The 72089-nt window shown below is 37.8% G+C and overlaps 2 protein-coding genes and 4 pseudogenes across 3 annotated transcripts; 2 read left to right on the top strand and 4 right to left on the bottom strand.

Moving 5' to 3' along the window:
* Positions 1-188: 188 nt before the first annotated feature.
* Positions 189-1385, bottom strand: LOC110758195 (putative protein phosphatase 2C 55). The gene has a single exon (XM_021960003.2). The coding sequence runs from the start codon at positions 1270-1272 to the stop codon at positions 286-288; it is 987 nt and encodes a 328-aa protein (XP_021815695.2). The 5' UTR covers positions 1273-1385; the 3' UTR covers positions 189-285.
* Positions 1386-31387: 30002 nt separating this feature from the next.
* LOC110758194 (BES1/BZR1 homolog protein 1-like) lies at positions 31388-32440 on the bottom strand (annotated as a pseudogene). The gene is made up of 2 exons (XR_015835358.1): positions 32156-32440; positions 31388-31980 (listed from the first exon to the last, which is right to left on the bottom strand). The product of XR_015835358.1 is annotated as a BES1/BZR1 homolog protein 1-like (transcript).
* A 9013-nt stretch (positions 32441-41453) lies between these two features.
* On the bottom strand, positions 41454-42470 carry LOC110758203 (putative protein phosphatase 2C 55). Its single transcript, XM_021960014.2, has one exon. It carries the CDS (start codon positions 42468-42470, stop codon positions 41454-41456), a length of 1017 nt encoding a protein of 338 aa, XP_021815706.2.
* A 937-nt stretch (positions 42471-43407) lies between these two features.
* Positions 43408-47366, top strand: LOC148295107 (AAA-ATPase At3g50940-like; annotated as a pseudogene).
* Positions 47367-56188: 8822 nt separating this feature from the next.
* LOC110758202 (AAA-ATPase At3g50940 pseudogene) lies at positions 56189-57660 on the top strand (annotated as a pseudogene).
* A 2338-nt stretch (positions 57661-59998) lies between these two features.
* LOC148295106 (putative protein phosphatase 2C 55) lies at positions 59999-60540 on the bottom strand (annotated as a pseudogene).
* Between the last annotated feature and the right edge of the window lie 11549 nt (positions 60541-72089).

Below are 72089 nucleotides of genomic sequence, written 5' to 3'. Positions count from 1 at the left end.
CCACAGTGGTGGTGGATTCCCCCTCTACCCATGGCACCAAGGATCAAAACCCAGTGGGGTTTTCTTTCCTCCAATGTAACCAAAAAAATATTAATGAAGTCACTGTTGCATTAATCAATCTACTTCAAAATATTTGATTTTGGATGCAACATTCAAATCATCGGTAAATTGTAATGTACACTTCTGAATAATAATAAAAAAATTAAAGAATTGTATTAATTGTATTAACGTGGAATTACAATCTCAGTTTTCAAACTTTGTTTTTGTTGGGTTCAAAACCAAAACCTAATCGGAGGAGGTAGTAGATTCCAACACATGGGCCACCACAACAGTGATGTCGTCGATCTTGCCTCCGGGGTGCTCCAATCCGGCCTTTTGAGCCTCCATCTGAAAAGGGCTAATGTTGTCCTTGTCCAAGGAATTATACAGAGCCAGGGTGGCTATGGTGGAAGCTACCTCCGCACAATCAATATCCCGACCACCGCTTACTTTATTAAAAGCCACCAGAACCTCCTCAATCTCACTCGCAAACATGTTGTCCAGCAACCCATCTGTCCCAAGTACGATAATGTCTCCCGGCGCCAATTCCTCCACCACAAACTCCAGAGCCACCTGGGGTCGGTCGCTGCCGACGTGGTTCCCCAACTGGAAGGGGCAGTTAAACCTCCGCTGCTGGGTTGGAGATTTGAGCATACACTTGGCGTCCCTGAACACCATGAAGCCGCTGTCTCCGACATTCACGGCGTGGAGGGTCCCACGCTCTTTGTCAAGGCTGAGGATGCAAGCCGTCGACGAGCCTTGTATTCCGAAGTTGTTCACGTAGGCTTCTCTCAGCACCTTTCCTGCATCCACGGCGGCGACTCCGACGGCGGACATATTAGTAGCCGCTTGTTTGGCGTGGTTCATGAGTCCCCTTGCGTACTCGCCGGCGTCGATGCCTTTCCTGGCCCAGCTACCGACGCCGTCCGCCACGCCGACAGTCTGGGCGTCATGGGAGACGAAGTGCGCGTCTTCGCCGAGGGGCTTTTCTGGGTTGTATTTGGGGAAATAGGACGACCCACAAACCAATTTCATTTCATTACGGATCTTCCTCCTCTTTGGAATTAATTCTGGAAGTTGATTCAACTTCCTTTTTCTCCCCAATTCAAAATCTTGGTCGACATTGCCAAAGCCAGAGCCAAGGGCACAGAAATTATTGATTGATGGGATGTTATTATTTTTGAAATTGATCCGGCCATAACCAAAGACAGGGTTATTGTTGGCGATCATCATCGTTGCTTTGCTTCAATTCGCGAGAGGAGCAAGAAAGAAAGAGCTAGAGCGAGAGGAGCAAGACAGAATGACAGTAATGAACGAGAGTGAGTGAAGAAAGTGAAAGAGACCTGATCCCCTTCCTATATATAAGCTCTCATGCTTTTCCAAATCAGATCAGAAATACTGATTTGACCAAAGTTGACCTGTTTTACAGCTGTATAAATTTCAAATTTCTTCCTCAACCCTAACCTAATAAAATAAACAAAATAATAATAATTGCTGTACTTTTCTCCTAAAATGGGCCCATACCATACATTTTCTAGTGCTAGTATGGACGCCATGTGTACGCCAAGTGGACAAAAATATATTTAAAAATAAAAAAAAGTAAGATAAGCCAAAATAAATAAATAAACTGAAGTAACAAACAACAACTTACCTTTCCCATCCCACGGCATCCACGTCAACCAAAATCTGGCCTCCACAATTTCCTTATAGAAAATACACGTGGAAATTCAATCATTGATTTAATTCCTAAACAATGAATGATCAATATATATATTTTTTTCACATCTCCGACCGGGAAGGATCTTGAACAATGTAATGTAGTACATTCCTTGTTCAAATTCATGGCATGTTTACTAATCTATAATTGAATTAGGAGGAATTGACTTGAGGAGGAGTTGGATTGAGGAGAATTAAATTCCAGATTCCTATTGAAGTTGTTCACTAAACTATATGGATTGAGGAGAGTTAGATTCTAAATTCTTATTGAAGTTGTTTACTAAACCATATGAAATTGGCATAGGAGTGGTACTAAGTACTAAAATGTCCTCGTTGTTGGGTTAAAGTAGATGACAAACTTGAGAATTTTAAAATTGTCTGAGGATATAGTAGGTAAAAAAGATGAATTTATAATTAGTTAGTTCTCCAGGAATTAAAATACCACCTCCTGAAAAAACCCTAGGCCCTTTCAGTCACACCGGGGGGGGGGGGTTTGAGGTGGTCTTTGCCCCTCCTCCCCTACCCCCCATGTCCCTTATTTTTCCCTCACCTCTTCCTCTCTCTCTTCCTTCTCAACCCCTCTTCCCTTTTCCTTCTCCATTTCCTCAAATGCTAAGGATTGGAGTTTTAGTTTGTGATGAGGCTTTTTGCTGCCCAGATCCATATGGATCTCGGTTTTGTTTTATTTTTTTATTTTTTTGTTTCTGGTTGCAGGCAGAGGCGGCGGCGCCCACGTCGGTGGGATAGTAGCGATTGCTATCTTGATTTGTAGTTGATGTTGAAGCAACCACCGCAAAACACCATTATTGCCATAATTTAGTTGTCGCTTTTGGTCCACATACACAGGGTTTTGGCCCTAGTTCAGAGTTTGGAGTTACAATCACGGAAATTGTCGGTTTGTGTGGGCTGGGGTTTAGCCAGTGCGACATTAAGGGATTAGTCGGTATGTGGTTATGGGTCTCTTCGGTTGCTGGAGAGGATGTGGAGCGGTGGTCCTGTTGCTTTGTTTGTTTTAGTCTATCATTACTTTTTAGGAGTTTGTTTTATTTTATTTTAATTCTCAAAAAATCTTTAGGAGTTTGCTGTGTTTTTGTATTTTAATTTTCAGTTGCGATATGGATTTTCCGTTTTTGCAATTGCGCGGTGGATCTATATTGTTAGTCTAAGTACAGGAGTGTCGGGCTGTTGAATCAGGGGTTTGAGTATTTGTTGGTTTAGGCATAATTCTCTCTAGATCAAATCAACATGTTGTGTTTGGTCACTGGCAAGGTCTAAAATATCGATGGTAACGGAAATATCAGTAGTCCAAAAATACAGAAATTTCAATGGAAATATTGGGATATTATCAATATCAATAAAAATTGAATAAAAACCATGAAAATTGTAAGAAAAACTTGGAAATTTTTATAGAAACTTCGGAAGATGTTTATTTAATCAATTATCTATTAGTTTATCATAACAAATTTGAAGGGAATGCATTGCATGATGGGTTTAACTGATTTAAGTTGATTATATAGCGAGCTGACAAACACTATGATTGTAGAAAATATGTAGTAATTAATGAAAGAATATTAAACACATCATAATCATATATATAATGATTTACTACAATATTTTACACTTTATATATTGCACGGTAAGATACATGAGTGACTTAGTACCACATAGAGTTCCCATTTGTGTATTATCACAAAAACATAAGCAACATGGTGGTTAAGGCGTTGGAGGAGTGAAATGGTAGGGGTTCGAATCCCCTTCGCGTGTGTACTTTTTTTTTTTTTTTTTTTTTCCATTACATCGATATTTTCGATATTATAGCGATATTTTGACAAAATATTGCTGAAGTGTGAGTGAAATTATCGACATCGATATTTTCCGATATTATCGATCTTTATACGATATGTGTATGGATATGTCCCAAAATATATGTGACTCGAAAAAAGGATGATATCCTCGATATATTATCGATATTTTAGACTATGGTCACTGGAGATATTGTCACACCCCAATTTTTTTATATATTATATATATATTTATTTTATTTTATTAGAAGTGTGAGGTAAAAGAAAAACTAAAACTAAAAATTTAAATAGCAAGAAACATGAGAACTGAACATAAACTTCTTATTTAAACCAAAGTAATTTACATTGTAATTTTACAAGCAAAATAACAAGAAAGTAACAAACTTTTAACAAAACATTCAAAACTATCCACAACTTGTTCTTCTTGTTTCCTCGTCACAAACTAAACTTCAGATTCAAAATCTGCAATAGATTGATCAATAAGGGGTGACCACTACATGCTTAGAAAGGGTCCTATGTCTTATGTGATTAGTGAGATTTATAAAGTACAATTTATGCAATGCATGAATGAACTTCAATTCTTACCCAACCCGTTAATCTATATAATAAGGCAAGCAAATCTGCATGTCCCATACCATGCATTTTACCACTGTGATTCCGAATGCCCCATTATATAAACTAACACCCATCTCAATTATCCCATAATTCCCCTTTTGTTAGTCATCTGGTCCACACCATTGATCTCCAAGCCCAAATCACCCAATCGACAATTATATTGCCGATTTCCTAGTCTACTGTGCACACGGGCTCGCCTGAACTTGGTCCCTACAATGGTCAGACTCAACTACACAAAAGATCCTTCCCATTACCCTCTTTTTCATAATTTCTTTATCAACTCAAGAATTCCAACCACCACCAACAACATATGAACATGTCAATATTAATCAAATTATAATGATAATTGACAACATGTAAACACCCAATATCAAGGATAATAATCAAATAATATTACCAAGCATAATATAATGTTCACAATATTTAATTAAATCAATTTATGTAAAGCCTCCCCAAGAAAAACCCCTACCTCAAATCCAAAGCTATTGTATAACTCCCAGTTGTAAGTCCAAACACTTTGAGCTTCTCCAAAATCTCACCACACTTAGTTCTCACTCTCTTTTTTCCTTTTGTCTACGATGTTTAGGAAACTAACACAACTTGAAGAACCTATAATCTAAGAACTATTAGGTAAGGCTATTTATAGTAAGCTAGAGTCGGCAAAGATGTATAGATGAAGCTTAATATTGTGCCACATAACTAGCCTATCGGTTGCTAGACTACTTGGGTGGCTTGAAGGTAAACTGCCACCCCAAATAGCCTTATGTGTAGGCTTTGTAGAGTGCTTAGTGAGCACTCTCCAATTAAGTTTATATATATAAGAATACCTATTGTTCTTACACCTCATGCCATTATACACTACCTCATGCTTTAATTGATTTTTGAGGACTCCATAATGCAACACGTCAATCTATAAGAGAAAGCTTAGTAAGCAATAAAAAAAAAACCTTTCTAAATGCTTTTGTAAAGTGTGAGTGTATATAATGAATATTAAATAAGGTTGGAATGAATTGATATAGTTAAAGACATATAATAAGATTTGATAGGCTATAGCTAGATTCACGTGGATTGCCATACAACTAATATATATATATATATATATATATATATATATATATATATATATATATATATATATAGTATTGAAAACTAATAATTATAATTATTTAATTCTCATGAAATATTAATATACATATTTAAAAATATGGGGTTTCACAATCTATCCTCCTTAAAAGAAATTTCGTCCTCAAAATTTTGAAACGTACCCGATTCAAGGAAAAGTTCTGGATATTTTTCTTTCATCTCGGCTTCTAATTCCCATGTAGCCTCTTCTGTATCCCCATATAACCAAAGAATTTTGACTAGTGGAATAGTCTTCGTTCGCAACACTTGTTCTTTATGATCTAATATCCGTATTGGTCTTTCCTCAAAAGATAATTGCTCATCTATGTTTAGTTCTCCCCAATCTAAAACACGTGTTGGATTTGGTTCATATTTTCAAAGCATAGAGACATGAAACACATTATGAACATTCGAAAGTTGAGGTGGTAGTGCTAACTTGTAAGCTACTTCCCCAATCCGATGTAGTACTTCAAAAGGTCCAATAAATCGTGGGGCTAATTTTCCAGACTTTCCAAACCTTTTAACTCCTTTTCGAGGTGAAACTTTAAGGAATACATGATCTCCAATATTAAACTTCAATGGCCTTGTTCTTATATCAGCATAATTCTTTTGCTAACATTGAGCTGTAAGCAAGCGTTGTTTAGTAGTTTTGATCTTCTCTGTTGTTTCTTGTACCAGATCATGTCCTAATAACACAATTTCACTTGCTTCTGCCCAACATAAAGGTGATCTACATGGTCTACCATAGAGTGCTTCATATGGTGCCATTCTGATGCTGGATTGAAAACAGTTCTTATAAGCAAATTCTGCCAAAGTAAGATGATCTTCCCAAGTTCCATGAAAATCCAAAACACAAGCTCTTAACATATCTTCTAAGATCTGGATAGTCCTTTCTGATTGTCCATCAGTTTGGGGATGAAATGCACTACTAAAATTTAATTGACTTCCTAATGCTTTTTGCAAAGTACCCCAAAACTGAGAAGTAAACTTTGAATCTCTATCAGAAAAATAGAGATAGGAATTCCATGCAATCTCACTATCTCTCAAATATATAATTTCTCAAGAGTTTCTGTGGAATCTGTCATTTTGACTAATATGAAATGTGCAGACTTGGTTAAACGATCTACAATAACCCATATTGCATCTTTACCTCTTGGTGATTGTGGTAAACCTGTTACGAAATCCATTGTGATATGATCCCATTTCCATTGTGCAACAGGTACAGGCTGAAGAGGCCAACGGGTTTCTGATGTTCAGCTTTCACTTGTTGACAAGTTAAACATTTTGATACAAAAGAATCTTCAATCTGCAAGTGTTTGAAAGGGTTTGTACCAAAGTCACATGAAGAGTGGAGCAAAGGAAACTGGACAGGGGGGTGTGTGAGGAAAACCAAATTGTTGTGTGAGAGTAACACAAGTCAGTTGCTTCGAGAGGAAAAGAAGATGGGTTTTGGAAGATGGGAAGTGTAAACCTACCAGCTTCTCATGAGTATATTTCGACTTTGGGCGCAAATAGTTGTTCTTGCCTGGCTTATACACATGTTAACAATATAAGGTGTTTGGTCTGGTCCAAAGACTTTATTGATATTCAGGAGTATTCCTCTGGTGGAGTAGATCTTTTTATTCGCCTAGCACACGCAGAATTAGGTAAGTGATAAACTCTATTGCTTACACAACTCTAATCAGCAGTATTTTTCATTTTCTGTCTCATATTCTTGTAATAAAAATTCATCGTTTCAGGTGAAGGAAAACGAATAAAGTTAATGGTCAGCCTCATAGCTATTTGTTTTATCAGTATCTTGGCTGCCATAGTGTTTAGCATGCACGGACTGCGATCTAACCAAAAGGGTAAGAGAGGTCATCAAGGGATGATTAATTTGTGGACCTTGTGTTGGATAAGCTACAAGAAGAGAAGGAAATAGCAGTGAAAAGACTATCTAGTAGCTCAGGGCAAGGCATAGAAGTGTTCAAGAATGAGATGCTGTTGATTTCCAAACTCCAACATAAAAATCTTGTTAGGATCATGGGCTGCTCTATCCAGGATGACAAGAAGTTACTAATTTACGAGTTCATGCCAAACGGAAGCTTGGATACTATTGTATTCAGTTAGTTTCATTGCTCTTTGTTACATAGTGATGGTCACTTTTTTCATTTTGAAGTGCATGGAACTGGGATGTATCAATGACATTACTGTTATATTTTGAATTCCAAAGACAGGAGGAGCAGTGCTTGATTGGGGTCGACGCTTCAAGATTATTCAGGGTATTGCTAGAGGGCTTCTTTATCTCCACCATGATTCCTGTTTGAAGGTAATACATAGAGATTTGAGGGTTAGTAACATTCTCTTGGATGAGAACATGAACCCAAAATTTTCAGATTTTGGATTGGCACGTATCGTTCAAGGCACGCAGAGTCTAGCAAATACTCAAAAGGTTGTGGGAACAATGTAAGCATCATCTCTTTCTTTTCCAGCTCTCGGAAATCTTCTATTTATTTAATTTTGGTTGTTGTTGGAATAGATGCTTTATTAAAATAATAAACACCATAAGAGTGTACATAAGATAGCATTGAAAATGGCCAATACTATCCAAAACCCAAACATGAGAGACAGGAACAAATGCGTGATCTTTTTTAAAAAAGACTCGTGCCTGAACAGTTAGAAGCACAAAAGCTGGAAACAAAATATATAAAAGAAAAGAAAAAAGAACAGTGCATACACACCATGAGAACTTAACCGACAACTTACAAATGTCTACTTAAAACAAAAATAAGAAGAACACAACTACACAAAACTGAGTGTAGAAGAACCTTATTAGAAAACTTAAAAAACAAATTGAAACAAGACAACAACTAAAAAGACCATGCTAAAACGAAAGCAAAACAACAAGTAAACATAAAAAGAAACAAAAGCCTACTAAAAAACCAAGCTATAGAAAAAACAAAGAAAACTAAAGACACAAAACCCACAAATCCACAAAACAAGAAAAATAAACACAATGACACAACAAAAGGAAAACAAAAGTAACAAAGAAAACACCGAGATGATTGTTCTAAATGTAACAACATAACATGGCAAGGCTTATCTGGTGTTGTAGTAACCATCAAACCACAAGAAACTTATCTGTTAACGTTGAAAACACCCAATAAAACCGTTAGTATCAAATGAACCGCCAAAAACTGCTCCCAACTTTGGAACTGCCAAGGCTTGTATAGGGGCAAAAACCATGCAACAGAAAGGGAGGCTCCGAAAAGGAGGCCACAACAAAGCAACTCTAACAGTAAAATATGAAGAAATGTGCATAACAAAATCCCATACCACTAATGGAAGAGGAACCAATTAGATGACGTATGATCATCGACAATCACAAGCAACAAAAATATCGTCTTTAGATGTTATGCTGCCCAAACAAGGACTTAGGAGGGACCAACAAGAGCAAGAATTAAGAAACACAATTGTGAAATCAAAACCAAATGAAAAAGAATAATACGTTACTGGTCAATGACCAAAGCAAACATGTGAGTGTGGCGATCTGACTGTGCCGGAGCCTGAGAAACATAGAAAACAGTGAGTAAGAGAAACTGAGAAACTGAAAAACTGAAACAGCACTTCCATTCATCTCCGTATATTGACGTTCTTAATCAAAGTTAAGAAGGTGGAATAGTTATGCAGTTGGTGGAATTGGGAAGGCAATGGGTGGTTCCAGAGAGGATAAGTCTGTGTCGAAACTTCTCTGGGTTTTCTGTTGTTGTTCGAAAATCTTCTTTAAAAGTTAAATCCTTGAACACACTGTCACTCATATTGTTAATATTACTGAATAAATGGCCTAGGCGGGCGCTAGGCGGGCTAGGCGGCGGCTAGGCGGGCTAGGGTGGGGCTAGGGTGGCTAGGCAATCTAGGCAGTTGCTAGGCGGGCGCCAGGTGTTGCATTCCTAAGAGGACACAAATTAATGTGCAAACAACCAATTAAAAATACCCGCAAGTGCACGAGTCTATTGAAGTATAGATTATACAAGTACGGGGTCGATCCCACGAAGAACTTGTCGGCTTCCTATAAGTTCTAATTTGAGTACGTAAAGAACACTTAATTGACACACCACAAATGCACAAATACAAAATGGAAACTAAAAATGAGTAAAGAAGTGTAAAAGAAATGAAACAACACAAGAAAACTAAACAAAAACACAAACAGCATTTTCTATCACCCTTTTATCACCCATTTATCACCTATGAACAGTGCTAAAGCGACCGGTCTTCAGGTAAAAGCGACCGGTCGTTTTTGGGCAGATTCGAAACTCAAAATTTGTCTTCAAAAGAGACCGGTCGTCAGGTAAAAGCGACCGGTCGTTTTTGGGCAGATTCGTTTTCTCTGTTTTTCAGTTTCGACCTCTGTCCAGTGTTTTGCCTATAACTTTCCAACCGTATGTCCAAAATTCACGTTCTTTATACGGTTGGATTCAGCACAGAAAATGCAAGAACACAGCGCGGACCAAAAGTCCAAAACAATTACGGAAACAAATAAAATTCAGTAACAAAGACACATAACGTGTCGAACACGCAACTCACACACACATTTGGGGGGGGGGGGGGGGGGTTTTGATTTGGTTCAAGTGATCTATTTCTATTGCATGTAAGTAAATGGACTTCGAATTTAAATGAGAATGGCAGAGATGAATTATCAAGATGTGAAATCAAAATGTAACAAACACTAGGGTTTCGGAATCCACCCTAAACAATTCTACCCATGTTCATGAATACTCAAATGATGAACTCTAAACATGTTGATGAAAATGTTCGCAATCAAGACCATGGGTCGTGGCTCAAGACGCATTGATCCTCTCTAATATACGTAAAGTGCATGGTTCGTGCTACAATACTTGTGCCCTCCCCATAACCGAACCTAGGTATGGTTCGTACTTCGATTCAATTACAAGGAGAACCCATTAAGTTCAAAGAGAATATGAACATCACAAGAATCCTAATAGCATGGTGTTTACATTAGGTATTCAAGAAACCAATTCACATGGATGATTCTTACTTCATCCATTTATTGCTTAGGAGAACATGAAGATACACATAATCCCAACAATCTCAAGAAGCATGCTTTCAAAGATGGCCAACCAAGGAAAAACACACATCAAGGAAAGATTAATTTGGTGAATTGGAATTCATCAACAATATCTAGAAATTCATACACTCAAGCATCAAAACAATAAGGTAATCATGTTTAGGGCTTCAACCTAAGCCCTAGCTATGGAGTTTAGTTGCTCATACTTATTCCAAATACAAACTCAAAATGAAATTAGAAAGAGTTTACAGATTTTCAGAAAATGATGAGAGCTTCAAGATCATCAATGGTGGAAGTCTTCTTCTCCACTTTTCTTGGCTGCACCTTGGCTTTCTCCTAGCTCCAAGCTCTCCAAAATCTGCTCTCAATTGTGTAGAATTCAGAATTCAATTCCTCCCCCACGTTCAATAGCTCATCCAAATCAGATTGCAATTCCCTTTGCCTCCCTCTCTCCTCCTTTCCAGCTTTTACTTTTAGTATTCTAATGCAAAGTCTTCACCCATTGTCTTCTTGTCCCCTTGCAAATGATGAAGCCTTGTCCTCACAAAGATGCCAAATGCTTCAGAAAATATCTCATCTACTAAGGTAAATTCTTGTTACCAAGTGTTATGGTAACAAGAAATTAAGATGACACAAAGGAGGTAAAAGCTGGCCAAATCCGGATTTCCAGAGCTGTGGTAACATGCTGGATTGGTTGGATAGGCAATACTTGTCCAATGGAGCTCAAATTTGGATATGTTGTAGTTAACATCCATTGGAACAAGTCTCATGAAGATCATGACCTCATTCGAGCACCGGAGCATGTTGATCCCAGGCCAAGAAGTTGACCTACGAAAATGAACAAAAACAGAATTTATCACTAATAATGCACTTTTAGCTCATTTTCATTATAACCAAGGTAAAACCTATTAAAACACAAAAAAGAAGTAAAAAGCTATTAAATGGCAAGAACTAACTCAAAATAAGAGGTGAATAACATGAAAAATCATGTGTAAAAATGAACCGAACAAACTTCCCAAACTTATCTTTTGCTAGTCCTCGAGCAAAACAGAAACTAAAACAAGACTCGAAACAAAACTTTCCGAACACTTTCCAAAGAGAGAGTGACTTATGCAACTGACTCAAAAGTTTTCACAAGAAAAACTCAGTTTAGACATCATTACAAGGCAGCAAAGTTCAGAACACAACATGCTCAAGTGTAGTAGTGTGATGGCCAAATGGAACTCATTCTCCAATTTCAGTTTTCACACAACTTCAAAAATCATACCAAGCACAAATGTAACTTCAAATCTCACCAAAGTTGTCCTCTCACAAATGAATCACTCGGAAGAGGGTTACAATGCATCACTCAATAATAAATATGAGAATAGAGTTAAACCATACGGGACTTAACTCACAATTAGCAAGATGAAAAACATGCATGAATATGATCTCAAGAAGGATGCTAAACACTTAAAAGCTGAAAAATGTGTGCAAATCAACCACATGACATTTAGGATCAATTTAGGTCTTTATTATAGGTTGTAATGGGGCTAAGGGTGCAAGGTGAGTAAGAAATGAAGGATATGGATACAACAAAGTCCAAGGAACTCACAATGTAAGAGCATATAATCGTTGACTAAAAGACTTTGAAACATCACGCTTGAGATTTTCACTTTTTTTTTTTTTTAGGTGATCAAATAGACCACAAAGCCTTATACCTCCACTAATTACGATTCACACTCCTTCCTTCCATTCGAACAACCAAGAAACATGGAATTGAATTTGAAACCATTGCCACTTAACCACAACTTTTCTCCTTTCTTTCACCCTTTGAGTGAAGTACTTTTTTTTTTTTTTTTTTTTTTTTTTTTTTTTCAATTTGGTGTAATAACCCTTCCCAAACTTAGCATGAAAAACACATCTAAATTAAAGCTCACGAGTTCCTTAGAAAGGTAAATTCTTGTTTTTCAGGCTAAGGCTAGAAGTAAAAATTGGTTACTTGAAAGAAAAGGCATACATATAGGCTCAAGGTGGTTAACAATGGAAAATCATGCTTAAGCATGCATAGGGTTAGCTTGAAAGGCACAAACGGTCCAAAGAGGGCCTTAATATCATTTCTCAAATGTCATGTAATCAAATTGCACAAGAATGAGTGACTTTTAAGTGCTCAACCAAATCAATGAATAATGAGATCAAACAACAACTCAGATGACAAGAAAAGTAAGAATATGTGTATAACACTCATGAATTGAAGCACAAGGCTCAAAGCTCACATTATATGGTTGTACAAGTCTAATTCATGCTTGATACAATTCTTTGGATCATGCAAGTCCCTCAACTAGAGAATTATGAAACAAAAGGCAAGTGCATAGAGGGTTTCAAACATATCATGCTAGAACGATGCCATTTAGTGAATAATAAATTATTAATTTTTTTTTTATAGCATTTTCAATCAAGTCATGTAAACATTCATCACAATCTCATCATATATGTCCGGAAAGTGACTTAAGAACAAAAAGACTCAAAACTGAAAAGAAAACAAAACAAAATAAAGCAAGAATTTAAGAATAAAGCAAGAATTTAAGCGAAACGAAAAAGACTTGCTATCCCTTCCCAAACTTAGAAACAAACATTGTCCTCAATGTTAAAGAATTTAGGCATCAACAATGTTATAACAAGAATTAAAGGGAATAAAGCAAGTAAATACAAGAACAAACACGAAAAACAACTACAACACGGTTGCAAAAACAAAAACAAAAACGAAACCAAACAGAAACAAATAAAACAGTAAGCCCTAACAACAGTCTTACACATGCAGAAATCCAACCCAAAGAAACGCACAAACCAAAATGAAAGCCCAACCCAAACGAAAGCCCAAAAGCGAAGAAAGTAAATAAAACAAAGAAACCAAGTCAGAAGCACAAAGAGCGAGGACTCAGTAAAATAGAAAAAGTGGGCCCTGAAGTCTCGGCACCTGTGAGTCACGGGATACAAAGTGAGAGACGTGTCGACAAGCAGAGGTCCCTCTCACGTCCCAAAGCCAGAATTATTGGCTTCATAGGAAGGCGTGACGACTTTCGTTTCTCAAAAGCGCTGAAAGGCGGAACTGTAATTAAAGGGGTTGGGGACCAGGTGAGGTGACCTAAGGGGATAGGCCGTAAGGGCCGCGCAAAACGCAGAAGCGCAGTGGCTAGGGTTACGTAAAAACTAACTCTATAAAAGAAGAAGAGAAAAAGTTGGGGAAGAAACACACAAACGCAGAAACACACAACAGAGAAAAGAAAGAACAAAAGAAAAGAAAGTTCAAATGGCTTCTTCCTACCCATTCTCGCTGGATCTCAACCTAGCTCCACCAACTCAGACTCGGGGCCAAGCAGTGGCACCAGTGTGGATGCCCTACTTTGCCTCTGCACGGGGGCACGTGACAGTGAATGACTCGATACTGCTGGACAACGATGTTGCCCTTGGAGTTGCTAGAAATCTAGTAACTCCCAAGGATATACGGGTGCTGGGATCAAGGGATGACAACCGGGTTGTGAGCGATGCTCTGGCACTAAGCGTGCAAAGCACCGCAACAGTCGCAAGTGTGGGTCATCGCCTACTTGCGAAGTCCCATGAGGTGGAGGTGCTGAGAGGTCAGTTGGCGGCGGAGCGAAGTATGGTGGAAGAATGCCAGAGTATTATTAAAAGCTTAAAAAGGGAAAGGGCAAGGATAGTGGAGGTGAATCGACACCAGCTGGAGGCGTTGCGGGAAGAGAACAAAAATCTCTCAAAGATGGTAAGTGTTTACGCCCATGACATGAGAAAGCAGCTGGAGGACCTGGACCAACCGGGTAAACGCAAGAAAACAGATCGCGAGAGTAGGTACGCTCAAGCTAAGAGTGCGATATTTGGGAGCTCGAGTGATGAGCCCCAAGAGGCTGTGCGTGAAGCCCCGGAAGAGGATAGCCATAGGGCTAAGCTCAAAGGTCCAATGGCCGAGACACCGAGCACTGTGAAAGAATAATTTCTAATGTATTAGTGGTGTGCCTGGTTGTCTTTGCCCTTTCCGTGTATTTTATTTTATTTTATTTTATTTTTAATTTTAAATTTCTCGTTTCCGGAAATAAAAAGAAAAGAAAGTTGCAAAAGACAAAGAAGAAAAACAAAACGCACTTCCCCAAACCGGAATAAAAGGAATGCGACAAACGAAAACGACACAAATCACACTTCCCCAACTGAAATAAAACAAAAATGACAAACTGAAAAGAAATCAAAACATAATGCACCAGAAAACAGGGAGGAAAAGAAAGCAAAGCGAAAGTAGAAATGCTTCCCCTTTTAACCGGACGCAACCGCAAATTGCGCAGGAAATGCAAAGTGGTGTCGGCTCCCTTATGAGCATATGGCTATTTAAACCACTTCTCGGTTGAAAGAAGGAGCATCCTGGATTTCAACCTGCAAACTCAAGAAAAACCATCAAAAAGCCCAGACAGAAAAATCAATGGCATCCCCAAATATGCTTGTTGATGACCTTAACCTTGAGTTGTCCCTTGCACCACCAAATGCCCAGACACGGGCTCCTCCAAACCCTATCTTCCCAAACTCCTCATACCACCATGGCTCGGCCTCAAACTTCTCTGAGGTGGTGCCGCGTAGGGCAGTATTGCCGGAGGGCATGACTGTCAGCAGACTGACAGTTGCAGATCATCTGCATGTGGCGCAGAGGTCTGACCAGATGGCAGTGGACGAGTCCCACAATCTAACCGTGCTCAACGCGGTCTCGGCCACAAATTTGGGCATGCGCCTACTGGCAAGAACACGAGAGTGCGGGGCACTGAGTGAGGAGGTGGCGGCCCTGAAAGCTCTGGTGGCGGACCTGCAGAAGCGGCTCTACAGCGCCAACCAGCATGTAGAGATGCTGCAGAAAAGGAACGAAGATCATGTAGAGCTGCTGCAGATTCTACAAGCAAGAACAGACAGAGGCAATTAGCAGAAGCCTCTGGTGGCGCAGAATGCAACAAAGAACATGTGATTAGGAATTTAATGTACGCATTTTCACTAGTGTTTATGTAATCACATGTTATGAAATGAAGAAGTATTCACGCCCAAGTTCTGATTGTGCATTAATGAATTGAAAACACTTCCCAAACTTATATGAAACACTGTTTATAACTGATGGAGATTTAAAATTAAACAATGCCATATAGAAATATTGGGATGAACAAAAAGAAAATAAACAACCACAAACTACAATAAAGAAGAAAAACAAAGAAAAACAAGTTAGAAACACAAACAAGTAAAAGAAAGCAAAAGTAAGAAAAACAAAGAGAAACAACAAGAAAATCCTAATTACCTTGGTTGGAAAATTGTAACCCTAACTCAAAAGAATAAAAAAATAATAATAATAAAATAAAATAAAAGCAAGTTTGGGTCTAGAGAAACTCCACTTTGAAGCGATTAGGACGACAACAAACTTCTTCTATTCACCTTGGGTTGCCTCCCAAGAAGCGCTAAGTTTAAAGTCTTTTGCCGGACTTCCAACATACTGTGGTCACTTGGGAGGTTTTGGCTCAATCGCCTCCTTGTGCTGAACATGAAGTTTCTTCAAATCTCTTTGCCATCTAATCAACCCATTTCGTATTCTTTTCTTTTTATGCGCATGAGTAGATTTCAAAAGCAATTTTAAGCGCTCTTCAATACGTGGATTAGATGGAGGAGGCACATATTCAGGATTAGGTAGCCTTTTCACTTGAGTAGAAAGGATGGCATTGAACATGTGATTGGTGCTTGGAACATGGATGTTCAGCTTGTCTTCCTCTAGTACTTAAAAAACAGAATAAGGCATTAGATTAATTGAAGCACCTAAATCAATTAAAGATTTCTCAAACAATTTATCACCAATTACACATGGAATTGTGAAACTTCCTGGATCTTCCAACTTGGGAGGAAGCTTCCTTTGCAAAACAATAGAAACCTCTTCCGTTAGTGCAACTGTTTCATCATCTTTGAAGTTCCTCTTGTTGGTACAAAGATCCTCCAAGAGAGGAATGTTGACTTGCACCTTCCTACAAGTTTCCAATATGTCCTTGGCATGTTGAATTTTTTTGGAACTCATAAGCCTGTGAGGAAAAGGAGCACGTAAGATTTCTTCATCAGTAGGTTCACGACTTACCTTCTCCTTTCTTGCCCTTCTTGCAAGTTCATGCTTTGGGATCCATTCGGATGAAGAAGCTGCTTGTTTATCTTTCTCTTTGTTGCTTTCATCCTTTTCTTTAGGCTCAGTCACTTGTTCAACCTGCATGTCATCAACATTGTGAATCAAAATTTTAGAACCATCAATTTCACCAATTACCTTACCAGTTCTCAAGGTAACTGCTTGAACATGCTCATGCCCGGTTGGTATCACTGTTTGGTTAGGCATCATCCCAACTTCCCTTTGACTCAAAGCTATAGCAATTTGCCCCACTTGATTTTCTAGATTGGCAATGGCCTTATTCATTTTCTGCATGTGGGTATCATTCCTCTGCATGTGGGTGTCATTCCTCTGCATGATGAAATTATCTGTGTTTCTAACCATTGAAGCAACAATTTCTTCCAAAGTTGGTCCTTGAGGTGGTTGGTGAGATTGACTAAGTGGTGGTGGATTATAATATTGGGGTTGACCATAAGGTGGACAAGTATTATGTTGGCCTTGATATGGTTGATATGACCCTTGTTGAAAATTTGGATTGTCGGTCCACCAGAAGTTTGAATGATTTCTCCACTCCGGATTGTATGTTTGTTGGAAATATTCATTCATAGTCAACTCATTCTGAAATGAGCCAAAAGCATTTGCTTCCTCCATCACAAATTTATTGGAGTAATCTTGCATAGTAAGTTCCACAATTTCAGTTGCGGCTGCCATTGGTGATGGTGGAGGTGACTCGTCGGATGTTCCTATAAGAAAAAGAAACAAAAACAAATCAAGATAAAATGAAACAACAATAAATAAACAAAAATAAAACTAAGTACCCTAAACATACTCAAACAAAACATATAAGCAACCGTGCCAGTTCCCCGGCAACGGCGCCAAAAATTGTTGCATTCCTAAGAGGACACAAATTAATGTGCAAACAACCAATTAAAAATACCCGCAAGTGCACGAGTCTATTGAAGTATAGATTATACAAGTACGGGGTCGATCCCACGAAGAACTTGTCGGCTTCCTATAAGTTCTAATTTGAGTACGTAAAGAACACTTAATTGACACACCACAAATGCACAAATACAAAATGGAAACTAAAAATGAGTAAAGAAGTGTAAAAGAAATGAAACAACACAAGAAAACTAAACAAAAACACAAACAGCATTTTCTATCACCCTTTTATCACCCATTTATCACCTATGAACAGTGCTAAAGCGACCGGTCTTCAGGTAAAAGCGACCGGTCGTTTTTGGGCAGATTCGAAACTCAAAATTTGTCTTCAAAAGAGACCGGTCGTCAGGTAAAAGCGACCGGTCGTTTTTGGGCAGATTCGTTTTCTCTGTTTTTCAGTTTCGACCTCTGTCCAGTGTTTTGCCTATAACTTTCCAACCGTATGTCCAAAATTCACGTTCTTTATACGGTTGGATTCAGCACAGAAAATGCAAGAACACAGCGCGGACCAAAAGTCCAAAACAATTACGGAAACAAATAAAATTCAGTAACAAAGACACATAACGTGTCGAACACGCAACTCACACACACATTTGGGGGGGGGGGGGGGGGGGGTTTTGATTTGGTTCAAGTGATCTATTTCTATTGCATGTAAGTAAATGGACTTCGAATTTAAATGAGAATGGCAGAGATGAATTATCAAGATGTGAAATCAAAATGTAACAAACACTAGGGTTTCGGAATCCACCCTAAACAATTCTACCCATGTTCATGAATACTCAAATGATGAACTCTAAACATGTTGATGAAAATGTTCGCAATCAAGACCATGGGTCGTGGCTCAAGACGCATTGATCCTCTCTAATATACGTAAAGTGCATGGTTCGTGCTACAATACTTGTGCCCTCCCCATAACCGAACCTAGGTATGGTTCGTACTTCGATTCAATTACAAGGAGAACCCATTAAGTTCAAAGAGAATATGAACATCACAAGAATCCTAATAGCATGATGTTTACATTAGGTATTCAAGAAACCAATTCACATGGATGATTCTTACTTCATCCATTTATTGCTTAGGAGAACATGAAGATACACATAATCCCAACAATCTCAAGAAGCATGCTTTCAAAGATGGCCAACCAAGGAAAAACACACATCAAGGAAAGATTAATTTGGTGAATTGGAATTCATCAACAATATCTAGAAATTCATACACTCAAGCATCAAAACAATAAGGTAATCATGTTTAGGGCTTCAACCTAAGCCCTAGCTATGGAGTTTAGTTGCTCATACTTATTCCAAATACAAACTCAAAATGAAATTAGAAAGAGTTTACAGATTTTCAGAAAATGATGAGAGCTTCAAGATCATCAATGGTGGAAGTCTTCTTCTCCACTTTTCTTGGCTGCACCTTGGCTTTCTCCTAGCTCCAAGCTCTCCAAAATCTGCTCTCAATTGTGTAGAATTCAGAATTCAATTCCTCCCCCACGTTCAATAGCTCATCCAAATCAGATTGCAATTCCCTTTGCCTCCCTCTCTCCTCCTTTCCAGCTTTTACTTTTAGTATTCTAATGCAAAGTCTTCACCCATTGTCTTCTTGTCCCCTTGCAAATGATGAAGCCTTGTCCTCACAAAGATGCCAAATGCTTCAGAAAATATCTCATCTACTAAGGTAAATTCTTGTTACCAAGTGTTATGGTAACAAGAAATTAAGATGACACAAAGGAGGTAAAAGCTGGCCAAATCCGGATTTCCAGAGCTGTGGTAACATGCTGGATTGGTTGGATAGGCAATACTTGTCCAATGGAGCTCAAATTTGGATATGTTGTAGTTAACATCCATTGGAACAAGTCTCATGAAGATCATGACCTCATTCGAGCACCGGAGCATGTTGATCCCAGGCCAAGAAGTTGACCTACGAAAATGAACAAAAACAGAATTTATCACTAATAATGCACTTTTAGCTCATTTTCATTATAACCAAGGTAAAACCTATTAAAACACAAAAAAGAAGTAAAAAGCTATTAAATGGCAAGAACTAACTCAAAATAAGAGGTGAATAACATGAAAAATCATGTGTAAAAATGAACCGAACACCAGGCGGTCGCTAGGCGGGGGCCAGGCAGTCTAGGCGGTCGCTAGGCGGGCGCTAGGTGGTCTAGGCGGTCTAGGCAGGTCCTAGCGCCTAGAAAAAAAAGAAAGCCATTTTGGAATCTCCAAGGTCAGGGATGAGATGACAGCTCGTGTTAGAGTTAGGGTTTGAGAAGGAAAATTGCATTTATATGCGACATATTCATCAGCTAATTGTATTGTAAACTTTTAAATTAAAAATAAATAAAGAATTGTATTAATTGTAATAACGTGGAAGTACAACCTCAATTTCTAAACCTAATATAGTCTTCTCTTTTTCTCTTTGTATTTGTGCGTTCAAAACTGAAACCTAAGCTAGTTGGTGTAGTGAAGAAGGTACTAGAAGCCACAACCTGGGCGACAACAATAGTGATGTCGTCGATCTTGCCTCCCGCGTGCTCCACCCTCACCAACACAACTTATAGTCATATGAGAAAATTCACTAGTAGACTCTTTTATATTTGGTTCTTTTATCTATTTTATTGTATTTTTAAAATCAAAAGAAGAGGGGGATTTGAACTTGAGATATAAGTACCACTAGATTAAAAGCTAATTTGTGTCGAATTTCTTCTTCTTCTTTTTTCTTTTTCCAATTTCTACCCCTAAAAAATTTAAATTTATTTTAGAAGTAAAAAAGATAATGAGTAGTTGTGTTCCATAAAAATAGGATCCATTATCTGAATTTTCTTTTAATTTTAATTTTTTTTAATATGAAAAAGTATGAATTTACCATATTATCCTCATTTAATTAATAATTTCAATTCTTAATGTTTGCATTAACCAAGGGCATTTTCTGGTATTTTGAATGTTTCACCATTCTCTGCTTTTTGCTTTATATATATAGATAACGTGGAAGTACAACCTCAATTTCTAAACCTAATATAGTCTTCTCTTTTTCTCTTTGTATTTGTGCGTTCAAAACTGAAACCTAAGGTAGCTGGTGTAGTGAAGGAGGTACTAGAAGCCACAACCTGGGCGACAACAATAGTGATGTCGTCCATCTTGCCTCCCGCGTGCTCCACCCTCGCCTTCTTAGCCTCTATCCGAAAAGGGCTAACGTTGTAACATGTTTAATAATTTGTTAAACAGGTTACTCTTAAACATGTGACATGTTTAATGATTTGTTATATAGGTTAACATGTTTAACATGACTCGGACCCGACATTACACGTTTATTAAATGGGTCGGGTTTGTATTGAGCATTATTGACACGTTTATTATCCAAACACGACCCGAACTTAACACAAGACGATCCAATACTATACTAGCCATATATATAGATGGAACCCGATCCAACACAACTTATAGTCATATGAGAAAATTCACGAGTAGACTCTTTTACATTTGGTTCTTTTATCTATCTTATTATTGTATTCTTAAAATCAAAAGAAGAGGGGGATTTGAACTTGAGATATAAGTACCACTAGATTAAAAGCTAATTTGTGTCGAATTTCTTCTTCTTCTTTTTTCTTTTTCCAATTGCTACCAAAGATCTTACAACCGGAATATTGATCGATTCAAAGAACCTAGAGGATAGCTTTCTTTAAAATTAAAATCAACTTAATCAACTCCATAATATATAATGGATTGTCAGCTCTGTACCAAGTTCCAAATTAGCACATTTGGACTGATCAATAGGAACATAGCTCATTTCAATCGCATTTTCCAAATTAACTATGAAAAATATTGTGACATAAATGCAATTACTTAAAAGAAAATGAAACCCTATAAAGTGCTTCCAAGTTCCAACTAGATTACATGTACATATGCTCCTGAAGTACTTGCAGACTGCAACTTCGAATTTACTTATGTATCTGTATTCTTTTATCCCTTATGGGCACCTCCACTGGCTTGTGAGCCTCATGTGGATGATCAAGATTTAGTCTGCATCAAGAGCAAACGATAATGAAGAGAGAATAATGCTTTTGCATAACTATATATATATAGTTAAAAATATAAATTTACTATTGGTATTGGACGCGACATTCAATTCTAAACTTTTGAATTAAAAAAAAAAGAATTGTATTAATTGTAATAACGTGGAAGTACAACCTCAATTTCTAAACCTAATATAGTCTTCTCTTTTTCTTTTTGTATTTGTGTGTTCAAAACCGAAACCAAAGCTAGCTGGTGTAGTGAAGGTAGAAGCCACAACTTGGGCGACAACAACAGTGATGTCGTCGATTTTGCCTCCCGCGTGCTCCGCGCTCTTGGTTGAGGTTGAGGGTGCAAGTTGTGGACGAGCCTTGTACTCCGGCTAGCTGTCAGTTTTTGAGTTTTTTTAAAATTTGTTTATAAAAATTAAATGGTGTGTGGTTTATTTATATCACTAGTGCTAAGAATGGGTATATAACTAAAAATCTCTTTAATTTTCTTGTTTTTTGTTAACTTTTTTGTGTTAATTTTTTTGTTACGTTTAATTATTTTTTTCCAAAATGTAAAGAATATTTTCTTTAAGCTCAAGAAATAGAGATAATTAGAGAATATAAAAAATCAAGAATAAGTTCATAACTATGTTTCTATATTATATATATATATATATATATATATATACTAGCCTCTCCACACGTGCTTCCGCGCCTGCAAGAGGCTTTTTAAAAAAAATTTTAATTTATTTTAGAATTAAAAAAGATAATGGATAGTTGTGTTCCATAAAAATGAGATCCATTATCTGAATTTTCTTTTAATTTTAATTTTTTTTACTATGAAAAAGTGTGAATTTACCATATTATCCTCATTTAATTAATAATTTTAATTCTTAATATTTGCATTAACCAAGGGCATTTTCTGGTATTTTGAATGTTTCATCATTCTCCGCCTTTTGCTATATATATATATATATTATTGTCCATACCAAGATTTAGAACACTTAATTATGATTTGCAGGGCAACGTGTACATGTGCTCTTTAATCCCACATGTTAAACTCCTGCTTGCGCTGAGTTAACGGAAGCTTGGGCAGCGCATGCGCTAACGAAAGAATAAAGACATCCTCGTTTTGAAAATGTCTTAAAGACTCGCAAACGTACAATACTCGTATTATATAGGTGTGTACATATTTTTCATGTTTAATACACGTATCTTTTACAAAAGTTTCAACAAGACAAACAAATTTCACGTATTATACATATAATTCTCGCATATTATTCAATTAAAAAATGTATATTAAAAAAATATATTATATTGCCGAACTTTGAAGTTGTAATGTGCCAAAATTTTGCCGAACAAAACACATACGTATTTTATTCGTACTTTTTCCGTTCCGTACTACCTATGAATGAATGTGAGAGACTAAGATTATTTCTTACTTGTTCTAACAAAAATGAAAGATGTATTTTCGAAAATAGTATAGCCGGACGGCTATACTAGATTTTTTAACTTTTAAAACAAATAGTATAGCTGCGCGGCTATATCGTTTTTACTAATTTTTTAAAAATAGTATCGCCGCAAGGCTTTACTGTTTTAACACGTGGGCGCTGGGCGTGTCATATATATGTGTATATAAATAGTATAGCCGACCGGCTATACTTGTGTTTTTGTATGATTCAGTCTCTTCTTTCCATCTCAGTGTGTTTACAGGCAACGGCGGCGGCGCCCACATCGGTGGGGTAGTATCGGTTGCTATGCTGGTTTGTAGTTGCGGTTGCTGTGCTCTTTAGGAGTTTGCTATGTTTTGTATTTTAATTTTCGGCAACGATACAAATTTTCCATTTCTGCTGTTTCGCGATGGATCAGTATTGTTAGTCTGAGTACAGACACGTCGGGCTGCTGAATCAGGGGTTTGAGTATTGTTGGTTTAGGCGTAATTCTCTCCGAATCAAATCAATATGTTGTTGTGTTTGGTCACTGGAGATAATGTACCCATTTCAGCATTTTTGTAGCTTTGTACTTGTTCTGTTTTATCAATAAATACTATTGTTTTTTCTCAACAAAAAAAAAAAAAAAAGGAAAAAAAGAATATCACTTTCCACCCAAGAATTGAATTCCTCTAAAATCAGAAATTGAATTTCTAATCTTGTGTGGCCCTAGGCCTCATCATTTGGCCCGCGGGCTCATGGGCCGATGGGGGCCCGTCCGGCCCATAAAAAAAAAGCCCGGCCCGGCCCGTTATGGGCTTTGAGATGGCCCGCCCCGCCTTGGGCCGGGCCGGGCTTGGGCTTGAGTGTTTGAAGCCCGGCCCGACCCATAGGCCCGGCCCGATTAGGCCCAAGAAAGCCCGGCCCAGCCCGCCCACAAAAGCCCGGCCCGTTAGGCCCGCATACATATATAATTATGTATAAATAAGAGTTTAGGATTAGGATTATATCACTTAAATCACATATATAATTTGTTTCATTTCATTTACTTTTCTTTACTCATTCCTAGTTTTATAATTGGATGATTAGCACATTAATTTAATTTGTGTCAATTATTAATACAACAATTATATATATATAAATAAGATGAATAACATATCATACCACCAAATATAATCATATCACGAAACATAATCGTACCACCAAATATAATCATGCTTTTTGAACACATCAACAAACATTTGCATATTTATTCATACCATCCTTTTAAAAAAATAAATAAATTTATACTTATTATTTTTAAAAATTATTTCTTAAAACGTATTACGGTCTAATTATGTAATAACCTCAAAAACAATACTTGGTTTTATTATTTTTGTAGAAAATCTTATTAAGTTATGTGACTTTATTAGGTGTTTTATGAATTTGGTTTGATGTGAAAATATTGGAATTAAGTGAGTTTAATCTCAAATTTGGACTAAAATGCCCTTATGATTAAGTTTATGATTTTTTTCGATTGAAGTAGGCCCGTTGGGCTTAGCCCGGCCCAGCCTGATGGGCTTTCTCAAGCCCGGCTCATGGGTCGAGCTTGGGCTTTGAATTTTCTAAAAAAACCCGGCCCGGCCCGGCTTGCTATTTTCTCTCTCCTCTTTAAAGCCCGGCCCGGCCCGGCCCAAGCCCATTAAATTTGGGCTGGACTAGCCCGGCCCGGCCCATTGGGCCCCACTTACTTTTTAATTCCTTGATGTGAACATAGGAATCCTCCACAAGTGGAATTCAATTCCGGATGAGAATTTCAATTCCTAATTAGTAAAAACACCACCAACGTAATGGCCTAAATTAGTTTTCTTTTCGATACATTTTATTGATGATAATATTTTTTGTTGGCGCATACATAATATCTGTGACAGAATAATTAATAATATTTTGACATGTACAAGCTGCCGCTTAGAAGAATACCAAAATGAAACCTTGGTTCTGAGTCACAGTAGTAAAAATTTGAACAGCTTTTTAAAGCCTGAAATAATACTCAACAATAATAAAGTAGAACTTGCAATGCAATGCAACATGGAAACAACTTGTAATATTCCCTTTTGTGGGAATCAATCAATTGCTATAGTGGCAGGCAAACCCCAACCAGTAATAGGGCCAACTTATGCAGGGGCCAGGGCCAAGCCATCTAGGATAAGCTACTGGACATTACTTTGCTCTACCAACTAAGAAAAGATGGCCAACCCGTCCAATTTTTTTTGGTCTGAAGCCAACCTCTCCATTTATGCCGGCAGAAGTCCCAAATTTGCTCTAGGCGCCCTTTTTGTTTTTGTTTTTGTTTTTTTCTTTCTTAAAATTCTTCTTATGGGTGTCAAAAGGATAATAATAATTATAATAATTGCCCTGGGCTTCAAGACCATAAGATTATGACGGACACAATATAGGTGGCAATTTCGGGTACGACTCGAAACTTTCACGATTAAAATTACGGGTCGAGTTCAGGTCAACTCGTCATGACACGTTTAACAAACATATGAGTTTAGGGTCAACTCGCCAACCTGCAAAATGACTTACTTAACACGTGTATTATTAATTTTTAATAATAATAATAAATATGTGGCATGCATAAACTGACATGTTCTATTATATTCCACCATGCACCTAAGGTAGTGGGTTTCAACCCACCCAAATGAAAACCCTTAGCCTAACTCGATTAAAAGCTAAGTACCACTAGATTAAAAGCTAACTGGTGTCGAATTTGTTCTTCTTCATTTTTATTTTTCCAATTTCTAGCTAATATCTTACAACCGGAATATTGATCGATTCAAAGAACCTAGAGGATAGCTTTCTTTAAAATTAAAATCAACTGAACCAACTCCATAATGTATAATGGATTATCAGCTCTGTACCAAGTTCCAAAGTCACATGAAGAGTGGAGCAAAGGAAACTGGTGAAGGAAAACGAATAAAGTTAATGGTCAGCCTCATAGCTATTTGTTTTATCAGTATCTTAATTGGCTGCCATAGTGTTCAGCTTGCACAGACTGCGATCTAACCAAAAGGGTAGGAGAATGAGGTCATCAAGGGATGATTAATTTGTGGACCTTGTGTTGGATAAGCTACAAGAAGGGAAGGAAATAGCAGTAAAAAGACTATCTAGTAGCACAGGGCAAGGCATAGAAGTGTTCAAGAATGAGATGCTGTTGATTTCCAAACTCCAACATAAAAATCTTGATAGGATCATGGGCTGCTCTGTCCAGGATGATGAGAAGTTACTAATTTACGAGTTCATGCCAAACGGAAGCTTGGATACTCTTGTGTTCAGTTAGTTTCATAGCGATGGTCAATTTTTTCATTGTGAAGTGCATGGGATTGGGATGTATCAATGACATTACTGTTATATTTTGAATTCCAATGACAGGAGGAGCAGTGCTTGATTGGGGTCGACACTTCAAGATTATTCGGGGTATTGCTAAAGGGATTCTTTATCTCCACCACGATTCCTATTTGAAGGTAATACATAGAGATTTGAATAGGTCAGTAACATTCTCTTGGATGAGAGCATGAACCCAAAATTTTCATATTTTGGATTGGCACGTATCATTCAAGGCACGCAGAGTCTAGCAAATACTCACAAGGTTGTGGGAACAATGTAAGCATCATCTCTTTCTTTTCCAATTCTCGGAAATCTTTTTTTGTTGTTGTTGTTGTTGTTGTTGGAATAGATGCTTTATTAAAATACCACACAAAAGGTTAAAAAACGAAAGTTGGAAGAACAAAAGCCATAAACAAAATAAAAGAAAAGAAAAAAGAACAAGTGCATACACACCATGAGAACTTAACTGACAACCTGCAAATGTCTAGTTAAAACAGAAATAAGAAGAACACAACTACACAAAACTGAGCGTAGAAGAACCCTATTAGGAAACTTAAAACACAAACTGAAACAAGACAACAACTAAAAACACCATACTAAAACGAAAGCAAAACAACAAGTAACCATAAAAAGAAACAAAAGCCCGCAAAAACCAAGCTGCATAAAAAACAAAGAAAACTAAAGACACAAAACCTACAAATCCACAAAACAAGAATAATAAACACAATGACACAACAAAAGGAAAACAAAAGTAACGAAGAAAACACCAAGATGATTGTTCTAAATGTAACAACATAACATGGCCAACAAGGCAAAACTTATCTGGTGTTGTAGTAACTATCAAACCACAAGAAACTTATCTGTTAACGTTGAAAACACCCAATAAAACCGTTAGTATCAAATGAACCGCCAAAAACTGCTCCCAACTTTGGAACTGCCAAGGCTTGTATAGGGGCAAAAACCATGCAACAGAAAGGGAGGCTCCGAAAAGGAGGCCACAAAAAAGCAACTCTAACAGTAAAATATGAAGAAATGTGCAGAACAAAATCCCATACCACTAATGGAAGAGAAACCAATTAGATGACGTATGATCATCGACAATCACAAGCAACAAAAATAGAAAACAGAGATCTCAATTTTCAATCAAAGACAATTCCCATGGGAGCCACCACACATAGCGATCATGGCGATCTGCAAACCGCAGATCTACAAGTGAGTGTGGCGATCTGACTGTGCCGGAGCCTGAGAAAAATAGAAAACAGAGAGTAAGAGAAACTGAGAAATTGAAAAACTGAAACAGCACTTCGATTCATCTCCGTATATTGACGTTCTTAATCAAAGTTGCGATACTAAAACCCAAAACCAAAAGGTGGAACAGTTCTGCAGTTGGTGGAATTGGGAAGGCAATGGGTGGTTCCAGAGAGGATAAGTCTTTGTCGAAACTTGTCTGGGTTTTCTGTTGTTGTTCGGAAATCTTCTTTAAAAGTTAAATCCTTGAACACACTGCCACTCATATTGTTCATATTACTGAATAAATGGCCTAGGCGGGCGTTAGGCGGGCTAGGCGGGGGCTAGGGTGGCTAGGCAGTCTAGGCAGTTGCTAGGCCGGCGCCAGGCGGTCTAGGCGGTCGCTAGCCAGGGGCTAGGCTGGCTAGGCGGGCTAGGCAGTTGCTAGGCGGGCGCCAGGCAGTCTAGGCAGTCGCTAGGAGGGCGCTAGGTGGTCTAGGCGGTCGCTAGGCGGTCTAGGCAGGCACTAGCGCCTAGAAAAAAAAAAGCCATTTTGGAATCTCCAAGGTCAGGGATGAGATGACGATGGTTTTGTGAGCGAGAGAGAGAGAGAGAGAGAGATGATGATTGAAGAAGAGAGGTCGTCGGTTATGTCTGAGCGAGAGAGAGGGGCTAGAAGACGGCTCGTGTTAGAGTTAGGGTTTGAGAAGGAAAATTGCATTTATATGCGATATTCAATTCATCAGCTAATTGTATTGTAAACTTTTGAATTAAAAATAAATAAAGAATTGTATTAATTGTAATAACGTGGAAGTACAACCTCAATTTCTAAACCTAATATACTCTTCTCTTATTCTCTTTGTATTTGTGCGTACAAAACTGAAACCTAAGGTAGCTGGTGTAGTGAAGGAGGTACTAGAAGCCACAACCTGGGCGACAACAATAGTGATGTCGTCCATCTTGCCTCCCGCGTGCTCCACCCTCGCCTTCTTAGCCTCCATCCAAAAAGGGCTAACGCTGTAACATATTTAATAATTTGTTAAACAGGTTACTCTTAAACATGTGACATGTTTAATGATTTGTTAAATAGGTTAACATGTTTAACATGACTCGGACCCGACATGACACGTTTATTAAATGGGTCGGGTTTGAATTGAGTATTATTGACATGTTTATTATCCAAACAAGACCCGAACTTGACACAACACGACCCAATACCAGCCATATATATATAGATGGAACCCGATCCAACACAACTTATAGTCATATGAGAAAATTCACGAGTAGACTCTTTTATCTATTTTATTATTGTATTTTTAAAATCAAAAGAAGAGGGGGATTTGAACTTGAGATATAAGTACCACTAGATTAAAAACTAATTTGTGTCGAATTTCTTCTTCTTCTTTTTTCTTTTTCCAATTTCTACCAAAGATCTTACAACCGGAATATTGATCGATTCAAAGAACCTAGAGGATAGCTTTCTTTAAAATTAAAATCAACTTAATCAACTCCATAATATATAATGGATTATCAGCTCTGTACCAAGTTCCAAATTAACACATTTGGACTGATCAACAGGAACATAGATCATTTTTCAATCGCATTTTCCAAATTAACTATGAAAAATATTGTGACATAAATGCAATTACTTAAAAGAAAATGAAACCCTATAAAGTGCTTCCAAGTTCCAACTAGATTACATGTACATATGCTCCTGATGTACTTGCAGACTGCAACTTCGAATTTACTTATGTATCTGTATTCTTTTATCCCTTATGGGCACCTCCACTGGCTTGTGAGCCTCATGTGGATGATCAAGATTTAGTCTGCATCAAGAGCAAACGATAATGAAGAGAGAATAATGCTTTTGCATAACTATATATATACAGTTAAAAATATAAATGTACTATTGGTATTGGATGCGACATTCAATTCTAAACTTTTGAATTAAAAAAAAAAAAAGAATTGTATTAATTGTACTAACGTGGAAGTACAACCTCAATTTTTAAACCTAATATAGTCTTCTCTTTTTCTTTTTGTATTTGTGTGTTCAAAACCGAAACCTAAGCTAGCTGGTGTAGTGACACGATCAAAATTACGGGTCGAATTCAGGTCAACACGTCATGACATGTTTAATAAACATATGAGTTTAGGGTCAACTCGCCAACCTGAAAAATGACTTACTTAACACGTGTATTATTAATTTTTATTAATAATAATAAATATGTGGCATGCATAAACTGACATGTTCTATTATATTCCACCTTGCACCTAAGGTAGTGGGTTTCAACCCACCCAAATGAAAACCCTTAGCCTAAGTCGATCTCCTCATTCCAATTATCATCTCTATTTTGAATTCAACATGTGACAGGTTTAATAATTTGTTAAATAGATTAACATGTTTAACACGATATCCACTACCATTGAGCAAGGAGATAAATAAGCGATATTGGACTTGGAGTCCAAGGGTTCAATGTCTATAAAAGGCTAACTAATCCCCCAGCATAAGGGGAGATTGTTCCGTATTTTGCTACCTATGAATGAATGTGAGAGGCTAAGATTATTTCTTACTTGTTCTCACAAAAATGATATATATATATATTCATAAATAGTATAGCCAGTCGGCTATATTAGATTTTTTTTATACCTTTTTTTTGTTAAGAATTAGTATCGCCGCGCGGCTATACTCGTTTTTACTAATTTTTACACGCCCCAGCTATACTATATTTTTTGTTTAAAAAAAAAAAATTAAGAAAGGCTTAATTGCTACAGTGCCCCATGAAACATTGGTCAATTCTCACTATTCCCCCTTAAAGTTAAAGTGACCCACTTTGCCCCTCATCGTCAAGTCTGTTAAAAATGCTGACGTGGCACCAATGGGACCCACTATTTTGCTAAACTAAATGCCATGTGTGAAAGAAAAAAAATTAAAAATTCCAAGTGTGAGCTCCAAATCATCCAATCCCATCTCATGAATCTTCTCTCCAATCCACGGCTTTACCTCTGGGATCTCACTGTCAGGCAATTAGTTTTGCTAAGCAACAACAGGCTTCACAAGATTGAAAGTGGGAGAGGCTGGCATTGCTGACAAAGAAGGAGCAAATCTCTGGAAGCAAATGTTGAATATTGGCTCAAATATTATGTTGTTTACTATCTCTGTTGTGTTGCATGTCGTCCACTTGGAGAAAGGAAGAGATTGTTTCTTTCCTTTCTCATGCATTTGCCGAAAGCAAAGGAATACATGTAGCACGTGGGCAAGATATCAAGGGAAGGGAATGTTGGTTAATGTCAGCCTTTGTCATAAAGGAGGGAACAAAAGCCATGTGAAGCAAGCTGGAAAATGGAAAAAGCAAGTTTGACTAGTTGCATATTGATTGCAAACTTAGGAGTGGCAGTCGTGAGCTTTAGAGAGAGAAAAGAGAAAAGTAGAATAATCTTTTATTATTGCTACTACTTTTGGCTCTTGGGTTCCTTGAGAAGCCAACTAAAGCTATGCCTAATTAGGGACTCCGTTGGCAAGTTGGCAGCAAAGAGGAGCGGCTGGTTTCTTTTCCAATGCTGGTGGTTGAGTTGTTTCGGTGCATTAATGTCCCTTCTTCTGTGGAGGACTTTGAAGGTGCTCATGCAGCTGTTGGACCAAGTTCTTGGTTATATAATGAAGGCTTGGCAGAGAGGAAGAGTGTGGGCAGTTTTGGTGAGCACAATAGGTGAGAGAATGCTCTTGTCTCAGGGACAAGCCGTATGCACCATTGTGTCTTTGCTGGTGCACCTTATCTGTGTGTGAGTGACTTGGGTGTATTTGGGATTTGGGTTGTGAGAGTTAAACTCTGTAATTCCTAGGATAGGTGAGAGGGTTAATCTCCTTTGGTTGTAATCTCTTTTGGGATACTAGTGGAATTTCTCGCTGTCTTCGAACTGGATGTAGGCTACACACGGGCCGAACCAGTATAAATTCTTGTGTCGTTTGGATTTCTGTATTTCATATTTTGCTCTTGTTGTTTCAACGGTTTCATATCAACCACCTCAGTGCAATCCGCTTCCGCTGCGCACAACAGCAAACCCATTGCCCATTTTCAACAGTGGAAGTATCAGACTCGTCACATTTGGGAATGGTACCATCTGGAAAATGGAGCTGGTGACGAGTCGGGCTAGTTGGAGCAGGAGCAAAGACAACATAAAATGGGTAATTGAAAGAGGCCATGGACTTTAGCAATGGAGTCCCAGTTTGGAATTGGGTTGGGGTTTCTGGAGGTTGGGGATGAGAGCGATGGGGTTACAGGGGCACCATTGGAAATTCGCAGAGGGAGAGACGAAGGAATTGCAGAGTGCAGATAGTGACTGGGATTTGATGAATTAGTGATGGGAACAAAACGGCTTGGGCTTGGATAGGAAGACGACGAAGGACTGGCTTGGTAGGATGGGATTGGACTAGGATTTAGAGAAGAGTAAGGGCTGATCATGGTTGATGTGCCTGGTGTATCAATTTGGGTTGGCTTCAATCCCTGTACAACAACACCACCATCATATTATTAGAATTCATGAGTAAATGAATTTTCAGGTGGATTTTTCCTTTGGATCTAAGCTATGACAATTATGGGAAAATAATTATAAATTAAAAAAAGAAATTGAAGAATTGGGACAATTAAAGTGAATTGAAGAAGAGAAAGGAAGTGGGACCTTGCGATAGGTGGTGCCGTCATGTTCGACGGTCTAGCCAGCTTGGAGGCAGAGAGCTTTCAACACCTCGTTGTTGTCGCAGTGCTTGGGCAAATTGAAGTTGCCCTGAGCTCGGAGCCCTGCAAATATCTTCGCAGCTATGGCTCTCCTACTCCTCTCTCTCCTCCGGTTGTTCTCTCTCTCCATCCACGACGGCTTCCTATGCGCCATCGTCACCGCAGACGTGGCTCCATCTGATGTCATTCTCCGATCAATTATCTTCCCTCTCTTTTCTCTCTCAGTATCAAGCGCTGTGCAATTAAGTTTTTTAAAGTATTATTAATTTTTTTAATAGTTAAATTAAGTTTTTTTAAAGATAATTTTTAATTATTTTTTCTTCACACATGGCATTTAGTTTAGCAAAATAATGGGTCCCATTGGTGCCATGTCAGCATTTTAAGTGGAATTTTTAATAGACTTAGGCCCAGTTTGGGATTGCTGTCACTTTTAAAAAAAGTTGTTTTTGCTGTGCTTTGAAAATAATTAGCTGTAAAGTAAAGCAGCTCCATGTTTGGTAAACAATATTTTTAAAGTGCTGTTAGTACAAAAAGCAGTGTAAAAAACGTTTGGTAAATTTTAATATAAAATTGCTGTAACTGTGAATAATGACTAAAATAGACATGATGTTAAAAGTGTTATGTACTAATCATGTGGTGGTAGTGGTAGTGATGGAGTGGAGGTGGTGGTGGTGATGAAGGTGGAGTTGGTGGTTGTGGTTGTGGTAGTGGTGGTGGTGGTGGTGGAGTGGTGATGAAGGTGGTGGTGGTGATGAAGGTGGAGTTGGTGGTTGTGATAGTGGTGGTGGTGGGGATGGCAGTTGTGGAGGTCGTGGTGGTGGATTTGGAGGTTTTGGATGAGGTGGTGGTGGAGGTGGTGGATGTGGTGGTGGTGGCAGAGGATGAAGAGGAGGAGGATGTGGTGGTGGTGGTGGTGATGTTGGTTGTGGAGGTGGTGGTGGATTTGGAGGTTTTGGAGGAGGTGGTGGTGGTGGTTGTGGAGGTGGAGGTGGAGGTGGAGGAGGAGGTGGTGATGGTGGTGGAGGAGGTGGAAGAGGTGGAAGAGGTGGTGGTTGTGGTGGTGGTGGCGGAGGATGAGGAGGAGGAGAATGTGGTGGTGGTGGTGGCGGCGGTGGTTGTGGAGGTAGTGAATGTGGTGGTGCAAGTGGTGGAGTTGGATGTGGAAGTGGAGGTGGTGTCATTTTTTAAAATGAATTATGGTATTTTGGGAATTAAAAAAATTCATTAAATGTCCATCTCTGTTTCTTTTGAAAGCAGCTTTAAAAAGCAACCTAGAGCCTGCTTTTAAAAGCTGCTGTTAAAAGGCCATTGCTTTTAAAATAATCGGGATATTTTCTTTTTACCAAACACCTTAAACTGCTTAACTTTAAAGTAAAGTAGGTTTTTGGCAAAAAAAAAACAATCCCAAACGGGGCCTTAATGGTGAGGGGCAAAGTGAGACACAAAACATCGGTCAAGGGGGCAAAGTGGGTCACTTTAACTTTGGGGGGGAATAGTGAGAATTGACCAATGTTTCAGGAGGCACTGTAGTACTTAAGCTTTTAAGAAGTGGTATAGCCGTCTTATTATTATTATTATTATTATTATTATTATTTTTTAAAGTATAGCCGCCTGGCTTTATTGTTTTGAAACGTGACACCTAGCGCTATATATATAGTATAGCCGTAGTATAGCCGCACGGCTATACTATGCTAATCTGGCAAATTTCGCTGGTATAGACCTGTGCTGACGCCATTTCGTCGGGACAGGTTTTTTTTTTTAATTTTTAAAATTTCAAAATTTAAAATTAGTTTCTTTATTTTTGGTTTTTTTTTTGGCGTCCCTGAACACCACGAAGCTGCTGTCCCCGACATTCACTGTGTGGAGGGTCCCACACTCTTTGTCGAGGCTGAGGATGACAGTCGTCGACAAGCCTTGTATTCCGAAGTTGTTCACGTAGGCTTCTCTTAGCACATTTCCTGCATCCACGGCGGCGGCTCTAAGGACAAAAATATAAGTAGCCGCTTGTTTGGCGTGGTTCATGAGTCCCCTTGCGTACTTGCCTGCGTTGATGCCTTTCCTGGCCCAGCTACCGAGGCCGTCCGCCACGCCGATGATCTGGGTGTCGTGGGAGACGAAGTGCACCAATTTCATCTTTTAATTATAGAACTTCCTCCTCTTTGGAATTAATTCTGGAAGGTGATTCAACTTCCTTTTTCCCCCCAATTCATAATCTTGATCGGCATTGCCAAAGCCAGAGCCAAGGGCACTAGAATTATTGATTGATGGGATGTTATTATTTTTGAAATTGATCGGGCCATAACCAAAGGCAGGGTTATTGTTGGCGATCATCATCGTTGCTTTGCTTCAATTCATGAGAGGGAGAGCGAGATGAGCAAGAAAGAAAGAGTAATGCTTCAATTCAATAGAGCGAGAGGAGCGAACAGAATGACAGTATGAATGAGAGCAAGTGAAGAAAGTGAGAGAGACCTAATCCCTCTATATATAGGCTCTCATGCTTTTCCAAATCAGATAAGAAATCTTGATTTGACCAAAGTTGACCTGTTTTACAGCTGTATAAATTTCAAATTTTTTCCTCAACCATAACCTAATAAAATTAACAAAATAATAATAATTAGATTCCGGACCGGGAGGGATCTTGAACAATGTAATGTAGTACATTCCTTGCTCAAATTCATGGCATGTTTACTAATCTTTAATTGAATTAGGAGGAATTGAATTGAGGAGGAGTTGGATTGAGGAGAATTAGATTCCGAATTCCTATTGAAGTTGTTTACAAAACCATATGGATTGAGGAAAGTTAGATTCTGGATTCCTATTTTAGTTTTTTACCTCATACCAAGAAAATAAAATTGAAATTGTTTACTAAACCATATGGAATTGGGGTAGGAATGGTTCTAATTACTAAAATGTCCTCATTGTTGGGTTAAAGTTGATGGCAAACTTTGAATTTTTAAAATTGTGTGAGGATATAATAAGTAAAAAGGACGAATTCCTATGATTTAGTCCTCCAGGAATTAAAATATCACCTCCTGAAAAAACCCTAGCCCCCCACACACTTCAGCCGCACCAAAGGGGGGAGGTGGTCTCGGTCCCTCCTCCCTTACTCCCCACCTCCCTTATTTTTCCCTCACCTCTTCCTCCTCTCTCTTCCCTCTCAACCCCTCTTCCCTTTCCATTTCCTTTTCCATTTCCTCATATGCTAGGGATTGGAGTTTTGGTTTGTGATGAGGCTTTTTGCTTCCCAGATCCATGTGGATCTTGGTTTTGTTTTGTTTTTTTTATTTTTCTATTTGTAGTTGCAAGAAAAGGCGACGGCCCCCACGTCGATGGGGTAGTACCGGTTGCTATGCTGGTTTGTAGTTGGTTTGAAGTTGCGGTTGTTGTGCTCTTTAGGAGTTTGCTGTGTTTTGTATTTTAATTTTCAGCTACGATATGAATTTTCCATTTCTGCCGTTGCGCGGTGGATCTGTATTGTTAGTCTGAGTACAAACACATCGGGCTGCTGAATCAGCGGTTTGAGTATTTGTTGGTTTTGGCGTAATTCTCTCCATATCAAATCAACATGTTGTTGTGTTTGGTCATTGGATGTATTGTACCCAATTCAGCACTTTTGTAGCTTTGTACTTATTCTGTTTTTTTTTTTTTCTTTCTTAAAATTCTTCTTATGGGTGTCAAAAGGATAATAATAATTATAATAATTGCCCTCGGCTTCAAGACCATAAGGTTATGACTGACACTATTGGTGGCAATTTCGGGTACGACTCAAAACTTTCACGATTAAAATTAAGGTTCAAATTCGGGTCAACTCGTCATGACACGTTTAATAAAAATATGAGTTTATGGTCAACTCGCCAACATGCAAAATGACTTACTTAACACGTTTATTTTTAATTTTTATTCATAATAATAAATATGTGGCACGCATAAACTGACATGTTCTATTATATTCCACCATGCACCCTAAGGTAATGGGTTTCAACCCACCCAAATGAAATCCCTTAGCCTAAGACGATCTCCTCATTCTAATTATCATCTCTATTTTGAATTCAACATGTGACATGTTTAATAATTTGTTAAATGGATTAACATGTTTAATACGACACGTTTATCAAATGGGTCGGGTTTGGGTTCAACATTCTTGACACTTTTATTATCTTGACACGACACATTTATCAAATGGGTCGAGTTTGGGTTGAGCATTCTTGACACTTTTATTATCCTAACATGACACGACATTACCCATTGCCATCCCTAGCTTCATGTATAGATGAATCCGATCTAATTCAACTTACAGTCATATGAGAAAATTCACTAGTAGACCCTTTTATATTTGGTTCTTTTATCTAATTAATTTTTTTTTAATCAAAAGAAGAGGGGAATTCAAACTTGAGATCTAAGTACCACTAAATTAAAAGCTAACTGGTGTCGAATTTGTTCTTCTTCTTTTTTTTTTTTTCCAATTTCTTGCTAATATCTTACAAGCGGAATATTGATCGATTCAAAGAACCTAGAGGATAGCTTTCTTTAAAATTAAAATCAACTGAACTAACTCCATAATGTATAATGGATTATCAGCTCCGTACCAAGTTCCAAAGTCACATGAAGAGTGGAGCAAAGGAAACTGGTGGAGTAGGTCTTTTTATTCGCCTAGCACACGCAGAATTAGGTAAGTGATAAACTGTATTGCTTACACAACTCTAATCAGCAGTATTTTTCCTTTTCTGTCTCATATTTCTTGTAATAAAAATTCATCGTTTCAGGTGAAGGAAAACGAATAAAGTTAATGGTCAGCCTCATAGCTATTTGTTTTATCAGTATCTTGGCTGCCATAGTGTTCAGCTTGCACAGACTGCGATCTAACCAAAAGAGTAGGAGAATGAGGTCATCAAGGGATGATTAATTTGTGGACCTTGTGTTGGATAAGCTACAAGAAGGGGAGGAAATAGCAGTAAAAAGACTATCTAGTAGCTCAGGGCAAGGCATAGAAGTGTTCAAGAATGAGATGCTGTTGATTTCCAAACTCCAACATAAAAATCTTGTTAGGATCATGGGCTGCTCTGTCCAGGATGATGAGAAGTTACTAATTTATGAGTTCATGCCAAACGGAAGCTTGGATACTCTTGTATTCAGTTAGTTTCATTGCTCTTTGTTACATAGTGATGGTCAATTTTTTCATTGTGAAGTGCATGGGATTGGGATGTATCGATGACATTACAGTTATATTTTGAATTCCAAAAAGAGCAGTGCTTGATTGGGGTCGACACTTCAAGATTATTCAGGGTATTGCTAGAGGGATTCTTTATCTCCACCATGATTCCTGTTTGAAGGTAATACATAGAGATTTGAATAGGTCAGTAACATTCTCTTGGATGAGAGCATGAACCCAAAATTTTCATATTTTGGATTGGCACGTATCGTTTAAGGCACGCAGAGTCTAGCAAATACTCACAAGGTTGTGGGAACAATAATGTAAGCATCAACTAAAAACACTATTAGAAGAACCCTATTACAAAACTGAGTTTAGAAGAACCCTATTAGAAAACTTAAAAAACAAACTGAAACAAGACAACAACTAAAAACACCATGCTAAAACGAAAGCAAAACAACAAGTAACCATAAAAAGAAACAAAAGCCTGCAAATACCAAGCTGCAGAAAAAACAAAGAAAACTAAAGACACAAAACCCACAAATCCACAAAACAAGAATAATAAACACAATGACACAACAAAAGGAAAACAAAAGTAACAAAGAAAACACCAAGATGATTGTTCTAAATGTAACAACATAACATGGCCAACAAGGCAAAACTTATTTGGTGTTGTAGTAACCATCAAACCACAAGAAACTACTCCAAACTTATCTGTTAACATTGAAAACACCCAATAAAAGCATTAGTAACTGCTCCCAACTTTGGAACTGCCAATGCTTGTATAGGGGCAAAAACCATGCAACAGAGAGGGAGGCTCCGAAAAGGAGGCCACAACAAAGCAACTCTAACAGTAAAATATGAAGAAATGTGTAGAACAAAATCACATACCACTAATGGAAGAGGAACCAATTAGATGACGTATGATCATCGACAATCACAAGCAACAAAAATATCGTACGTAAAGAATGCGAAAATAAAATTAGATGTTATGCTACCCAAACAAGGACTTAAGGGGAACCAATAATATCTTCTTACGAAATTATGAAACAAGAGCAAGAAATAAGAAACACAATTATGAAATCAAAACCAAATGAAAAAGAATAATACGTTACTGGTCAATGACCAAAGCAAACATGATAGAGTGGTCGCATACAATTTCTCCTCAATTTTCAATCAAAGACAATTCCCATGGGAGCCACCACACATAGCGATCATGGCGATCTGCAAACCGCAGATCTACATGTGAGTGTGGCGATCTGACTGTGCCGGAGCCTGAGAAACATAGAAAACAGAGAGTAAGAGAAACTGAAAAACTGAAAAACTGAAACAGCACTTCCATTCATCTCCGTATATTGACGTTCTTAATCAAAGTTAAGATACTAAAACCTGAAACCAAAAGGTGGAATAGTTCTGTAGTTGGTGGAATTGGGAAGGCAATGGGTGGTTCCAGAGAGGATAAGTCTGTGTCAAAACTTGTCTGGGTTTTCTGTTGTTGTTCGGAAATCTTCTTTAAAAGCTAAATCCTTGAACACACTGTCACTCATATTGTTAATATTACTGAATAAATGGCCTAGGCGGCGGCTAGGCGGGGGCTAGGGTGGCTAGGTAGTCTAGGCAGCTGCTAGGCGGGTGCCAGGCGGTCTAGGCGGTCGCTAGGCGGGGGCTAGGCGGGCTAGGGTGGCTAGGCGGGCTAGGCAGTCTAGGCAGTTGCTAGGCGGTCGCTAGGCGGTCTAGGTAGGCACTAGTGCTTAGAAAAAAACTAAGCCATTTTGGAATCTCCAAGGTCAGGGATGAGATGAGGATGGTGCTGTGAGCGAGAGAGAGAGAGATGAGGATTGAAGAAGAGAGATCGTCGGTTATGTCTGAGCGAGAGAGACGGCCTAGAAGACGGCTCGTGTTAGAGTTAGGGTTTGAGAAGGAAAATTGCATTTATATGCGACATTCAATTCATCAGCTAATTGTAATGTAAACTTTTGAATTAAAAATAAATAAAGAATTGTATTAATTGTAATAACGTGGAAGTACAACCTCAATTTCTAAACCTAATATTGTCTTCTCTTTTTCTCTTTGTATTTGTGCGTTCAAAACTGAAACCTAAGCTAGTTGGTGTAGTGAAGAAGGTACTAGAAGCCACAACCTGGGCGACAACAATAGTGATGTCGTCGATCTTGCCTCCCGCGTGCTCCACCCTCGCCAACACAACTTATAGTCATATGAGAAAATTCACTAGTAGACTGTTTTATATTTGGTTCTTTTATCTATTTTATTGTATTTTTAAAATCAAAAGAAGAGGGGGATTTGAACTTGAGATATAAGTACCACTAGATTAAAAGCTAATTTGTGTCGAATTTCTTCTTCTTCTTTTTTCTTTTTCCAATTTCTACCTACTTACAAACGGAATATTGATCGATTCAAAGAACCTAGAGGATAGCTTTCTTTAAAATTAAAATCAACTTAATCAACTCCATAATATATAATGGATTATCAGCACTGTACCAAGTTCCAAATTAACACATTTGGACTGATCAACAGGAACATAAATCATTTTTCATTCGCATTTTCCAAATTAACTATGAAAAATATTGTGACATAAATGCAATTACTTAAAAGAAAATGAAACCCTATAAAGTGCTTCCAAGTTCCAACTAGATTACATGTACATATGCTCCTGATGTACTTGCAGACTGCAACTTCGAATTTACTTATGCATCTGTATTCTTTTATCCCTTATAGCACCTCCACTGGCTTGTGAGCCTCATGTGGATGATCAAGATTTAGTCTGCATCAAGAGCAAACGATAATGAAGAGAGAATAATGCTTTTGCATAACTATATATATACAGTTAAAAATATAAATTTACTATTGGTATTGGATGCGACATTCAATTCTAAACTTTTGAATTTAAAAAAAACTAGCCTCTTCACATGTGCTTCCGTGCTTGCGAGAGGCTTTTTTTTTTAAAATTAAAAATTTATTTTAGAATTAAAAAAGATAATGGGTAGTTGTTTTCCATAAGAATAAGATCCATTATCCGATTTTTCTTTTAATTTTAATTTTTTTAAATATGAAAAAGTGTGAATTTACCATATTATCCTCATTTAATTAATAATTTCAATTCTTAATGTTTGCATTAACCAAGGGCATTTTCTGGTATTTTGAATGTTTCACCATTCTCTGCCTTTTGTTTTATGAGTGCTGCTATTTCCACCCACCCACCTTATTTTCCACCCACCATATAAATTTGAAAAAACATAATCCTATTTTCCACCCACCATTATTCCTAAAATACCCTTTGTGGTGCATACCACCATTATTTTTGTAAATCATCCATAATCAATGTATGAATTTAAATATATAACACGAGTTTGGGAGTTGTCTGTGTAGATAGAAACTGAGGAATTGAAACTAACTTCAAATTTGGGAAGAGTTGAAAACCATAAACATTGCATCACAAATCCAATGGCGGGTAACAAATTTGTTTCCTTGTATTTCAGTTTCTTTGTACTTTAGTTTTACTTTTTTTGTTGTTGGTGGTTTTCCTTTCTAGAAGTTTAGCATTGTACAATATGTTTATCCTCTTCGTTAATGAAAGCCCACTTTGATCAAAACAAAAATTCCAACAGCGAGTAACAAGAACTTGCACAGAGAGAGAGAGAGAGAGAGAGAGAGATAGAGAGAGAGGCTGAGGTCGGGTCAGTAAGGAGAGGGTTAGGGTTGGGGTGGGGGGGGGGGGGGGGCGGCGGTGACACTAGGGGGTAGGGTGGGGGTGGGGGTGGGTGGCTGTGAGGAGATGGTACGGTGCTAGGGTTTGGAGAGGGCTGTTAGGGATGAGTGGGTTCATTCGAAGAGAGAGAAAGAAGGAGACGGATTAGGGAAGAAGGTGAGTTCTGGGGATGATTTTTTATTTTTATGAAAAGCTGGAGATGAATTTTTAATTTTAAAGCTTTTCCCTTTGTTAAAGTTTTTTTTTTAAATATTTGGTGGGAAAATAGGACAAAGGGGCGAAAATAGCAGCACTTTTGCTTTATATATATGGATAAAGAATTGTATTAATTGTAATAACGTGGAAGTACAACCTCAATTTGTAAACCTATATATAGTCTTCTCTTTTTCTCTTCGTATTTGTGCGTTCAAAACCGAAACCTAAGCTAGCTGGTGTAGTGAAGGAGGTACTAGAAGCCACAACTTGGGCGACAACAACAGTGATGTCGTCGATCTTGCCTCCCGCGTGCTCCACCCCCGCCTTCTCAGCCTCTATCTGAAAAGGGCTAACGCTGTACTTGTCCAACGAGTTAAACAGCGCCAGGTTGGCTATGGCGGAAGCCAACTCCTCACAATCCCGACCGCTTCCTCTATACGCCACAAGAACATCCTCAATCTCACTCGGAAACATGTTGTCCAACAACCCATCTGTCCCAAGCACTATGATGTCCCCCGGGACTGCCTCCATCACCAACTCCAGGGCCGCCTTGGGACGGTCGTAGCCGACGTAGTTCCCCAACTGGTACGGACAGTTAAACATGCGTTGCTGAGGTGGAGACTTGTACAAGCATCTGCTGTCCCTGAACACCATGAAGCCGCTGTCCCCGACATTCACGGCGTGCAGTGCCCCACGCTCTTTGTTGAGGCTGAGGATGCAAGCTGTGGACGAGCCTTGTACTCCGGCGTTGTTCGCGTATGCTTGGTTCAACACTTTTCTTGGATCGACAGCGGCGGCTGCCTCTCGGGTCATGTCCATGGCCGTTTGGTTGGCGTTGTTCATGAGTCCCCTTGCGTACATGCCTGCATCGACGCCTATCTTGGACCAGCCGCCGACGCCGTCTGCCACGCCGATGGTCTGGCAGTCGTGGCAGATGAAGTGGGCGTCTTCGCCGAGGGGCTTGTCTGGGTTGTCTTTGGGAAGATAGCAAGACCCACAAATCAGCTTCATCTTCCCGTTATGAATCTTCCTCCTCCTATTTTCTACTAGTAATTCTTGAATTTGATCAGACTTATTCACCTTCCTTTTTCGTCTCAATTCCTCATGTTCTGTAGATAATTGTTGATATTGAGAACCATGGCCATAGCCATAACAAGTATTTGTGTTATTGTAGTTGGCGATCATCATCTTTCCTAAAACACAGCGATAGTAGTGAAGAGAGCAAGAGAGTGATGAGAATGAAGACGGCGAGTGATGAGATGAGGGTAAGAGACCAAATGAGTATTTATAGGCTCTCATTCATTCCCACTGGGATGCGGAATCCTATTTTTAATGGGTTTTAATTCGCCGGACAGGTGTAGAAATTTCAGGTTGGTTTTTCTGTAACATGTGGGATTCATGTAGCAATAATTTATGTCATTTTAATTCGCCGGACAGGTGTAAAAAATATTTTCTGTCATTTTATCCTAAAAAGGATATAAGATATGTTAGAATAAAACTTTCTTTAGAAAACTTTTTTCCCATTTTAAATGTACAAATCATTCGCTATGTGAATTTCGTAAACTAATTTAGCAACTAAACATTATAAAAAAAACATATTATTCTAAGTGTAGCATTAACGTTAACTGGAAAATAAGAGTCGCATTAATGTTGCTAAAGTCATATTTATATGTCCTTTGTATCTCAAGTAAATGTAAATGTTGTAAATATGGTTTTTGCTTCAATGGAGATGTAAATTTAATTTTGGGAAATTCATTATTATACCTAATATAAGGGCTCAAATAAAAAATCATTACATGAAATGAACTTTAAAAACACACCCAAAGTCCATTTACAACATAATAAAGGGGCTTTGAACTTCCTATAAATTACAAAACTACCATCAATTTCTTAAAACAAGCCTAACCCCAAAACCTCATAAAAGAAAACCCAAAACACTCAATAGGGTATCAACGTAATTTAATAATCAAAATTAAATTCAATTGGACCAACTATCACTTTTTAGGTTTTTGTTTTTGTTTGTTTATAAAATTAAATGGTGTAGGGTTTATCCACTAGTGCTAAGAATGGGTATATAACTAAGTTTCTTATTTTTTGTTAATTTTTGTGTGTTAATTTTCTAAGAATGGGTATATAACTAAAAATAAAAACGCATGCATGCGCTTATATCTACATATCCAAAGACCCAATAGTTACATTATCAATAATTAAACAACTCTCTTTAAAATATCACATCAATAAAACGTTCTAATTCTGAAACACTATAAATATGAACAGCTTATGTAACAAAGAGTGTGATCATCTAAGTCATGCTTTTATAGCCCGAAATAATAAACTTATTAAAAGCAACAGTTTTCATAATATATATGAAAAAAAAAATAAGTTGAACTTGCAACGGCAGCGGTTTTAATTGTGTTAGAATAACATCGAACTTATAATTAATGATTGTTTGTACTGTATCAAAAAAGAATTTTTTTTTTCTGCAAAAGTGTTTTTTTTTATTTAAATAGTTTGATTTGTGTGAAATATTGGAGTAAACTAAATACAATATGATAAAATTAACCATTACAACAAAGGCTATACTTATGATGATGATATGGAAGTAATGGGGTGTTATAAGAGATTGGTTTGGTGGTTTTGCAGTAAATCTAGGGAATGGTGAAATTTTGGAAGATGAACTTTGGGGTCTTTTCTTTGGTCTCAAGTTAGCTGTGGATAAAGGAATTTGCAGCCTCTTAGTACAGATGGATTCTGATGTTGCTGTTACTCTCTTGCGGAATTCTAACGTGATTGCATCCTCTTGCTGGTTTAATTTTTTGTTGCTTGGAAATGATGCAGGAGATTGGAAGCTGTGTGGTGGCCCACATTTGTCGTGAAAAGAATGACATGGTTGATCTTGCGAATTGGAGTTTTAATTTGGATCTAAGTATGTGTATTTTTGAAATTACTCCATCTTGGGTTGGTACTGGACTTCTTGACAATGTAATTGGAGTTGCTAAGCCTCGTCTAGTTAGTGTTGCTTATTGGTCCCTTGTTCTAGAGTTTTTCCCCTATTCCATTTGTATATATAAAAAAAGAAGTCATTTTTATATCTTCCATTAGAAATTAAAGGGTGCTCTTCTGTTTTTAATTTTTTTACTTATATATTTAGCATTTTAATAGCTTAAATTTTCTTTTTCTTAAAGCTATAAAATTTCCTTTACTATTATCAGAAAATTGAATGAAATTCGAAAAAAAATTAAAGCCAATTCCCCATATTCGCTATTTTATATATTTTAGGTCTTTAATTAACCCAAAAAAAGAAGTTCGAAGGGATAAGTTGACATTAGCGTGGTAATTTAACGGGAAAAATAGTAGTGTACACAAATTTTTTGACAAAAAGTTTTTCTTTTAAAAGCAATATTATATTATTATAAATTTTCTGATATATTAAGTTTTACACATGTGGCAACAACCTAACTAACACTTCATTGAACGAGTGTTCCCACTCGTGCAACGTTGAAAGACTTAGATTCTCTAAAAGAGTTGTTGAAGAATATGAAGCAAAGTAGATACGAGATTAAGATTTGAGGTTTATGTGAGGCAAATTGAGTTTTAAGTAAGCAAAGTAAGACTAGATTAAGATTTGAGGGACATATCAATAATGAAGCCTAATAATAACAATAGTCGTAACTTAAATATATAAGATCAATAAGAAAAAATATGAGTGAGTAGGGTTACATATTATATAAAAAATTATATAATAAAAAAGGCATCTTAATTACAAGAGAAATTTCCAAGATATATTACACTCACTCAAGTCAAGTAAAATTTGTTCATCAAATAATGCTTTAATGTTTCTTTCTTCTTCTTTTTTAATCGGAGCCATTTCTCAACCGTATTAATTTATAATTACTAACAAATAACATACTAACAAGTTACTAGCTACGAACACTTCACTATTCTAAGAGAATTTGCTACTATACCACTTGGGCTTTTAAAGGTTCTGTGTAATTATCACATGAACAAAAAAAACATTACAATAGAGCAAATATTTAGGGCCCGTTTGGTAACAATTTCAATACTAATTTTTAGTTTTCGTTTTTGTGCTAGAGTATAGAGGAAAAATGAGAGTGAGAATTGGGGTGAGGATGAGATTGAGAGAGAGGATGAGAGGGGAGGATGCAGCGGCGGACCCAGGAATTTTTCAGCGGAGGTGCAATTCTTAAAAGCTAAAAGCTATACAAAAAATATAAAAAAACAGACAACTAATTTAAACAATACTAATGTTTAAATTCCATGAGCAAGATACAAAAAGTTAACAAGAAAATCTACTGCTGTTGCTGTGGCTGGGATGACTTCTCTTTTCCCTTTTATTGTTTTTTCTATTTTTATTTATTTAAAGGAAGCCATGACAACAATTGGAACAAAATCAATTCAATCCTCAAGGTCTTCATTTTGTTGGAGGAGTTTTCGAGTTCAAATCCCATAATAAACAAGGCAAGACCTGTTTTTTGTTTGTTCTAGAAAAAATCTCCTCGTTCAAACCACAAAATCAAATCCTATCCATCTATGTAGAACCCCCGCCTCTCCCCACACCCTCGAAAAAAAAGGAAGAAAAAAAAAGATAAGAAAAACTTTTTGGTAGATTGAAATCAAAGCCACTTCCCTGAAGTCAAAGTATGGGATATGACAAATCAACTCGATGAATCATCTCTTTTCGAAGAAGTGGTTCCACCAGAAGCTCTTTGCAGCCTTGTGGAGGACAAATCACAGCAGCGCTTCACTTGCGCATTTCATCGAACAGCTTCCGTGCATGAGCAGAGGTGCAACTTCAGCAGCTTCTATGGAGTTTTCCGGCGACCGGAGGTGCAGGTGCACCTCCTTGCGCCTGCACAGGTCCGCCACTGGGAGGATGGGAGGGAGGAGTAAGAAAAGTGACAACAAAAACTTGAAAGTGAAAACAATTTGAAATAGATTTCAGTTTTTAGTTTTTCTTTTTACTTTTGTTACTCATCACTACCATCCTCCTCTCCCATCTTCTTTCTCAATCTCATCTCCGCTCTCATTCTCACTCACATTCTCTCTTTTTCTCCCTCTATACTCTAATGAAAAATGAAAACTAAAAACTAAAATTGAAATGGTTATTAAATAGGCCCTTACTATATAGCAATATCGTACTTGTTATACGGCCCTCCTGGCACAGGCAAGTCCAGCTTGATTGCAGCCATCGCAAAGCACCTTAACTATGACAACTAGCAGATGTTGGTTCCAATTCTGATTTGAAGAGAAGGTTGTTTGCCATGCCTGACCAATCTATACTTGTAATCGAAGATATCTATTGCACAATCATGCTGCAAAATCGGAAACGGAGAATGAAGAATGGAGTACCAGGAAAAATCAGGTCAGTTTACTTTTAGAGCATGATTAGTTTTGTATAAAATCAAGGTTCCTAGCTCCCTATCACTTTATGTTGCTATAATGTGAACTTGGACTTAATCAGGTTGGTTCTTGCATGAATGTGTGTGGTTCATATTCTTAGTCTGACAAGATCCCTTGTAGAGATACGTATGATAGGTGACACTCTCTGGGCTCCTTAACCTTATTGATGGTCTTTGGTCATGTTGTACTGATGAACGCATAATAATTTTCACAACAAATCATAAAGAGAAGCTAGATCCTGCGCTGGTGAGACCTGGGCGCATGGACATGCACATCCACATGTCATATCGCACCATTTATGCATTCAAGCAGCTAGTATTCAATTACCATGGCCTCTGCCATCACCAACTCTTTGAGCAGATCGAAGGACTTATAAAGGAGGTTAAAGTCACCCCAGCAGAAGTTGCAAGAGAGTTGATGAAGAGCAGAGATGCTCAAACTTCACTCCAAGGCCTCATCAATTTCCTCCTGGAGAAGCAAACTCAACAAGATTATGAGCCTAAAACTAACACCATATGTACAAAAGAAGGGCACCCACAAGAAGGAGGAGGAGGAGGAGGAGAGCAAGAGTTAAGAGCAGTTCCAGCAGAAGGGGTTGGGGGGGGGGGGGTCGGGCGCCTGGAGGCGGGCTGGGCCAAAAAGCTGTTTCCAGCAACAAAATGAAGCCCGGGCAGGAGGCGGGACCCAGCGACCTAGGCTGGCCTGAGGGCAAGTCGAGCCCCAGTTCCAAAATGAGGGCAGGCTGACATCAGCGACGACGTTAGCAAGCGGAGCTTAAATTTTGCACGCGCCAACGGTAAAAAAATTTGAACTCCGCGCACTGACGTCAGCCCTACACTGCGCCAACGGCTTTGGGCCATGTGTCGTCATCTGGGCGCTCCGATCGTGATTTTCTCTCCAATCCAATGGCAGTCAATATTTTTGCAATAAAAATTTGAAAAAAAAAATTCTGAAATTTTTTTAAAAAAATACCAAAAAATACTAGAATTTTTTTCTATAAATATCTACCAATACTCTTCACTTTCAACACCAAATCCTCATACATTTTCTTCTACTTCTACTATTATTCACTTTTTACTCAACATTTTATTCACTTTCAAGTTTTATTTTTCCATATCATCTTTATGGCTTCTTCTATCGACGATGTTGGGGCATAGAGCACCATGAAAGATGTTTTGTTGTGTGAGTGTTGGGTCCAAATTTCTCATTGTCCTGTTGTTGTGTAGATTGTTGGAAAAAATGGCTCACCTAAAGGATACAAAGGTTTTGGCGCTCAAAGGGAGTATTTGAAACTGCCTAAAAGCGACCGGTCGCTGGGAAGTTGCGACCGGTCGTTTTCTGGCAGATTCGAGGTCTGGAGCTAAACCAAGGAGCGACCGGTCGCTAGTTCTTTGCGACCGGTCGCAGGAACACGAGCGACCGGTCGCTTGACATTTGCGACCGGTCGCTTAGAAGCAGATTCAAAGTCTGGAGGGAAAACTTCTGGCGACCGGTCGCCCATTCCTGACGACCGGTCGCTCCAGTCGTGCTGTGACGTTTCCTTACGTGTTTTCAACTGTGTTTTCGATGGCTATCACTTTCCACATGATTTCAGAAGCTTTGTGGGTCACTTCTGAGTTAATTGAATGTTGACTACGTGCTGGATAAGTTGGGAGAGCACTCATAGCTAGTTGGTTATCTTATTTCAAAGATATCACTCTCCATTTTCTGGTGTAAGTGGGAGGTGGCTGAGTTGGATTCTATTTACCTACTTGATCTGACATTTAGTCTAAGTGGTGACTAAAGGGAAGAACGTGGAGGACAAGCTGATATCTTATCTCTTGTCTATTGGCTTGTGTAGGAAATGGGGTGAAGTAAGATAACACAAGAGGAGAAAACAAGTTGGATAATTAGGAAGTGGCTGGAGCAGAAGTTGTAGTTTTCTGTGAGAGTTTCAGAAAAGCCAAGGGTGTGAGCAAGAGAGTTCTCTAAGTGTATCAAGGTGTTGAGCAAGGGTGTGAGAGAAACAGATTGTGAGGGTAGTGTTCTAAGGGGGTTTCCTTTGTAAACCAAAGTTGTAACATATCTTCATTAGTGAAATTTCTCAAGGTGATCACCAAAGAGGATGTAGGCAATTTGCTGAACCTCTATAAACACTTGTGTCATTTGTGCTTGGTTAATTTCTGTGTGTGTGTGTGTAAGACTCATCCATCATTGAGTTCTTTGTCTAAAGTCCATCAACAACAAGATCTTAAAAGGGCAGTGAGTTAGTCTTTAATTCACAACATAGATACAGCTGCACCAAAATGGATTCAGTTGCATCCTCAACTTGTGATACTCGCAAGTGCACGAGCCGTTCGGTAGTATAGCGTATGTAAGTGCGAGGTCGATCCCACGAGGATTGGTGATTGAATGATTCAATTTAGTTTTCCTACACAAAATAGAAATGAAAACAAAAGAACATAAAACAAGGAAGGAAGAAAATAAGTAACTCAAGCAAATAAGTTCCCAAGTTCAATTTAGATTAATGGATTGATTCTAGCTAAAGTATGATTAAGCCATGGTGTGTGGTCATAACCTTGTGTTCCTAATTCCCTAATTTGATCATTTGTTGTCTAACCTAAAATTAAGCATTAGGAACCCATTAAGCATAGAAGAACAATTTAAACAACCAAGCATGTATCTAATCCCTGTTGTCGAATGTCCATACATACTCTTCCTATTCATAGTTCAATTCGAATTAAAGCATGGTGTATACTCTTAATTCAAACCAAGATAGCTAACATGCAAGCCCTAATGGTGATCAATCATTCAAACTAGCATATTAACTTATAAGCATAATGAATAAGAACAAAAACCATAATTGAAACTTGGAAACTAATTAAACTTGAATACTTAAGAAAGAATGTACATTACAAGAAAAATAAATTATAACTAAGAAAACATTAAAGAAAGCTAGAATTGAGAACTAGAAAGCAAAACTAAGAGAATTTGAGGGAGAGAAGGGAAGGGAGCTCTAGAGAAGTGTTTGAGAGCTCCCCCCCTTGGGGTGTGTTTACAAGCTTAGAGAACATCCCTATTTATAGGCCTAGGGGAAGTGAAAATCTGAATTCAATATGGCTAATGCATACAACACTTGTATTATAAAATCTTGAATTGGTTGATGCACTTGTATTAGAAAATTTGAATTGGTTGATGCACTTGTATTAGAAAATCAGAATTGGTTGATGCACTTCACCAATAAATCCCACCAGCAGCCCTAGCTCATCTTCATGTCACCATGACCAAGCTTCCAACCAGAAACAATAGCTCATCCTGAGGTCAGCATGACCAGAAACTTCAAGGGCTTACAAATTGGGCTTCTCTTAAGCAAATGACGACTTTAAGCACTCCAAATTGAAGTTCAGAATGTGTCTGATCCAACCACACAAGTATTGGCCCAATCCAAGCTCGGATGAAGAAGTTAAGACCAAAACAAATTGCTAACTCGTTTTTGCTCGCTGACAAAATCCATCCTGAGCATGGATCTGTGTTTGCTAGGTGACAGACTCCATATTTATCCAATGGGGCTGAAGTTTGGATATGTTATAGTATACACCCATTGGAACAACTTTCATGAAGAATGCTGCCTCATCCGAGCTGTGTAGGTTGCTGAAACAAAGCTTGCAATATGACCTACGGAACTGGACTGGCAGGGGGCTGTAGCCAAAATGAGTTTGTCTTTAAGCACTTCTTCCCTTTATCCAAATCAGGCTTTAACATGCATGGATTACATCATTTCATATCCAAAGCCATCATTGTTACCTAAAGCTGAAAGATAAACACAAAAAGGATTAAAAGCACAAGTTTAACTCAAAAACATAACCAAATCATAAGCTAGAAGGGTACAAAATGATATACAATTATGAACCGATCACCTGTCTCGGGCAATGAGATAAAATTCTCGCATATGTGGAAAAAAATTCATTCCGAATTTTGTGGAAGATTGAGTTCGAATCGTACGGAAATGGCATTGTCTAGTAGGTGGAAAATTCTCAATAAAGAGTTTGGGAAATGGAGAGATGCCTTGAAAAAAGCGACGGACAACCGTAGAAGCAGGGAAAATCTTACCGATGAGGTAAATTATTTATAATTTTTGTTTTATTAATTTTAATGTCCTAACATTTTTTTATAAATGTTTCTTGCATTGTCAATATTTTGAAATGTATCTGAAATTTGAATTTTGAAATTTATCTGAAATTTGAAACCGAAAATCTTATCCGAAAATTTTATCCGATTATGAGATATGAATAGTATTGACACGTAGGAACCCAAAAATCTTATCCGAAAATATTGTCCAAATTAATTATTTAAGTAAACAAATTTTTGAAAAAAAAAACAAAAAAAAATGAATAATATTTGCCCTTTGCCAGGGCAACTCATGAATAGTGGCTGCCCTAGCCCCCCCCACCCCTGGGGCAACTGCTGGAACTGCTCTAATGTAATGTTTGATGGGCAACAAAGAGACTGCCAAGTTTGTTTGTTAGGTAATACATCGTCGTCGATCTGATTGAGCTCTTCCTTTGTGTGATTTTATTTTTGTATTTGTATCAAATAATATAATTTTTGTTTGCATTAAATTAAATTTGGTCTTAAAACTTAGGCTATTTTATTATTTTCATTTGGTATTGTGTCGTTTCATTGGGTTTTCTTTTCATTGATAAACCGCATAAAAACACAAACCTCATTGTTGAAATAGAAAATTGGATCAAAACCCAAAACTGGTAGGGTTTATTAGGAATAATCCATGTATTTTTAATTTTTTGGCAAGTAATGATAGGCAAACTAGTCCAAATTACTAATACATGGCAAAGTGATAACAAATCTAATTGGAAATTGATGAATTAATAACTTAAAAACAAACCAAATTGAATAGACATGGAGCAGTTTGAAAGTAATTGGACCACAATATGGTCACTTCTCAGTTTGAAAGTAATCGGGAAATCATCGGTTGGAAATGAATACTGAAACAGTATTTAGCATAGCAATATACTCAATAATGTAATTGTAAAAATTGAGAAGATAGGAACTTAACATGTCTTAATGGTGGAACTATAAGGTACTAAACTGTAATTAACCATATGGAATATATGATGCCTCAACAAGAAGCTTAAAACCTCTCAAAAATCATATGGAACCTCTTTGAAATCTCTTCAGAAATCTCGATCAAATAATGTCTGTAATTTTTGAAAAGAAGTTGTGTGTGCGCGTACTTTTTAGCTTCTTTATTGATATTTTTACACCTAACGTTTAGGGCGTCCATGTGCTTATGTATACATTACATATTCCAAAGATACTAGGATGCCGCATTACCATCACAACATTGAAACTTTTTTTAAAATACAAACAATAGTCTAAAGTAAAAAGGGACGGGAGTTTCTCACATACACACACTATTAAGATGGCATGGGGGTTCGAACCTGAGACTAGTGGTCTGCAAGTCAATGCCCTTTTTTGCTAGGCTAGACCCTGTTTAAACTTAAGTTTTTTTAATTAAGTTATGCGAGTTGGGCGGGCAGTGAGCCCTCCCCCTTGCACCAAGTTCGAATCCCCCTCCCTGTAGATTAAATTATTGCTTCTAACAACAACAAAAAAGTTGTTTTGATGCAAAGAACCCACTAATGTAGTGGTTTGGAGAACCCACTAATGTAGTGGTTTGGAGCAATTGCACCCCTATGAAAGGTCATGAATTCGAGTCCTAATATCCGTGTAGTGTTTGAGTTTAGTATATTATCGCCCCTGTTAATAGGAAATGTCCTCCAAAAGAAGTTGTTTTAATTAATTAAGAGTAGAAAATTAGATATTAACCCAAAAAATCAAGCCTTCTTGGGAAAAACTCATGTTATTATTATTATTTTTATTATTAATTTAGGCCCCTTTTTTGGGTTTATATCAAACTTTCATTAATGAACATGTTGATGAGTCAATTCATTTCTTGTGCTGAATACAACACTAGAAAACCTCATTATAAACCAATGATCATTGGTGGCCTATATTCTTATTAGCCAAAGACAGCATATAAGCTAAATACAACACTAGAAAACCTCATTATAAGCCAGTGATCACTGGTGGCCAGTGGCGGATCCACCATGGGGTCAATGGGGTCAGACGACCCCATGGCAGATCTAGATTTTAGTGGTAGGGACTGATTTTTGCTCTTGGCAACCATGGAAATGACCCCATGGAGAAGAAGAAGCTTCGATGGGCAGCTGGGGTTCTTTCGTTTTTTTTGTAAAAACTGCTGGGCAAAACAACGTCGTTTTGGCCAAGGCAATTTTTTTTAAATGACTTAGCCAAAACTACGTCATTTTGGGCTAGGACTTAAGAAATAAAATAAAATAAAGGGGGCTGCAGCTTCTTAACAGCACAGACCCTAAAATAGACCTCCAGAATCCCATTTCTCCTCAACAACAACCCTAACCCCAATCTCCCCAAGACCTCCACCACCATCTCAATATTTTTTTCATCTTAAAAAATTATTGGGTAGTTTACACTATGACCCCATGAGTGGCAATTCCTGCATCCGCCACTGCTAGTGTCCTATATTCTTATTAGCCAAAGACAACATATGACCAACGAGTGTCATGAATTGGACACAGATCACGTGATTCAGGTAGTTGCATGTTTTACCATTAACTAAATCTGTCATTTTTATTCATGCACATTCTCCCAATGTGAAACAAAAATGATTTTATTTGACATATACAAAATTGGCCACAGATGGAGTGGCCAACTAACTATTGGCCATGGGCTGAATGTGGCAAAGTACATAGTTGAATAGTGCATATAGTATTAGCCACGGTTTTCCGTGACTGATTAGTGAAGCAAAGTGAATAATAGAATACTGACACAAGCCCTATGGGCCACGTCAGTGGCTAATTCTTTTTCAGTTTTAGCCACAGAGTGATTGTGGTTTATATATTACAAGCAACTGATCCACATAGCTGTGGTCATTAAACATCAATGGCCACTGCTAGTTCGTTGTGGCTAGGCAAACTTAGCCCCTTCTTGTAGTAGTGATAGTTTGACTTTTCTCAATGCCCATATTACCCACTATAATTATCTCTAAACCCACACCCAAAAAAAAATTCTCCATTTATTGTGAAATTAATAGCACAATAATAATTTACCACACAACTAAAAAACTTGAATAGCTTTGCACACATGGGCTTAGCAAATTTGACTAGAGCAGATGTGCTCCTCACTATGCACCCAAGTTCAATTCCCCTTCGTGTAATTTAGATTAAACTAAAATAGAATATCACTTGTATAAAATAAAATAAAAAATTTAAAATTTGAATAGCTTTCTGTCACTGTGATCATCCAAGTCATGCTTTTATAGCCTAAAATAATAAACGAGTGACTGGTTTAACCAACAATTTTCATGATAGCGGACAATAAAATATAACTTTCATCGATGGTTGGAATTGATATGTTATTCGAATAACACAGAACTCTTTACAAAACATAGAACTTACTTGTTAAGTTTGTTTGTATTGAGCCAAAAAAGAATTGGTTTTTTTTGTAAAAATATTTTTTGATTAAATAATTTGATTTCTGTGAAATATTGGAGTAAACTTAATATAATATGATTAAAAAATTCGAGCACAAAGACCGATGACATCACCATTATTGTAAGATTTAACGTTACTTTGAATTTCAGCGAGCAGTAGACCAATTGGCACAGACCGATCGACGTGCAGCACTCAAATGATATTCTTCAACATAGCCGCTTGATGAAACATCAAATATGGAATGAACTGCGAGCTCTGTTAATCCCATTAATGGCAATGACACATCCTTATGTTGCTTGCCGTCCCATCACACAGACTTGGAAGGAATGAGTTAAGGAAAAGAGGATAACTTGGAACTGTGATCGTGGTAAGAGCACCGGAAAGTTAGCTACAGGTATCATTGAACTTTTAGTAGTGGTCTTGTTGCCCTAGTATCTTTTTGGGGTTTGGAATTGGTCTCTTGGAAACAGTGAAGACAAAGACCAGCCAATACAGAGCACACAAAATGCAAAAAACCTGAATCAGAAGACGAACTTCAGTAATTGGTTGTTTGTTTATGAATTTGAATCTGGTTAATTTTCTTACCTTATGTGTAATAACCTTAATGGCATTACTTAATGGTCTTTCTATTGTATTACCAAAACATCGGATTAAATAAAATATCAATGTGTTCTAGTAGGCTCATAGTTTAATATTATTGTACATTACATCTCAAAATCAAAAGTGTTATTGTTCTTCATATCCTTTATTTTCTAATTATCCATTGGAATTTAAACATGTTTCTTAATTAAATCAAACTTGTTTGATTTTTAGGCTCACCTATTTCTCTTTTTCTAGAAATGGAGAAATCTTGAGAAGAAAAAGAATAATTAATAACACATGCTTGCATATGTTTGTGCGTGTTAAGACCTAGGTTAACTAACCATGTTAACAATATTTCATAATCGATGAAGGGTCTTTCTTTCTCACACCGTTGGCGACTTCTCTTGCTGGCCAAAGAGAAAAAACTTTGAACCACCGAGTCCATAGGGGAACCTTTCTTATGCAAAATTTCAACTTAGAAAATTCAAAAACACTATTTTCTGCAAATGTACGAAATTTTGAAGAGGTCAATTCAAAAGTCAATGAAAGATCACCTCTAATGGAACAGTCTTTGTTACAACTTTCTCTTAGAAATCTCTATATCTTCGGGTTGCCAAAATATTCAAAGGCAAACCACTTTCATCTTCATAATTTGCCAAACCCCCATTTTACTTTTTAGTTTGCTCCCCACTCTACACCCGAGTTTGAATCCCCTTCTTTAATTAGATTAAAATAGAATATTGCTTGTATAAAAAAAAATCTGAATAGCTTTCTCTCAGTGTGATCATCCAAGTCATGCTTTTATAGCCTAAAATAATAAACGAGTGACTGTTTAACCAACAATTTTCATGATAGTGGACAATAAAATAGAACTTTCAACGATGGTTGGAATTGATGTGTTAGAATAACATAGAACTTGCTTGTTACGTTTGTTTGCTTGTTTCGTTTGATTTATATGAAATATTGGGGTAAACTTAATATCATAATATTAAAAAATTCTACAAGAACATTTGGCGAGGCTCAAAAAGCTAATATGATCACAAGGGCCGATGACATTACCTTTACATCACTTCGACTTTTAACTTGCTAAAAACGACTTTACAACAATTTGTAAAACGTACGAAATTTCAACTTAGAAAATTCAAAAACACTATTTTCTGCAAAAATGTACGAAATTTTGAAGAGGTCAATTCAAGAGTCAATGAAAGACCACCTCTAATGGAACAGTCTTTGTTACAACTTTCTCTTAGAAATCTCTATATATTCAGGTTGCCAAAATATTCTAAGGCAAACCAATTTCATCTTCATAATTTTCCAAATCCCCATTTTACTTTTTAGTCCAACTCTCCAACAAAACTTTGGCCTTGAAAAATGACTGATACAAAGGCTATTTTGCCTGCGATAGCCACTGTTGCTGCTTCTGCAATGCTTCTTAGAAGTATTGCCAATGACTTCATTCCTAATGAGTTTCGAAACTACTTCTTCTCAAGCCTCCATAACATTTCCCGGCGCTTCTCTTCTCACCTCACCATTGTAATAGATGAGTTTCAAGGGCTATCCTTGAATGAAGTCTTTGAGGCTCGGAGTTGCGATGGATCGAGGGGAAGAGATACATGACGTTTATGAAGATCATGTTCAAGTGATGTGGAAATTTGTTTGCACAAAGGTTGAATCATCAAGGGCTACAAATCCTGGTGATCTTAATGCATCCTTAAGAGCAGAAACAAGATCCTATGAGCTAACTTTCCACAAGAAACACAAGGAGAAGGTATTAAATTCATACCTTCCATACATTTTAGACAGATCAAAGGCGATTAAAGTAGAACGAAAGGTAGTAAAGCTCTGCACAATTGATCAATATGAATGTTATGGGACCCAAGAGGTAAATCTGAATCACCCCATGACCTTTGAGCAGCTTGCCATGGATATGGAGATTAAGAAGGTTTTGTTGGATGATTTGAATAATTTCAAAAATGGAAAGGAATTTTACAGAAGGATCGGAAAAGCTTGGAAACGTGGGTACTTGTTATATGGCCCTCCTGGCACAGGCAAGTCCAGCTTGATTGCAGCCATCGCTAATCACCTTAACTATGACATCTATGAGTTGGAGCTAGCAGATGTTGGTTCCAATTCCGATTTGAAGAGAAGGTTGCTTGCCATGCCTGACCAATCTATACTTGTAATCGAAGATATCGATTGCACAATTAACCTGCAAAACCGGGAAACCGAGAATGAACCACTGAGTACGGGGAAAAATCAGGTCAGTTTACATTTAGGGCATATTACTAGTTTTCCATTAAAACAAGCTTCCTGGCTTCCGAGTTAATCACTTTATGCTGCCATAACATGAGTTTGGACTTAATTATGTCTGATTCTTAGTCTGACAACATAACTTTTGTTTGGTTTCATCAATAGGTGACACTCTCTGGGCTCCTCAACCTCATTGATGGTCTTTGGTCATGTTGTACTGACGAACGCATAATAATTTTCACAACAAATCATAAAGAGAAGCTAGATCCTGCCTTAGTGAGACCTGGACGCATGGACATGCACATAAACATGTCATATTGCACTCTCTCAGCATTCAAGCAGCTGGCATTCAATTACCATGGCCTCTCCCATCACCAACTCTTCAAGCAGATAGAAGGACTTATAGGGGAGGTTAAAGTCACCCCAGCAGAAGTTGCAGGGGATTTGATGAAGAGCAGGATGCTCAAACTTCACTCCAAGGCCTCATCAATTTCTTCCTGGAGAAGAAAAATCAACAAGATATTGTGAGGCTAAAACTAACTACATCTGTACAAAAGAAGAGTGTTCACAAGGAGGAGGAGAGCAGGGGTTAATGTTTGAGCTCTTCCTTTGATTTTTGTACTATTTATTTCAAATCAAATAATAAAATTTTGTTTGCTTTCATTAATTTAACTTTGTTTTTAAAATTTGTATTATTTAATTTTGTTTGAATTGTAATCAATGTGTCTAGGCATATAGCCGATTGAAAAATTGATGTAGGATAAAATATGAGTTTATTCCAATGAAGAAAATTTATAAAAAGAAATAAAGTTCAGAAATAGAAAATTGGGTTTCGAATATGGAAAATTACTTTTTTGAAAGCTAGAGTTTCATACTATTTTAATCTTCTCTTTTGGACCTTCTCCCTTTTCCTTATGACATGTGTCATTTTCCTTACACTTAAAACAATGTCATCAATCATCACACAAGCTAATTTTTATTTTCCAAATTAACCCTTATTATATACTAGCCTCTCTGCATGCGCTTCCGCGCCTGCGAGAGGCTTTTAAAAAAAAAAAATTAGAATTAAAAAAGATAATGAGTAGTTGTGTTCCATAAAAAGATGATCCATTATCTGATTTTTCTTTTAATTTTAAATTTTTTTAAATATGAAAAAGTGTGAATTTACCATATTATCCTCATTTAATTAATAATTTCAATTCTTAAAGTTTGCATTAACCAAGGGCATTTTCTGGTATTTTGAATGTTTCACCATTCTCTGCCTTTTGCTTTATATATATAGATACAACAAGCTAGTATTTTAACAACTTTCTTTCCACCTTAGTAAAAAATTAGGTTTTTATATATAAAAAAACTGTTTGATTTTTGTTTTTCCAAAGAATACATATGTCGCTAATAAAACCTTCAGTCCTTGCATAACTTTCTTTCCACTATATTAAAAAAAAGTACGCTTTTCATTTTTCCAAAGGATACCGACTGTAATAAAAATTGTTGTCCTAGCATAGCATGGACTTCTTTTGTAACTTAGAAAAAAACATTCTCACTGAATAAAAAAAACACACCTTTTTTTCAAAAAAATAAACTTACGATTTTTCTTTTTTATTTATTTTTAATAAGATGGTAAGAAAGTTGTAAAAAAAAAATCAATACATTTAATAAGGATAAAGTTGGAAAACAAAATTTAGCTTGTGTAATGCCTTTATGACAATTTTTTTTAAGTGTATGGAAAGTGACACATGTCATAAGTAAAAGGGAGAAGGTCCAAAGGAGAAGGTTGCTAGCATTCCCCTAAAAACAAAGGCGATGATGCCCACTTCATATGTGCACAAGAGCAGACTATTGGTGTGGCAGATTGCGTTGGTGGTTGGGCAAAGCGTGGTGTGGATGCAAGCCAGAGCACTCATGAGCAACCCAATCAAGTCGGTCAAAAAGCAGGCAAGCTTTTGGAGGTGTTGACCCGAACGAAGCGTATGTAAAGACCAAGTGTAAAGGGTCCCCAACCGCTTGCATTCTTACCCTTAAAGACAAAGGAGTTTTGCATTTTGTGAACGTTGGGGACAGTGGCTTCATGGTGCTTAGAAACTACAAACTCTTGTACATGTCTCCACGTCAACAACGCAGGTTTATGTGGAGCAAGAATTAAGGCCCAATTAACAAGCTACTTTCCTTGAACCCTGAATTTAGGGAGTGGAGGGAATCAAATAATATGATATCCATTGAGCAAGGAGATAAATAAGCGATATGGGACTTGGAGTCCAAGGGTTCAATGCCTATAAAAGGCTAACGAATCCCCCAGCAAAAGAGGAGATTGTTCCGTATTTTACTACCTATGAATGAATGTGAGAGGCTAAGATTTTTGTTACTTGTTCTCACAAAAATGCTATATTCACAAATAGTATAGCCGGGAGGCTATATTAGATTTTTGTACCTTTATTTTTGTGAAGAAATAGTATCGCCGTGCTTATTTTTGTGAAGAAATAGTATCGCCGTGCGGCTATACTCGTTTTTACTAATTTTTTTAAAAATAGTATAGCCGCAAGGCGTTACTGTTTAAACACGCCCCATATATATATATATATATATATATATTCACAAATAGTATAGCCGGGAGGCTATATTAGATTTTTTTTACCTTTTTTTGTTAAGAAATAGTATCGTTGCGGGGCTATACTCGTTTTTACTAATTTTTTTTTAAAATAGTATATCCGCACGGCGATACTCTTTTTATTATTATTATTATTATTATTATTTAAAAAGTAAAGAAAATTGGCTTTATTGTTTTGAAACGTGACACCTAGGCGTATATATAAATAGTATAGCCGCACGGCTATACTATGCTAATCTGGCAAATTTTGCTGGCATAAGCCTGTGCCAACGCCATTTTGCCAGGAGAGGTTTTTTTTTAATTTTGAAAATATAAAATTAGTTTTTTTACTTTAGTTTTTTTTTTTTGGCATCACTGAACACCATGAAGCCGCTGTCCTCGACATTCACTGCGTGGAGGGTCTCCCACACTCTTTGTCAAGGCTGAGGATGCAAGTCATCGACGAGCCTTGTATTCCAAAGTTGTTCACGTAGGCTTCTCGCAGCACCTTTCCTGCATCCACGGCGGCGGCTCTAACGACAGAAATATTAGTAGCCACTTGTTTGGCGTGGTTCATGAGTCCACATGCATACTCGCCGGCGTCGATGCCTTTCCTGGCCCAGCTACCGACGCCGTCCGCCACCCTGATGATATGGGTGTCGTGGGAGACGAAGTGCACCAATTTCATCTTTTCATTACAGAACTTCCTCCTCTTTGGTATTAATTCTGGAAGGTGATTCAACTTCCTTTTTCCCCCCAATTCATAATCTTGATCGGCATTGCCAAAGCCAGAGCCAAGGGCACCGGAATTATTGATTGATGGGATGTTATTATTTTTTAAATTGATCGGGCCATAACCGAAGGCAGGGTTATTGTTGGCGATCATCATCATTGCTTTGCTTCAATTCACGAGAGGGAGAGCGAGATGAGCAAAGAAAGAGTAATGCTTCAATTCAATAGAGCGAGAGGAGCGAACAGAATGACAGTAATGAATGAGACCGAGTGAAGAAAGTGAGAGAGACCTAATCCCTCTATATGTAAGCTCTCATGATTTTCCAAATCAGATAAGAAATCCTGATTTGACCAAAGTTGACCTGTTTTACAGCTGTATAAATTTTTTCATTTTTCAATTTAATTTTCCAAATTGACTATGAAAAATGTTTTCACATAAATACAATTACATAAAAGAAAATGAAACCCTATAAATGTACAGATGCTCTTGATGTACTTGCAGACTGCAACTTCGAATTTACTTATTTATCTGTATTCTTTTATCCCTTATAGGCAGCTCCACTGGATTGTGAGCCTCATGTGGATGATCAAGATTTAGTCTGCATCTAGAGCAAACGATAATGAAGAGAGAATGATGCTTTTGCATAACTATATATATACTGTTAAAAATATAAATTTAGGTCCATGTGACGAATATGGAAAATGTGGACCTTTTGGGGTTTGCAAAGCTTCTGAATCTCCAATCTGCAAGTGTTTGAAAGGGTTTGTACCAAAGTCACATGAAGAGTGGAGCAAAGGAAACTGGACAAGGGGGTGTGTGAGGAAACCAAATTGTTGTGTGAGAGTAACTATTGGAAGTTGTCCAGCGTGCCAGCATTGTATTGGAAGTTGTCCAGCGTTTTTTGTTTGTCTGTGTATTCCCGTTCCCCATGTAGTTCTCTTTCTTGTGTTTAGGAACTATGTGTATAGAAGGTTGTTCTTAATTAAAGGGGCTGCCGTTTACCTTCCCTAAGTCTCATGTAGGAGGGTTTGTCTCCTTTATATTCATCTCTGCACAATTGTAATAGATTATGATTTGATAATACAAAATACAACTCTTTAGAAATTCAATATGGTATCAGAGCAGGGAAAATAATCTGCTTCTGCGTTACTTCTATCTGATCTCCTTCAACCTTCAAAATGGCTGAAGATAATCCTTTTGGGTCTGAAGCAGAAAGTTCACAAGTTCCTTCATCCGTGAATTTGTCTGAGGTGGATGTAAATCCAAATCAAAGATTAAGCTCAGTCTTGTTGAATGAGTTTAACTACTTGCCCTGGTCGAGAGCAGTATCTCTTGCTCTAGGAGGAAGGTCCAAGTTAGGATTCATAAATGGAAGCATCGAAGCCCCTGATGCTTCTTCATCAACTTATGAATCCTGGCTTAGCAAAGATCAGCTGGTTATGTCGTGGCTCCTAAATTCTATGGAACGTAAACTAGCTGAAATATTCAGTTACTCTGAATCATCATCCAAGCTATGGGAGACTGTCAAGGAAATGTACAGCAGTCAGAACAATGCTGCACGCGTTTTCCAATTGAAGAAGGACATCTCCAACCTGCAACAAGAAGGAAAGCCTTTTGTACAACTTCTAGGTAGCATGAAGAGCATGTGGAATGAGCTGGAAACATATCGCCCGCATACAACTGATGCTTCTACGTTACTAAAGAGGGCTGAAGAAGACAAGATATTTCAACTCTTGTCCAGTCTTGACTCAGAATATGAAGACCTACGAAGCCACATACTCATGAACACCGAACTCCCTTCCTTCACCAGTGTATGTTCAACTATTCAACGTGAAGAAGTACGTAGAAAAGTCATGAACATTGGTACAAAGGCCAATGTATCTTAAGCAAGGGCTTATCTAACCAACGAGAGGAAGTACAGAGGGAAGCATCCAAACTTGAAGTGCCAACACTGTAACTACCCTGGTCATGTTAAGGAGACATGTTGGATTTTGCACCCAGAATTAAAACCTAATTTCATGAAAGAAAACAAGGGCTCACAAAGGCTGAATCGTACTACACACAGAGCCAACCATGCATCTGTCTCCATCTTCAATGGATCTGATACACTCAAGAACTTCACAGCAAATCCAACTGCACTTATAAATGAGTTTGCATCGTATCTTCAAAGCAAAAATGGAGGGGCTGGAAGTAACCATACAACCAGTATTGAAGATGGAAACTCGTCAGCGTTGCTAGGCAAGTTTGCTGGTTTTCTGGCAGACACTGAACACATACCTCAACAAGACAGGCAAGGTGTCATGAATGCTTTCAAAACTGCTCTTAATGTAAATATGTTGCATGATTTTTGGGTTGTAGATTCGGGTGCCACAGATCACATGACCAACCATGTGTCTAAGTTTCATAAGTTTGAAAAATTATCAAAACCTTCTCAAGTCTCAATTGCAAATGGTGAGGGTGCTGATGTCTTGGGAAAGGGAAAAATCAATTTGATGTCAGATAAAATTGAGTCAGTGGCCTTATATGTTCCTTCCTTTCCATTTCAACTGCTATCTGTGGGAAAAATCACCAATAACTTGAATTGTTTAGCCATCTTCTCTCCTCACAATGTCATTTTTCAGGATTGTGTCACCAAGAAGACGATTGGTGAAGGGTTTTTTCTAGATGGCCTCTATTACATATCAAAGAGCAGTCCCAGAGTTTTTCAAGCCAAGTCCACCTCGCTTCAAGATAACCAATTGTGGCATCAACGTTTAGCTCATCCTTCGCAACCTATTTTGTCAACCTTGTTGCCAAACCTAGGGAAGGATTCCATTTCATGTGAAACCTGCCATATGTCTAAGGCCACTAGACTACCTTTTAGCTCATCTTTATCCAGGGCTAGTAAGATGTTTGAACTTGTTCATTCGGATGTATGGGGGCCAACGAGTGAATCTTTTGATGGTTTTAAGTATTTTGTAATTTTTGTGGATGATTTCTCTAGAGCCACATGGTTGTACCTTTTAAAGTCTAAAAACGAAGTTATGGAAGTGTTTAAGGATTTTCATAATCTTGTTACAAACCATTTCTCTTCTCAAATTCAAACCTTAAGGTCTGACAATGGCACCGAATATATGTCCCATGTCATGACACAATATTTGAGCAATCATGGCATCATGCATCAAACAAGTTGTGTTGGCACTCCTCAACAAAATGGCATAGCGGAAAGAAAAAACCGTGATTTACTTGAAAAAACTAGAGCTTTAATGCTACAAATGAATGTACCAAAGAGATTTTGGTCTCAAGGAGTCATGGCAGCGGCTTACCTCATTAATAGACTACCTAGCCGAGTCTTGGGCTTTAAATCTCCCATAGAGGTCATGAAAGGAAGAAAAGTTGATATTTCACATCTTAGAGTCTTTGGTTGTATTTGTTTTGTTCATGTCCAACCTCATCATCGAGATAAATTGGACCCTAGAGCTGTTAAATGCATCTTTCTTGGTTATTCATCAACACAAAAGGGATATAAGTGTTATAATCCCCAACTGAGAAAAATGATTGTGTCTAAAGATGTTCGATTCCATGAAACTAATCCTTTTTACAGCAAGTTACTTGAAACCACAATTCAAGGGGAGTGTGTCTTGGATTTGTTTCCTCTACCAAGAATTGAGCTCAACATTCCTTATGCTTCAACAAATAAAAGTCTCAGTGTACCATTCACTGAGAGTAACAATGAAGCCACTCAGCCTGATGAGACACTGCATGAGGATGGTGACAACCAAGGTGAACTTCAAGATGTATCTGAAGATTTGAATGAGTGTGAGACAACACTTGCAGCACCACGACGCAATCCTATGCGTGATAGACAACCCCCCACAAGGTTTCAAGATTTTGTCACCTACAAACCCAAGCATCCGATCTCCCATTGTGTATCATACCAAAGGGTGACTCCCTCACATGCTGCATTTCTAAACAATATTTCAAGTTACAGTGAGCCTCAGAATTTTCATGAGGCTAACAACCATGCTGTGTGGAAAGAGGCAATGCAAGAAGAACTTAAAGCTCTAGACCAGCACCAAACCTGGAGCATCACCAAACTTCCAAAAGGAAAAAGGGCAGTGGGTTGTAAGTGGATCTATAAGATCAAATTTAATTCAGATGGTTCCATTGAGAGGCATAAAGCAAGGCTGGTGGCTCGGGGATTCACTCAAACATTCGAGGTGGATTACAAAGAAACATTTGCACCTGTTGCGAAAATGAACTCAGTTAGGGTTCTATTGTCTGTTGCGGTCAACAAGGGATGGTCCATGTATCAGATGGACGTGAAGAATGCTTTTTTGCACGGTGATCTCGAAGAAGAAGTCTACATGAAATTGCCACCAGGACATCCTCAAAACAATGAACCTGATTTAGTGTGCAAATTGCACAAATCAATTTATGGACTGAAACAATCTCCTCGAGCTTGGTATGCCAAGCTAAGTTCAGTTCTTCAGAGTATTGGTTTCAAAAGAAGTAATGCCGATTCATCATTGTTTGTTCGCACTGGAGCTGTGGGAAAATTAGTTGTGTTGATCTATGTCGATGACTTAATAATTACAGGTGATAATGCTGAAGAGATCTCCAAGCTCAAACAATCACTTCAACAAAGGTTTGCAATTAAAGACCTTGGTGTTTTGAAGTATTTTCTTGGAATAGAAATGGCAACTTCACACAAGGGATTATTTCTTAATCAAAGAAAGTATGTTATAGATCTGCTCAAGGAAGCTAACATGAGCAATGCTAAACCAGCAATAACTCCCCTTGATAGCAAGCTTAAACTCAGCTTGGAGGGCACGCCACTCACGAATATAAGCTATTATCAAAGACTTGTTGGTAAGTTGATCTACCTAACAATCACCAGACCTGACATAACATATTCAGTGAGTATCGCAAGCCAATTCATGCAATCTCCCACAGTCGAACATTTGAACCTTGTTAAAAGGATCCTACGCTACTTAAAAGGGTCTGTGGGTCGTGGCATCATCATGAAGAAGAATGAGAACACCCAAATCATGGGATATTGCGATGCTGATTGGGCAGGAAACGCAATCGATCGCAAGTCCACAACTGGTTACTGTACTTTCGTAGGTGGGAACCTGGTCACATGGAAGAGTAAAAAGCAAACTGTCATCGCAAGATCAAGTGCCGAAGCTGAATACCGAGCAATGGCCTCAACTGCGTGTGAACTGATATGGCTAAAGGGTCTTCTATGTGATTTAGGTGTGTTTACAACTCATCCTATGTCCTTATTCTGTGATAACCAGGCAGCAATGCACATAGCATCAAACCCAGTGTTTCATGAGAGAACGAAACACATCGAAGTTGACTGTCATTATGTTCGGGAACAAGTCCAGTCGCAGGTGATTCAGACCCATTATACAAGAAGCTTCGATCAGTTGGCCGACATATTCACCAAACCTTTGGCTTCTCATCAGTTTCAAAGGCTTCTGTCCAAGCTTGGATCCATCAACCTTCTGGATCCAGCTTGAGGGGGAGTATTGGAAGTTGTCCAGCGTGCCAGCATTGTATTGGAAGTTGTCCAGCGTTTTTTGTTTGTCTGTGTATTCCCGTTCCCCATGTAGTTCTCTTTCTTGTGTTTAGGAACTATGTGTATAGAAGGTTGTTCTTAATTAAAGGGGCTGCCGTTTACCTTCCCTAAGTCTCATGTAGGAGGGTTTGTCTCCTTTATATTCATCTCTGCACAATTGTAATAGATTATGATTTGATAATACAAAATACAACTCTTTAGAAATTCAATAGTAACACGAGTCAGTTGCTTCGAGAGGAAAAGAAGATGGGTTTTGGAAGATGGGAAGTGTAAACCTACCAGCTTCTCATGAGTATATTTCGACTTTGGGCGCAAATAGTTGTTCTTGCCTGGCTTATACACATGTTAACAATATAGGGTGTTTGGTCTGGTCCAAAGACTTTATTGATATTCAGGAGTATTCCTTTGGTGGAGTAGATCTTTTTATTCGCCTAGCACACGCAGAATTAGGTAAGTGATAAACTCTATTGCTTACACAACTCTAATCAGCAGTATTTTTCCTTTTCTGTCTCATATTTCTTGTAATAAAAATTCATCGTTTCAGGTGAAGGAAAACGAATAAAGTTAATGGTCAGCCTCATAGCTATTTGTTTTATCAGTATCTTGGCTGCCATAGTGTTCATCTTGCACAGACTGCGATCTAACCAAAAGGGTAAGAGAATGAGGTCATCAAGGGATGATTAATTTGTGGACCTTGTGTTGGATAAGCTACAAGAAGGGACGGAAATAGCAGTAAAAAGACTATCTAGTAGCTCAGGGCAAGGCATAGAAGTGTTTGTTGCATTCCTAAAAGGACACAAATTAATGTGCAAACAACCAATTAAAAATACCCGCAAGTGCACGAATCTAATGAAGTATAGATTATGTAAGTACGGGGTCGATCCCACGAAGAACTTGTCGGTTTCCTATAAGTTCTAATTTGAGTACGTAAAGAACACTAATTTTACACAACACACAAACACAATACAAATTGGAAACTAAAAATGAAGTAAGGAAGATAAAAGAAATGAAACAACACAAGAAAATAAAGAAAAACACAAACAGCACTTTCTATCACCCGTTTATCACCATTTGGACAGATTCGTTTCTCTGTTTTTCAGTTTCGACCTCTGTCCAGTTTTTGACCTATAACTTTCCAACCGTTTATCCAAAATTCACGTTCTTTATACGGTTGGAATCAGCACAGAAAATGCAAGAACACAACGCGGACCAAAAGTCCAAAACAATTACGAAACAAACAAAATTCAGTGACAAAGACACAAAACGTGTCAAACACGCAACTCACACACACATTGGGGGGGTTTTTTTGATTTGGTTCAAGTGACCTATTTCTATTGCATGAAAGTAAATGGACTTTGAATTTAAATGTGAATGGCAGAGATGAATTATCAAAATGTGAAATTAAAATGTAACAAACACTAGGGTTTCGGAATCCACCCTAAACAATTCTACCCATGTTCATGGATACTCAAGTGATGAACTCTAAATGTATTGATGAAGATGTTCGCAATCAAGACCATGGGTCGTGGCTCAAGACGCATTGATTCTCTCTAATATACGTAAAGTGCATGGTTCGTGCTACAATACTTGTGCCCTCCTCATAACCGAACCTAGGTATGGTTCGTACTTCGATTCGATTGCAAGGAAAACCCATTAAGTTCAAAGAGAATATGAACATCACAAGAACCCTAATAGCATGGTGTTTACATTAGGTATTCAAGAAACCAATTCACATGGATGGTTCTTACTCCATCCATCTATTGCTTAGGAAAACATGAAGATACACATAATCCAAACAACCTCAAGAAGCATGCTTTCAAAGGTAATCAATCAAGGAAAACACACATCAAGGATAGATTAATTTGGTGAATTGGAATTCATCAATTGTTGTCAAGAAACCAATTCACATGATGCTCACTTAAACAAGTTCAATCATTTGTTGCTAATTAGAAATTGTGTTCTTGGTTATCTTACACAACTTCTCAACTTTAGCTACATGCATACAACCTAAGGTGATTAAGCAAAGGAAGCAAACACATATCATAAAATTCAATTAGTGAATGGGGTTCATCAACAACATCTAGAAATTCATACACTCAAGCATCAAAACAATAAGGTAATCATGTTTAGGGCTTCAACCTAAGCCCTAGCTATGGAGTTTAGTTCCTCATAATCATTTCAAACACAAATTCAAAATGAAATTAGAAAGAGTTTACAGATTTTCAGAAAATGATGAAAGCTTCAAGATCATCAATGGTGGAAGTCTTCTTCTCCACTTTTCTTGACTGCACCTTGTCTTTCTCCTAGCTCCAAGCTCCAAAATCTGCTCTCAATTGTGTAGAATGGTGGAATACCCTCTCTCCCGTTGCAAAAACTCCCCCAAATCTGATTGCAATCCCTTTTGACTTCTCTCTCTCCTCCTTTCCAGCTTTTCTTTTAGTATAAAACTTATTCTTTCTCTAAAGCTATTGCCCATTGTCCCCTTGCAAATGATGAAACCTTGTTTTAAGGTATAATCCAAGGCTCCAATTGACTCAGGAAATGCCACTCAAATGCAATCCATTGTTACCAAAAGGTGTGGTAACAAGTAGAAATAAAATGCTATTAAGTGGGGGTGAAAACTGGGCCAAAACAAACATCCAGAGCCAGCGTCAATTGTCCGATCAGCTGGATAGGCTACACTTGCCCAATGGAGCTCAAATTTGGATATGTTGTAGTTAACATCCATTGGAACAAGTCTTATGAAGATCATCACCTCATCCAAGGACCGGAACATGCTGATCCAAGGCCACGAAGTTGACCTACGAAAATGAACAAAAACAGAATTTATATCAAATAATGCACTTTTAGCTCATTTTCATACAAACCAAGGTAAAACCTATTAAAACACAAAAAAGAAGTAAAAAGCTATAAAATGTCAAGAACTAACTCAAAATAGTGGGTGAATAACATGAAAAATCATGTGTAAAAATGAACCGAACAAACTTCCCAAACTTATCTTTTGCTAGTCCTCGAGCAAAACAGAAATTAAAACAAGACTCGAAACAAAACTTTCCGAACACTTTCTAAGGAGAGAGCAACTCATGCAAACGACTCAAAAGTTTTCACAAGAAAAACTCAGTTTACACATTATTCACAAGGCGGCAAAATTCATAACACAACATGCTCAAGTGTAGTAGTGTGATGGCCAAATGGAACTCATTCTCCAATTTCAGTTTTCACACAACTTCAAAAATCATACCAAGCACAAATGTAACTTCAAATCTCACCAAAGTTGTCCTCTCACAAATGAATCACTCGGAAGAGGGTTACAATGCATCACTCAATAATAAATATGAGAATAGAGTTAAACCATACGGGACTTAACTCAAAATTAGCAAGATGAAAAACATGCATGAATATGATCTCAAGAAGGATGCTAAACACTTAAAAGCTGAAAAATGTGTGCAAATCAACCACATGACATTTAGGATCAATTTAGGTCTTTATTATAGGTTGTAATGGGGCTAAGGGTGTAAGGTGAGTAAGAAATGAAGGATATGGATACAACAAAGTCCAAGGAACTCACAATGTAAGAGCATATAATCGTTGACTAAAAGACTTTGAAACATCACGCTTGAGATTTTCACTCAGTTTTTGGTGATCAAATAGACCACAAAGCCTTATACCTCCACTAATTATGATTCACACTCCTTCCTTCCATTTGAACAACCAAGAAACATGGAATTGAAATTGAAACCATTGCCACTTAACCACGACTTTTCTCTTTTCTTTCACCCTTTGAGTGAAGTACTTTTTTTTTTTTTTTTTTTTTTTAAAGAATGTAATAACCCTTCCCAAACTTAGCATGAAAAACACATCTAAATTAAAGCTCACGAGTTCCTTAGAAAGGTGAATTCTTGTTTTTCAGGCTAAGGCTAGAAGTAATAATTGGTTACTTGAAAGAAAAGGCATACATATAGGCTCAAGGTGGTTAACAATGGAAAATCATGCTTAAGCATGCATAGGGTTAGCTTGAAAGGCACAAACGGTCCAAAGAGGGCCTTAATATCATTTCTCAAATGTCATGTAATCAAATTGCACAAGAATGAGTAACTTTTAAGTGCTCAACCAAATCAATGAATAATGAGATCAGACAACAACTCAGATGACAAGAAAAGTAAGAATATGTGTATAACACTCATGAATTGAAGCACAAGGCTCAAAGCTCACATTATATGGTTATACAAGTCTAATTCATGCTTGATACAATTCTTTGGATCATGCAAGTCCCTCAACTGGAGAATTATGAAACAAATGGCAAGTGCATAGAGGGTTTCAAACATATCATGCTAGAACGATGCCATTTAGTGAATAACAAATTATTTTTTTTGTTTTTTTTTTTTTTTATTTTTTGGTTTTTTTTTTTAACATCTTCAATCAAGTCATGTAAACATTCATCACAATCTCATCATATATGTCCGGAAAGTGACTTGAAAACAAAAAAGACTCAAAACTGAAAAGAAAACAGAACAAATTAAAGCAAGAATTTAAGCGAAACGAAAAAGACTTGCTATCCCTTCCCAAACTTAGAAATAAACATTGTCCTCAATGTTAAAGAATTCAGGCATTAACAACGTTATAACAAGAAATAAAGGGAAAGAGCAAGTAAATACAAAAACAAAAAAGAAAAACAACTACAACACGGTTGCAAAACAAAACAAAACAAAACAACACCAAACAAAACCAAACAGTAAGCCCTAACAACAATCTTACACATGCAGAAATCCAGCCCAATGAAATGCACAAACCAAATGAAAGCCCAACCCAAACGAAAGCCCAAAAGCGAAGAAAGTAAATAAAAAAATAAAAATAAAAAAAATAAAAAACAGAGAAACCAAGTCAGAAGCACAAAGAGCGAGGACTCAGTAAAATAGAAAAAAGTGGGCCCTGAAGTCTCGGCACCTGTGAGTCACGGGAAACAAAGTGAGAGACGTGTCGACAAGCAGCGGTCTCTCTCTCGGTCCCAAGCCATAATTATTGGCTTCATAGGAAGGTGTGATGACTTTTGTTTCTCAAAAGTGCTGAAAGGCAGAACTGTAATTAAAGGGGTTGGGGACCAGGTGAGGTGACCTAAGGGGATAGGCCGTAAGGGCCGCGCAAAACGCAGAAGCGCCGTGTCTAGGGTTACGTAGAAACTAACTCTATAAAAGAAGAAGAGAAAGAGTTGGGGAAAAACACACAAACGCAGAAACACACAACAGAGAAAAGAAAGAACAAAAGAAAAGAAAGTTCAAATGGCTTCTTCCTACCCATTCTCGCTGGATCTCAACCTAGCTCCACCGACTCAGACTCGGGGCCAAGCAGTGGCACCAGTGTGGATGCCCTACTTTGCCTCTGCACGGGGTCACGTGACAGTGAATGACTCGATACTGCTGGACAACGATGTTGCCCTTGGAGTTGCTAGAAATCTAGTAACTCCCAAGGATATACGGGTGCTGGGATCAAGGGATGACAACCGGGTCGTGAGCGATGCTCTGGCACTAAGCGTGCAAAGCACCGCAACAGTCGCAAGTGTGGGTCATCGCCTACTTGCGAAGTCCCATGAAGTGGAGGTGCTAAGAGGTCAGTTGGCGGCGGAGCGAAGTATGGTGGAAGAGTGCCAGAGTATTATTAAAAGTTTAAAAAGGGAAAGGGCAAGGATAGTGGAGGTGAATCGACACCAGCTAGAGGCGTTGCGGGAAGAGAACCAAAATCTCTCAAAGATGGTAAGTGTTTACGCCCATGACATGAGAAAGCAGCTGGAGGACCTGGACCAACCGGGTAAACGCAAGAAAACCGATCGCGAGAGTAGGTATGCTCAAGCTAAGAGTGCGATCTTTGGGAGCTCGAGTGATGAGCCCCAAGAGGCTGTGCGTGAAGCCCCGGAAGAGGATAGCCATAGGGCTAAACTCAAAGGTCCAATGGCCGAGACACCGAGCACTGTGAAAGAATAATTTCTAATGTATTAGTGGTGTGCCTGGTTGTCTTTGCCCTTTCCGTGTATTTGTTTGTTGTTGTTTTTTTTTTTTTTTTTTTTTTTTTTTAGAAATAAAAGAAAATGAAGTTGCAAAAGAAAAAGAAGCACACTTCCCAAACAAAACAAAGACGACAGCCGAAA

Source organism: Prunus avium, chromosome 4, assembly GCF_965620075.1.
Source record: "Prunus avium chromosome 4, drPruAviu1.hap1.1, whole genome shotgun sequence".
NCBI classification, from domain to species: domain Eukaryota; kingdom Viridiplantae; phylum Streptophyta; class Magnoliopsida; order Rosales; family Rosaceae; genus Prunus; species Prunus avium.
The sequence above is the reverse complement of the archived record's forward strand: the minus strand, read 5'-3'. Positions and strand labels throughout refer to the sequence as shown.

Excerpts from the sequence above, each read along its gene's own strand:
- LOC110758203 (XM_021960014.2), bottom strand. The coding sequence starts at position 42,470 with ATGATGATCGCCAACTACAATAACACAAATACTTGTTATGGCTATGGC.
- LOC110758195 (XM_021960003.2), bottom strand. The coding sequence starts at position 1,272 with ATGATGATCGCCAACAATAACCCTGTCTTTGGTTATGGCCGGATCAAT.